The 72,089-nt window shown below is 38.9% G+C and overlaps 4 protein-coding genes and 1 non-coding gene across 5 annotated transcripts; 3 read left to right on the forward strand and 2 right to left on the reverse strand.

Annotated features, from left to right (window-relative positions):
* Positions 1 to 17,199: 17,199 nt before the first annotated feature.
* On the reverse strand, positions 17,200 to 17,685 carry LOC104238055 (uncharacterized). The gene has a single exon (XM_009792329.1). It carries the CDS (start codon positions 17,683 to 17,685, stop codon positions 17,200 to 17,202), a length of 486 nt encoding a protein of 161 aa, XP_009790631.1.
* Positions 17,686 to 19,994: 2,309 nt separating this feature from the next.
* On the reverse strand, positions 19,995 to 46,693 carry LOC104221328 (uncharacterized). The gene is made up of 3 exons (XM_070157593.1): positions 46,554 to 46,693; positions 45,761 to 46,410; positions 19,995 to 20,212 (listed from the first exon to the last, which is right to left on the reverse strand). The coding sequence occupies exons 1-3, from the start codon at positions 46,691 to 46,693 to the stop codon at positions 19,995 to 19,997; spliced, it is 1,008 nt and encodes a 335-aa protein (XP_070013694.1).
* Positions 46,694 to 47,674: 981 nt separating this feature from the next.
* LOC138882070 (small nucleolar RNA R71) lies at positions 47,675 to 47,781 on the forward strand. Its single transcript, XR_011403545.1, has one exon. It is a non-coding gene; the product is annotated as a small nucleolar RNA R71 (small nucleolar RNA).
* A 13,582-nt stretch (positions 47,782 to 61,363) lies between these two features.
* LOC104221325 (auxin-induced protein 15A) lies at positions 61,364 to 61,666 on the forward strand. Its single transcript, XM_009772367.2, has one exon. It carries the CDS (start codon positions 61,364 to 61,366, stop codon positions 61,664 to 61,666), a length of 303 nt encoding a protein of 100 aa, XP_009770669.1.
* A 6,912-nt stretch (positions 61,667 to 68,578) lies between these two features.
* On the forward strand, positions 68,579 to 68,893 carry LOC104221326 (auxin-induced protein 15A-like). Its single transcript, XM_070157602.1, has one exon. The coding sequence runs from the start codon at positions 68,579 to 68,581 to the stop codon at positions 68,891 to 68,893; it is 315 nt and encodes a 104-aa protein (XP_070013703.1).
* The last annotated feature ends 3,196 nt before the right edge of the window (positions 68,894 to 72,089 follow it).

The raw sequence follows: 72,089 nt of genomic DNA on the forward strand, positions 1-72,089 counted from the left end.
ATGTAATGTGTCCTGCATACGAAATACTTATATCCTATAACGAGACAGAGAATTCTGAAGTTTTGGTTAAATAAGAACAACGAAGACCAATCTTGTGGGTTAAACATTGGCTACTCCTGATAAAGGGTAGTTACTTGAATAAAGAGACTCATCTTTGTAAATTTGATTAACTATATTTTTCCAGCTATGGCTTAACAATCAGATATTAAACTCGTGAACATGTTTTAATTAGTTGTTTGGGATTTGTAGGAAAAATAGCTATATCACCTTTCTTCTATACAATTTATTAGGATGACACAGTCCAAACATATGTAAATTTTATCTCCAGTTACATGGACTCATCTGCAGGAACTTTCTGATACAACGTCTGCATAATTATCCAGCAGCGTTCGTGCAGAATTTTGCTAATTTTAATCGCATTTTGAAGAATCCGCACTAAGTACCAACGCATCAACGCGGATGAAATATCTATATAACATGAATTTTTTCACGTCGTTTAGTTTTTCTATTGCATTTAGTTGGTGGTGTTGGTTCCCAAAAGCTGCAGCTCTTGTACATGTTGAGCTGGAGTCGCCAGAGAATGTTAACAGCAGCATAGTTGCTTATAAAATTTCGATTCTGTTCATCCTTTGTCTAACATGAAAAAGTACAGGTTTGGGCCACTATAGATTTAATTCTGGCTCATAATGGTTAATGTTGAAGTTTGGCAAAATGCCAAAGTCCCACATTGGTTGGGAGTTAAGTTTGGGGGGATTTTTCCCCTATAAAAGAAGGCCTAATGTTTAGGATTGAAACACACCTCTCATTTGCCTTCTCATCTGTTTAAGGCATTTGTATCTTCTCTCTTTAGTATTATTTCACTTGTATTTTTGGAGTGGAATAAAATATTTGGTTGTGTCCGAGGAGTAGGCAAAATTAGCCGAACCTCGTAAATTCTGGTGTTCCCTTTATTGTTGTTTTATTGTCTTATTTATTATTTGGTGGCTGTCATAATTTTTGGTATAGTAGTTGTGACTTATTCACACTATATACATTTGGCTTCCGCAACAATTGGTATCAGAGCCAAGGTACTGTCTAAGTATGCTCTGTGGTTGCAGCATAGTCTGATCTTCCACATCAGAAAAGATTTATCTTGGTAACTGAGTCAAGGTTCTGTCTGAGTATGCTCTGTGGTTGCAGCTTAGTCTGATCTTCCACACCAGAAAGGAAATAATCTTGATTTGTGTCGTCAGCTATTAAATAATATTTGTGTCAAAGATGGGAGACAATAAACAAGAAGAATCTACATCAAGTGTCAACAATACGTCATCATTGGCATCTTCGCTTATGACAAGAATTGTGTCAAATGCGAAATTTGCGGTCGAAATATTTGACGGGTCCGGACATTTTGGGATGTGGCAAGGCGAGGTTCTAGATGTCCTTTTTCAACAAGGGCTAGATCTGGCCATTGAAGAAAAGAAACCAGATGTTATTGGAGAAGAAGATTGGAGAATTATCAACCGTGTTGCTTGCGGTACCATTCGATCCTACCTTGCTAGAGAGCAGAAATATCCATACACAAAGGAAACTTCTGCAAGTAAATTATGGAAAGCACTGGAGGATAAATTTTTGAAGAAAAACAGTCAAAATAAATTGTACATGAAGAAGAGACTGTTTCACTTCACCTATGTTCCTGGTACCACGATGAATGAACATATCACCAGTTTCAATAAGTTGGTTACAGATTTGCAAAATATGGATACAACTTATGATGATGGTGACTTGGCCTTGATGTTGTTGGCGTCACTTCCTGATGAGTACGAGCACCTTGAAACTACTCTACTCCATGGAAATGACGAAGTTTCTCTCAGAGAAGTTTGTTCGGCTTTGTACAGCTATGAACAAAGAAAGCGAGAAAAACAGAAGGGCGGAGAAGGAGAAGCACTATTTGTGAGGGGTCGTCCTCAAAATCAAACGAGGACAAAGAAGGGAAGATCCAAGTCAAGATCCAGACCCAGCAAAGATGAATGTGCCTTTTGTCGAGAAAAAGGGCACTGGAAGAAAGACTGTCCGAAGTTGAAGAATAAGGCCAAACATAACAATGGAAAGGCCATTATGGATTCAAATGTAGCTGATTGTGATGATTCAGACTTCTCATTAGTTACAACAGAGTCATCAACATCATCAGACATATGGTTGATGGACTCGGCTTGTAGCTATCATATGTGTCCCAACAGGGACTGGTTCATGGAATTTCAAGAAGGAGAATATGGAGTCATCCACACAGCGGATAACAGCCCTCTTACCTCATATGGCATTGGTTCAATACGATTAAGGAACCATGATGGAATGATCAGAACATTGATAGATGTTCGATATGTACCGGATTTGAAGAAGAATCTCATCTCTGTGGGAGCCCTAGAATCAAAAGGGTTCAAAATCATTGCAGAAAATGGAGTGATGAGAGTATGCTCCGGTGCACTAGTGGTAATGAAGGCTAATCGGAAGAATAATAATATGTACCGCTATCGTGGCAGTACAGTTATTGGGACAGCGACAGTAACATCCAGTGACGACAAAGAGGCAGAAGCAACCAAGCTATGGCACATGCGCTTGGGACATGCTGGAGGAAAATCCTTGAAAACTCTATCAGATCAAGGATTGTTAAAAGGAGTAAAGGCTTGCAACTTGGAGTTTTGTGAGCATTGTGTCAAAGGGAAACAGACAAGGGTTAAATTTGGTACAGCGATCCATAATACTAAAGGCATTTTGGATTATGTACACTCTGATGTTTGGGGTCCTTCCAAAACACCTTCATTGGGTGGGAAGCACTATTTTGTAACCTTTGTTGATGATTTTTCTCGAAGAGTGTGGGTGTATACAATGAAAAACAAAGATGAAGTGCTGGGAATTTTTCTCAAATGGAAGACGATGGTGGAGAATCAAACAGGCAGGAGGATCAAGTGTATTCGCACAGACAATGGAGGTGAATACAAAAATGATCATTTCAATAAGGTCTGTGAAAATGATGGCATCGTCCGACACTTCACTGTTAGACATACACCACAACAGAATGGAGTGGCAGAACGTATGAACCGGACCTTGCTGGAGAAGGTACGGTGTATGTTGTCCAATGCTGGCTTGGGCAAAGAATTTTGGGCTGAGGCAATTACATATGCATGTCACCTCATTAATCGTCTACCATCTGCTGCTATTGATGGCAAAACACCATTTGAAAAATGGTACGGAAAACCTGCTGTAGATTATAACTCTTTGCACGTGTTTGGCTCAACTGCATATTATCATGTGACGGAGTCAAAATTGGATCCAAGGGCAAAGAAGGCTATTTTTATGGGAATTACTTCTGGAGTCAAAGGATATCGCTTATGGTGCCCTATGACAAAGAAAGTAATATTCAGCAGAGATGTTACCTTTGATGAATTTGCTATGGTAAATAAGGTAACAGAAGATACCAAACAAAATGAAGGTGCTTCTAAGCAGGTGGAGTTTGAGGGAAAATTTATTTTTCCTACACAAGAAGCAGAGGAGGAAACAAATGAAGATTACCCTCTGGAAGGAGAGCCAGTAGAGGAGATTCCAACTCAGGAATCTCAACAACAACTTGAATCAATAGCAACCAGCAGGCCAAAAAGAACAATAACGAAACCTGTTCGTCTCATAGAGACGGTTGCTTGTGCAACCTCAATTGTAGCTGATGATGTTCCTACTACTTATAAAGATGCTGTCCAAAGTTCAGAAGAAGATAAGTGGAGGATTGCCATGAATGATGAAATACAGTCCCTTCATCAGAATCATACATGGAGATTGGCCAATCTCCCGAAGGGAAAGAAAGCAATTGGGTGCAAATGGGTATTTGCAAAGAAGGAAGGATTTCCTAACCAAGTAGATGTTCGCTACAAAGCAAGATTGGTGGCCAAAGGATATGCTCAAAAGGAGGGAATTGATTACAATGAAGTGTTTTCTCCAGTTGTAAAACATTCCTCCATTAGAATTATGTTGGCTTTGGTAGCACAATTGGATTTGGAACTAGTTCAGATGGATGTAAAAACTGCGTTTTTACATGGAAACTTGGAGGAGGAAATCTACATGACTCAGCCAGAAGGATTCAAAGTTGCTGGAAAAGAAAATATGGTGTGCAAACTTGAAAAATCGTTGTACGGATTGAAACAATCTTCTAGACAATGGTACAAGCGATTTGACGAGTTTATGTTGCGGCAAGGGTACAAGAGAAGCAAATACGATCATTGTGTGTATTTGCACAAGCTTAAAGATGGTTCCTTTGTATATCTTCTCCTATATGTTGATGATATGTTGATAGCTTCCAAGAATTCGGAAGAAATTGATAAGTTGAAGATTCAACTGAAGAAGGAGTTCGAGATGAAGGATTTGGGTGAGGCAAAGAAAATTCTTGGCATGGAGATAATTAGAGATAGACGTTCAAAGAAACTCTGTTTATCTCAAAAGGAATATTTGAAGAGAGTACTTCAACGTTTTGGCATAGATGACAAGACTAAGCCAGTTAGTACTCCACTTGCTTCCCATTTTAAGCTAAGTACTACTATGTCGCCAATGGATGAAGCTGAACGAGAGTATATGTCAAAGGTACCATACGCAAATGCTGTTGGTAGCTTGATGTATGCAATGGTTTGCACAAGGCCTGACATTTCACAAGCTGTTGGAGTTATTAGCAGATATATGCACAATCCAGGGAAGGAGCATTGGCAAGCTGTGAAGTGGATTCTACGGTATATTCATAATACTGTAGATGTCGGGTTAGTTTTTGAGCAGGAAGACAATCAGTTTGTAGTTGGATATTGTGACTCAGATTTTGCGGGTGATATGGACAAACGAAGATCAACTACTGGTTATGTGTTTACTTTTGCAAAGGCACCAGTTAGTTGGAAGTCTACTTTGCAGTCAACAGTTGCTTTGTCTACAACAGAGGCAGAGTACATGGCTATTACAGATGCTGTGAAAGAGGCAATTTGGCTTCAAGGATTGCTAAAGGAGCTTGGTGTTGAACAAAAAGGTATCACAATTTTTTGTGATAGTCAAAGTGCTATTCAATTAGCGAAGAACCAAGTTTATCATGCAAGGACGAAGCACATTGATGTTCGGTATCATTTCGTACGAGAAATCATAGAAGAAGGTGGAGTCACGGTGAAGAAAATTCATACTACAGAGAATCCTGCTGATATGCTGACAAAGGTGGTGACTGCGGTCAAGTTTCAACATTGTTTGGATTTGATCAACATTGTTGAACACTGAAGATTGAAGATGAAGACACAACCAAAATTTGTTATTGAGAGAGAATTGAAAATGTGGAATTTTGCCAAGGTGGAGATTTGTTGAAGTTTGGCAAAATGCCAAAGTCCCACATTGGTTGGGAGTTAAGTTTGGGGGGATTTTTCCCCTATAAAAGAAGGCCTAATGTTTAGGATTGAAACACACCTCTCATTTGCCTTCTCATCTGTTTAAGGCATTTGTATCTTCTCTCTTTAGTATTATTTCACTTGTATTTTTGGAGTGGAATAAAATATTTGGTTGTGTCCGAGGAGTAGGCAAAATTAGCCGAACCTCGTAAATTTTGGTGTTCCCTTTATTGTTGTTTTATTGTCTTATTTATTATTTGGTGGCTGTCATAATTTTTGGTATAGTAGTTGTGACTTATTCACACTATATACATTTGGCTTCCGCAACAGTTAACACATGAGACTTGAGCACAAATATTCTATGTGAGGAATAATGGAAACATAAGGAGAAAATATTTTGATACTACAGAATGGAACCATCAATTGAAATAGGTTCAATACTTCAATTTCGTTGAAGTAGAAATAAAAACAAGTCACAACTGACAAGGACTAACATTCAATCTTTTTGCAGCTAATTTTCACTAATCTACCTAGTCAGATACTGGTAATTCACCTCATTCTAACATCAAAAGTTGTCTTCTCTATACATACTGTATCCTGCTTTACTTTTTACAAATTGACAAAGCAAGTTTCTTTGTCAGTTCCTTAAACGAGAAGTTAGGTCGACAAAGAAATCCTCAGTGCAGGGAATTGTAATACCACCCGTTGGATGATCGAAGCCAAATTCTTCCTCAGCTTGACTGAGCAAGTCTTGAAATAAGGGTTGGTTCAAGAAAGATATGGGGATCACAAATCTCTTCTTCTGCTTCTCCCCAACATACACAGCAAAGTGGCCTTTTGGAACATCTCCGGTTGTAGAAGATTTCTTGATTATACGAGGCATACGAATAGCCATGGGCGTTTGGTTCAATATAGATGAGCAAAGAAGGAAAATATACCTCAAAAGCAGAAAAAAGCTTTGAATACTTTTAAAGTTTTGCTGAGAGCTATGGTGGTAGACACCTCTTTGAATGTGTTTATATAGGCCAACTAGCAACTCAAAGAATCATGCTGATAGTGAAGAGTTATTTAGTGGTCACCTCCGGAAGACAATAGCATCTGAAGTAACATGGTTTTGCCTTCCAACTATTTGTCAAATTATTCATATCTTTAGTCCATAATAGATCAAGACATCAGGCCCTACCTTTTGTCTCAAGTTGGAACATAGCATTCATCACAATCTAATTGCCAAATAAGAGATGTAACCTAGTTGTGACTATTCACTTCCAAATATATACCTACACATTTCTTGTCATTGACAAGATGGAATAACCAATAGAACAAAGGAAAGTGGGATGTTTCACTTTCTTCCTAGCTCGATCATGAACCTAATCCAGAATATTTGGTTGCTCTCATTGTTGAGTGTCAAAATTGTCCCATATCGGTTAGGGAGTGAATTGGGTGGGAATTTCACCCTATAAAAGGAGGCATAATGTTTAGGATTTAAACACACCTCTCATTTGCCTTCTTATCTTCTCAAAGAATTTGTATCTTCTCTCTTTAGTATTATTTCACTTGTATTTTTGGAGTGGAATAAAATATTGGTTGTGTCCGAGGAAGTGACAAAATTGGCCGAACCTCGTAAATTCTGGTGTTCCTTTTATTGTTGCTTTATTGTCTTATTTATTATTTAGCGGTTGTTATAATTTTTGGTATAGTAGTTGTGACTCCTTCACACTATATACATTTGGCTTCCGCAACAATTGGTATCAGAGCCAAGGTACTGTCCAAATATGCTCTGTGGTTGCAGCATAGTCTGATCTTCTACTTCAGAAAAGATTTATCTTGGTAACTGAGTCAAGGTTCTGTCTGAGTATGCTCTATGGTTGCAGCTTAGTCTGATCTTCCACACCAGAAAGGAAATAATCTTGATTTGTGTCGTCAGCTATTAAATAATATTTGTGTCAAAGATGAGAGACAATAAACAAGAAGAATCTACATCAAGTGTCAACAATACGTCATCATTGGCATCTTCGCTTATGACAAGAATTGTGTCAAATGCGAAATTTGCGGTAGAAATTTTTGACGGGTCAGGACATTTTGGGATGTGGCAAGGCGAGGTTCTAGATGTCCTTTTTCAACAAGGGCTAGATCTTTCCATTGAAGAAAAAAGACCAGATGTTATTGGAGAAGAAGATTGGAGAATTATCAACCGTGTTACTTGCGGTACCATTCGATCCTACCTTGCTAGAGAGCAGAAATATCCATACACAAAGAAAACTTCTGTAAGTAAATTATGGAAAGCACTGGAGGATAAATTTTCGAAGAAAAATAGTCAAAATAAATTGTACATGAAGAAGAGACTGTTTCGCTTCACCTATGTTCCTGGTACCACGATGAATGAACATATCACCAGTTTCAATAAGTTGGTCACAGATTTGCAAAATATGGATGCAACTTTTGATGATGGTGACTTGGCCTTGATGTTGTTGGGGTCACTTCCTGATGAGTACGAGCACCTTGAAACTACTCTACTCCATGGGAGTGATGAAATTTCTCTCAGAGAAGTTTGTTCGATTTTGTACAGCTATGAACAAAGAAAGGTAGAAAAACAGAAGGGCAGAGAAGGAGAAGTACCGGTTGTGAGGGGTCATCCTCAAAATCAAACGAGGACAAAGAAAGGAAGATCCAAGTCAAGATCTAAACCTAGCAAAGATGAATGTGCCTTTTGTCGAGAAAAGGGGCACTGGAAGAAAGAATGTCCGCAGTTGAAGAATAAGGCCAAACATAACAATGGAAAGGCCATTATGGATTTAAATGTAGCTGATGGTGATGATTCAGACTTCTCATTAGTTACAGCAGAGCCATCAACATCATCAGACATATGGTTGATGGACTCGGCTTGTAGCTATCATATGTGTCCCAACAGGGATTGGTTCGTGGATTTTCAAGAAAAAGAATATGGAGTCGTCCACACAGCGGATAACAACCCTCTTACCTCATATGACATTGTTTCAATACGATTAAGGAACCATGATGCAATGATCAGAACATTAACAGATGTTCGATATGTACCGGGTTTGAAGAAAAATCTCGTCTCTGTGGGAGCCCTAGAATCAAAAGGGTTCAAAATCATTGCAGAAAATGGAGTGATGAGAGTATGCTCCAGTGCATTAGTGGTAATGAAGGACAATCGGAAGAATAATAACATGTACCGTTATCGTGGTAGTACAGTTATTGGGACAGCGACAGTAATATCCAGTGACAAAAAAGAGGCAGAAGCAACCAGGCTATGACACATGCGCTTGGGACATGCTGGAGGAAAATCCTTGAAAACTTTATCAGATCAAAGATTGTTAAAAGGAGTAAAGGTTTTCAACTTGGAGTTTTGCGAGCATTGTGTCAAAGGGAAATAGACAAAGGTTAAATTTGGTACAACGATCCGTAATACTAAAGGCATATTGGATTATGTACACTCTAATGTTTGGGGTCCTTCCAAAACATCTTCATTGGGTGGGAAACACTATTTTGTAACCTTTGTTGATGATTTTTCCCTAAAAGTGTGGGTGTATACAATGAAGAGCAAAGATGAAGTGTTGGAAATTTTTCTCAAATGAAAATGACAGTGGAGAATCAAACAGGCAGGAGGATCAAGTGTATTCGCACAAACAATAGAGGTGAATACAAAAATGATCATTTTAATAAGGTCTGTGAAAATGATGGCATCATCCGACACTTCACTGTCAGACATACACCACAACAGAATGGAGTGGCAGAACGTATGAACCGGACCTTACTGGAGAAGGTACGGCGTATGTTGTCCAATGTTGGCTTGGGCAAAGAATTTTGGGCTGAGACAGTTACATATGCATGCCACCTCATTAATCGATTACCATCTGCTGCTATTGATGGCAAGACACCATTTGAAAAATGGTATGGAAAGCCTATAGATTATGACTCTTTGCACGTGTTTGGCTCAACTGCATATTATCATGTGATAGAGTCAAAATTGGATCCAAGGGCAAAAAAGGCTATTTTTATGGGGATTACTTCTGGAGTCAAAGGATATCGCTTATGGTATCCTATGACAAAGAAAGTAATATTCAGCAGGGATGTTACCTTTGATGAATCTGCTATGGTAAATAAGGTAATAGAAGATACCAAACAAAATGAAGGTGCTTCTAAGCAGGTGGAGTTTGAGGGAAAATTTATTTTTCCTATATAAGAAGCAGAGGAGAAAACAAATGACGATTATCCTATGGAAGAAGAGCCAGTAGAGAGGGAGATTCCAACTCAGGAACCTCAACAACAACTTGAATCAATTGCAACTAGCAGGACAAAAAGGACAATAACAAAACCTGTTCGTCTTATAGAGACGGTTGCTTGTGTCGCCTTAATTGCAGCTGATGATGTTCCTACCACTTATAAAGACGCAGTCCAAAGTTCAAAAGAAGATAAGTGGAGGATTGCCATGAATAATGAAATACAGTCCCTTCATCAGAATCATACATGGAGATTGGCCAATCTTCCGAAGGGAAAGAAAGCAATTGGGTGCAAATGGGTATTTGCAAAGAAAGAAGGATTTCCTAACCAAGAAGATATCGCTACAAAGCAAGATTGGTGGCCAAAGGATATGCTCAAAAGGAGGAAATTGATTACAATGAAGTGTTTTCACCAGTTGTAAAACATTACTCCATTATAATTATTTTGGCTTTGGTAGCACAGTTGGATTTGGAACTAGTTCATATGGATGTAAAATCTGCATTTTTACATGAAAACTTGGAGGAGGAAATCTATATGACTCAGCCAGAAGGATTCAAAGTTGCTGGAAAAGAAAATATGGTGTGCAAACTTGAAAAATAATTGTACGGATTGAAACAATCTTCTAGACAATGGTACAAGCAATTTGACGAGTTTATGTTGCGGCAAAGGTACAAGAGAAGCAAATACGATCATTGTGTGTATTTGCGCAAGCTTAAAGGTGGTTCCTTTGTATATATTCTCCTATATATTGATGATATGTTGATAGCTTCTAAGAATTCGGAAGAAATTGATAAGTTGAAGATTCAACTGAAGAAGGAGTTCGAGATGCAAGATCTAGGTGAGGCAAAGAAAATTCTTGGCATGGAGATAATAAGAGATAGACGTTCAAAGAAACTCTGTTTATCTTAAAAGGAATATTTGAAGAGAGTACTACAATGTTTTGGCATAGATGAGAAGACTAAGCTAGTTAGTACTCCACTTGCTCCACATTTTAAGCTAAGTACTACTACGTAGCCAAAAGATGAAGTTGAACAGGAGTATATGTCAAGGGTACCATACGCAAATGTTGTTGGTAGCTTGATGTATGAAATGGTATGTACGAGACCTGACATTTCACAAGTTGTTGGAGTTATTAGCAGATACATGCATAATCTAGGAAAAGAGCATTGGCAAGCTGTGAAGTGGATTCTACGGTATATTCATAATACTGTAGATGTTAGGTTAGTTTTTTAGCAGGAAGGCAATCAGTCCGTATTTGGATATTGTGACTCAGATTTTGCGGGTGATCTGGACAAACGAAGATCAACTACTGGCTATGTGTTTACTTTTGCAAAGGCACAAGTTAGTTGGAAGTCTACTTTGCAGTCAACAGTTGCTTTGTCTACAACAGAGGCAGAGTACATGGCTATTACAGAGGCTGTAAAAGAGGCAATTTGGCTTCAGGGGTTGCTAAAAAAGCTTGGTATTGGACACAAAAGTATCACAATTTTTTGTGGTATTGCTATTCAATTAGCGAAGAACCAAGTTTATCATGAAAGGACGAAACACATTGATGTTCGGTATCATTTCGTCCGGGAAATCATAGAAGAAGGTGGAGTCACGGTGAAGAAATTTCATACTACGGAGAATCCTACTGATATGCTGACAAAAGTGGTGACTGCGGTCAAGTTTTAACATTGTTTGGATTTGATCAACATTATTGAACATTGAAGATTGAAGATGAAGACACAACCAAAATTTGTTACTGAGAAAAAATTGAAGATGTGGAATTTTGCCAAGGTGGAGATTTATTGAGTGTCAAAATCGTCCCACATCGGTTAGGGAGTGAATTGGGTGGGAATTTCACCCTATAAAAGGAGGCCTAATATTTAGGATTTTAACACACCTCTCTTTGCCTTTTTATCTTCTTAATTTGTATCTTCTCTCTTTAGTATTATTTCACTTGTATTTTTGGAGTGGAATAAAATATTGGTTGTGTCCGAGGAAGTAGGCAAGATTAGCCGAACCTCGTAAATTCTGGTATTCCTTTTATTGTTGCTTTATTGTCTTATTTATTATTTAGTGGCTGTCATAATTTTTGGCATAGTAGTTGTGACTCGTTCACACTATATACATTTGGTTTCCGCAACACTCATAACATCTATATATCACAATTCTTAGTGGATTTGATATACAAAAATTCTATTATGAGGTAGACTTTGGAGAAAGAACTTATATGGTACAAAAAAACTTTTGTTGAAGTATTTAAAACACATATAGTTATGGGTATGGATTCAATAACATACAAATAAGCAACAAGTGATCACGCTCAACTGTGTCTATTAAAAGACTAAGCAGGCGTTGCAAATATAATCTGGGGTATTATGTCCCGAGTCGAATTCCACAGGGAATTAACGTATCAAGATAAGCCTTTAAAGTACTAAATTCTTATGAGTCAACCTTCTCAAACTTTGTAAATAACAAGTGGTGTTATGGTAAATACTCCAACTAACAGAATTGATAAAACGAAGACTAACTACTACGCAGTTGTAGACAATTGGAATAAAAGTCTAAGGTAATGGTTTCCCCCGTTGTTGAATTCCTTAGTCGTATGTTTCTTATAGTTATGAATTAGTTGTCTCTATCGATCATGAACTCTCCAGCTATCATAACTCTCTCTCAAGTAATTATGATAATTTACTAGACGCACTCTCTCAAGCTACGCTAGCTAGATTCGCATTACCGTTCACTTAGATCACACCCGAGGTATCGTTATCTCTACTTCAACCTCTAAACCCTCGGTTATGACTCTCGCCTATACTTCGGGACTGATGTTGTTCAAATAATTACCTAAATATACACTCTCTCTCAAGCAGATACATAATAAATAGGATCGGCTAATTGAGGATCCTTTCAACTAACCAAAATCAAAACGTAGTTGAACAAATAGCGATTAACAACCAACTCAAACTATATTAATATAACAACAAGTTCATCCACAACGGGTTCACCCAAAACTTTAGATTAAAAGAGTTAGCTGCTCATAATAATGATGGTCATCACAATAATTAAATTCATTACAAATCATAAAAACAAAAGGAAGAAGAGAAGAACTTGATGTAGAATACTCCTCCTTGCCTCTTGCCTTTCCTTTTCATGCTATCAGCGATCAAAAGCTGCACACACACTCCTTGGGCGAGCTTGACCTTCTATAGGTTAAGTGAATTTGCCCCCCAGACTTCCAAATTTACCCCCAGGAATTATTTTCCGGAAATGGGCTAGCGCGGCCGTGCTAGTGGGCGCGCTAATGGCCGCGATATAGCATTACCATTCTGCCTCGACCATATGGGCTAGCGCGGTCGCGTTAGTGGATGCGTTAATGGCCGCGCTAGTCCAGGCCTTTATTTGGTCGATTCTTTTTCTCGTCGTCTCGCTTACTCGGCTCCTAGGGGTCTTTCTTGTTTCAATGCAACTCTAATCACATCTTTAAGGCCTTATATAAGCTCCTCATTGCTGCAACATAATTTAGAGCTCATTTTTCATCATTTGATTATATTAGATCATTGAAACATAATCAAGCTGGAGCAAAACAATCGTCAAATGACATAAATCTAGCCTAATATCAACACCCCACACTTAAATCTTTGCTAGTCCTCGAGCAATCCATCACCTTTTATGAAGGTTCCTTCACTAAGCATCTTCCCTAACGCATCACACCACGAACAGATCACATGAGTTACACCTAGTAGTGAACAATCTTAGCCTCAAAAGTTGACTCTCACATGCCATGCAATATTCATACTTTCTCAAGCTACTCTACATAGAAGTCAAGACGTGCCTTTCCTTCATGAATCACATGCCCTCACCTTCACACAAAGAGAGTAGTTCCACATATAATAATATTTAGAACAATTAGGAGCTTAAATAGATGAACTTCACTCACTCTCAAAAAGAACATTCACATGTCACAAAGATGCATTCATAAGCTTGCCCATAGTGTACTACTCTACTAATTGAGCCACTCAGTCTAAGGTCAATAGGGCTTCACTTGGTTGTAATGTAGGCTAAGGGACGGGTAAGATATATTTGGTGTAGTGACTAACCTTCCTAAGCACTTTTTAATACAATTACATTAACATTCAAAACCATACTTCTGTCAACCAAACATTTCACCACTGTTCTTTTATTTACCATAACCCCTTCCATTAGGTACAATTATAGCAAACCACCACTTCTCAACCACTATATTATTCTCTTTTTTTATGGTGGTGCTTCCTTTCTTATGCGACAAAATTCTACACCTTTTTTTAATTTTCGTGGTTCCACTCAAAAACCAAACCCCACCCCACACCTTTGCCTTTGCATAATTCTCAATACCATTCAAGTGCTTATGTGAGGAAAGAGGGTTCAAATAGAAGGCTATTCAAACAATTGGGTAAGGTTTGCAATATGGTTGCCAAAGAAATAGGCTTATAGGTTCAATGGGGTTAACTAAGATGTATTGCAGTTAGGTGGGTTTACTTTATAAGTCTGGCTCAACAAGGAATTGCCTATATCACTTCTAAGACTGAATGAAGCTACTATTTCGCTTTGCAAACACACAGGGCAAGTTCTAGGCATCAAATATGAATCATGGAATACAGTAAAACTCACACATATGGCACATGACTCATTCAAGATTGGCTTATCAAGACACTCTCTTCTGAGTATTCAAGTCAGTGACGAATATACAATTTAAGGCACTTTAGCAAGAATCAACTACTGAGAATAAGCGTTACACCTAGTGTCTATTGTGATCAGGTGTAATAACGCTAGAGGCTTTTCTTTTCGAATTCAGCTCGTTAGCCCATTAATCCTAATTTAAAAACTAAAAAGAAAACAAAATGAATACAAAACTACCTATACCCGGTTCAAGTTAAACCCTTGGAAAAGAACCGTGGCCCAAAGAAAAACCAAGGGGGAGTTACTACACTACCTAAAAAAATCTTTTTTGTAATTTTAAATTGTTTTATATATATATATATATATATATTAACTTCCCTCAAGAAAATTATCTAAAGGATCTGTCATAAGGAAGAGTCTTCTTTTTCAATTTTATTATTACTTTTTTTATTTTTTATGCTCGACTTAGTCCAAGCTACTTACCTATTTTAAACTAATCAACTCCTACTTAATCATCAAAGCAATCAAAGCTAACCCACCAAAACAATCAAAACAAAACAAAACCAACCAAAATCAACTAGTCAAAGGTTACAATTACAAATATACAATGAAGTATCCCCACCCCACACTTATAATGAAGACATGTCCCCATGACTTTAAAAATTAAAGAGTAGTGAGGTAGAGGTACTTCCCTGATAGCTCACTCCTGGACGGAGACGGTATCTGGGTTCACGTTGCACGTGCGACCCAGAGTTATCAACCAGCCCAAGAACTTCTTTTCAGACTTCACCTATCTGTCAGCCACGGCCTCAACACGGGTACCTAAATCTGTGACTGAAGTACGTAACCCAGCCATCTCTTGTTCCAAATTGGTCATGCGGGTGCTCCTGTGTGGCTGTGAAGATGTAGATGCCCTAGATGGCACTGCAACTGCTACAAGGTGCTCCGAGGACTGTGGTTCGGTCCTCACATTCTCCTCTGCTTCATCCTCATCGTCTGAGTCATCAGAGCTACCACTACTCTCTTCCTCTGCTGCTGCTGGCTCCTTTTTCGTGGTTACTTTGTATGCTCGGAACTTGCGGTCCTTTTTCACGAGCCCATCCGCAGCTAGATTTTCGGGCACTCAAGCATACCTGCAAAGTTGAGTTATTAAAGAAGGGAAGAAGAATCCATACCTTTTTATTCGGCTGTATTACTTTAGCGACGTCGAAGTTGTACCCATTGACGAAGCACCAAATCAAAGCAGATCTGGACCCATTTACCTCTGTAGTATTGTGGGATGGAATCAAACGATTGTTGATCAGATACATCCAGCATTTTGCTTTAAAAGTGAGCACGGAGGAATGGAACTTCTCACCATATTGCATCCAAACCACATCTTTCCCCGGTGCACAGATTGTTTCAAATAATCTTTGCCACTTTTCCTGTGTGGAGTTATGGCCATACTCATAGAAGTCGTCATAATCAATGATAGGAGGGGTAGCTTGTACGCCATCCTTATCGCCTCAATAGAGGCATTGACCACTTTTCATCGTACTGTGATGATTCCATTGTCATTTTCAGGTGCGTTGGTGTAAAATTCCCTCACAACCATTACATTACCCTCACCAGACTCATTTATGAAAGCTTGTAGCCCACATCTCATCAGCTCGTCGTACATGTGAGGGCAATGTCGTTGGAGCGATCGGACGTCAATACCCCACTCAAGAATTGGCTTTTTAGAAGCCTTCTCAACAAAGCGATCCTGGGCTTTAGCCGAGACAAATTTGGTATTATCGAAAGGGCATTCAGTGGCAGCCCCGCGTGTCCTGGATGAGCTTGCTTGTCTACTAGAAGATGGACTGGATGTGTGTTGTTTCTTCGCTGGAGCCATTGTACCTGAAGAATGGTAACAAATAAGTACTTCCCAACACCAAAAATTGTGACACGCTGCGGTTACTCATACTTCACATGCATACGTGGTCACAATTACATAACGATACTCACTGCGGCCTTTTTACAAACACCTTGTGGGCATTAGTCACTCACACCTTATTCCAAGTAATATACAACATAAACCCATCACCAATTCTTCCAAAGGTCCCAATTCAAGTAAACAACACTCTACAATTCGCACCCCCACAAATACTACAATAATTATTACCAAATCTACTACTAACAAACAAATAAAGACATAACCATATAAAAGAAATCACACTTAAACACACAAAAATCTACAGAGATTATGTGAAAACAAAGAAAGAAAATTTAAACAAGAATAACATACCTATAGTGAGAGTGAGGAGTAGATAAGAGGGTTAAAGGGGAATGTTGTTGGAGACTTAGATGAAGATGAAATTTTCTGGAAGAAGGGAGTGGAAGAAGAAAAAATTTGAGTTGTGAGGGATTGGGAAGGGTTTTGTGAAGTGTTTTAGGGCGTGTGTTTTGGTATGTGAGGAGTTTGTTAGATATGGGTTATTAGATGGGGGGGGGGGGAATTTGGACTGAAGAAAGAAAAAAAATAGAATGATACAAAAAAATAAGAACAAGTGTAAATTAACGTAAAAAAAACATCCCTGAGTAGCGCGTTCAGATGCGCGATCGTTCTAGTCTAGCGCGTCCACGGCAGAGAGTTTTGCCAATTTAGTGCGTTCGCTAGCGCGATCGCGCTAGTAGCGCGTTCACTAGCGCGGTCCATGCAGAAAGTTTTGGCAATTTAGCAGCGCGGCCACTAGTGCGATCGCGCTAGTAGCGCGGCCATTAGCGCGGCCGCGCTAGGAGGCTTCAAAATTTTTTTTTACACTTTTCACCTGATTTTTCCATTTTTCGATTGCCTTATCATCCGCCCATTGTCACCTGCACTAGTTAGCATTTTCAAAAACTCACAATTAACTACTACTACCATCGGGTTGCCTCCCGATCAACGCCTTAGTTAACGTTGTGGCACGACGTAGATCAATCGCATTTAAGGCTCGCTCGACCTTTGTGGTTCAACGAGAAGCATGACGGACAGCTCTTTTGGTTCATCCATCCCCACATACAGTTTGGGTCGTTGTCCATTAACCTTGAAGGTGTTAGTTCTATCTTCACTGGTTATCTCCACATCCCCTGACGGGAACACTTCGGTCACCCTGAACGGCCCAGACCATCGGGACTTAAGCTTACCAGGAAACAATATCAACCTCGAATTGTACAATAATACCTTGTCTCCGGGTTTGAAATTTCTATCCACAATGTGTTTGTCATGCAGCATCTTTATTCTTTCCTTGTAAAGTCTCGTGCTTTCAAAGGCATGATATCTGAATTCCTCCAACTCATGCAACTTTGTCAGTCGATTTTCTCCAGCCTCATCAGGGTTCATGTTCAATTGCTTTAGTGCCCACCAAGCTCGATGTTCTAGCTCCGTAGGCAAGTGACAGGCCTTCCCAAATACCAACTTGTACGGTGACATACCGATAGGTGTTTTGAATGCAGTCCTATAGGCCTAGAGCGCATCGTCAAGCTTTTTCGCCCAATCAGTTCTTGTGGCGTTTACAGTTTTAGTGAGCACACTCTTGATCTCACGGTTTGAGACCTCTACCTGTCCGCTTGTTTGAGGGTGATACGGGGTTGCCACCTTGTGGTGCACGTCATATTTGGCTAGTAACTTCTCAAAGACACGGTTGCAAAAGTGCGTGCATCCGTCACTAATAATGGCTCTAGGAATCCCGAATCGGGTGAATATATTCTTCTTCAAGAACCTCACCACCACCCTCGAATCATTGGTGGGGAATGTTGTAGCTTCCACCCATTTGGATACATAATCTACTACAACAAGTATGTACTTATTGCCGTAAGAACTGAAGGGACCCATGAAATCAATTCCCCAGACATCGAACACCTCAACTTGCTGAATTGGATCCTTGGGCATCTCATGTTTATGGAATATGTTTCCCGTTCTTTGGCATTCGTTGCAGCCCTTTACCTATTGGTGAGCATCCTTAAAGATTGTTGGCCAGTAGAACCCGGCCTCTAACACCTTTGCTGCTGTCCGAACTCCTCCAAAATGTCCTCTATAAGGTGACGCGTGACAAGCCTGTAAAACAGAACATTGTTCTATCTCGGGGACACATCTCCGGATCATGTTGTCAATACAAATTTTAAACAAATGCGGTTCATCCCAATAGTAATTTCGGCAGTCACGATAAAATTCTTTTGAACATAGGAGAATTCATATGGTTCAATGCCGCAGGCCAAATAGTTTGCAATATCAGCATACCATAGCATATCGTCCACACTTGTGGCTAGCCGCTGCTCGTCTGTAAAGGTTTCCAGAATATCCTCAGACTCAATTGCATTTTCAGCACCTTCAAGGTGTGACAAATGATCAGCGACTTGGTTCTCTGTGCCCTTACGGTCACGAATCTCCAAGTCAAACTCTTGCAGAAGCAGCACCCAACGAATTAGGCGCGACTTGGACTCTTTTTTATCAACCAAATACCGAATAGCTGCGTGATATGTGTACGCGATCACCTTCGACCCGATCAAGTAAGACCTGAACTTATCAAAGGTGAACACGACAACCAACATTTCTTTTTCAGTTACCATGTAATTTAGCTGAGCATCATTAAACGTCCTACTTGAGTAGTAAATAGGGTGCATTACCTTATTCTTGCGCTGTCCCAACACGGCTCCCACAGCGTAGTCACTAGCATCACACATCAGTTCAAACGGTTACTCCCAGTCGGGAGCAATTATAATCGGTGATGTAACTAGCCGCTTCTTTAGTTCCTCAAAAGCCACCCTGCAATCATCAGAAAACACAAATGGGTTATCCTTTTTGAGCAACTTACAAAGGGGATTGGCGATCTTGGAAAAATCCTTGATGAATCGCCGGTAGAAGTCGGCGTGTCCCAGGAAGCTACGAATAGCCTTGACTGATATGGGATGTGGAAGTTTTTCTATCACGTCGACTTTGGCTCTGTCCACCTCAATCCCTTTACTCGACACTAAGTTCCCCAAGACGATTCCTTCTTGTACCATGAAGTGGCACTTCTCCCAATTCAACACTAGATTCGTCTCGATGCACCTCTTCAGTACACGGTTTAAATTTGCTAGGCATTCATCGAACGAATTTTCCACCACTGAAAAATCATCCATGAAGACCTCCATAATGTTTTCCACCATGTCTGTGAAAATGGCCATCATGCGCCGTTGGAATGTTGCAGGTGCATTAGAAAGACCAAATGGCATTCTCCTGAAGGCAAACACTCCGTAAGGGCAAGTAAATGAAGTCTTTTCCCTATCCTCCGGGGCAATAGAAATCTGGTTGTACCCTGAGTACCCATCCAGAAAATAGAAGTGTGACCTCCCTGCCAATCTATCTAACATCTGATCAATGAAAGGAAGTGGGAAGCGGTCCTTCCGGGTGGCTAGATTTAGCTTTCTATAATCCATGCAGATTGTCCAGCCTGTGACGGTTCTTGTAGAGATCAATTCGTTGGTATCATTCTTAACTACCGTTATGACACCCTTTTTAGGTACACATTGAACTGGGCTAACCCAGCTACTATCAGAAATTGGGAAAATGATTCCCGCATCTAACCACTTGATCACTTCTTTCTTCACCACCTCTTTCATATTGGGGTTCAACCTTCTTTGGTGTTCCCTGAAAGGTTTGTGTCCCTCTTCAAGTAAAATTTTGTGCATAAAGTATGCAGGGTTGATCCCCTTTATGTCTGCCATGGTCTACCCAATGGCAGTCTTACATTCCTTAAGTACCTACAAGAGTTGTTGAGCCAGTACATCTAACAAACTAGATGAGATAATAATAGGTAATGTGGAGACAGGTCCAAGAAACTCATACCTGAGATGGGTTGGCAATGGCTTTAACTCCAGCTTTGGTGGTTCTTCGATTGATGGCTTGGCTGGAGGAGTTTCTCTGTTTTCCAGGTGCAAGGGCTCAAATTCAAGAGTTCTATCCCAGAACCTTCTACCATCTAATGCCATCACCCATCAAGCCAGTTCTTCTCCCTTTACCTCATTGTCACGACCCAAAATCCCAACCTGGTCGTGATGGCGCCTCTCGTGAGGACAAGGCCAGCCAATCAACAAAACAGTACATCTCTTTATAATTACTTAGCAGGAATAAGTCTAAATCATGGGCAATATAATCTTAAATGCGAAATAAACGTGATAGAACAAGGAAAACCCTCCCAACTCAGCCCGAAATCGGGGTGTCACAAGTCATGAGCTACTACAGAGTTTACTAATATTTTATAAAGTCTGGAATTATCATAAATAACAAAGATAAGGGAGAAAACGGGGCTGCGGACGTCAACAGCTACCTCGTTACTCCTAGTCACCGCCTGGTCTGGAAAGAATCAGCGCTCAGGAGCGAACTCAGCTCTGCCTGTATCTGCACACATGGTGCAGGGAGTAATGTGAGTACTCCGACCCAGTGAGTAATAAAAATAAATAACGACTGAAAATATGAAAATCTCATAACGGCACAATATAGCGCTATCCCAAGCAGTAAAATCAGTTATACAGTAAAATAGTGAGTATCAGATAATTCTTCTTTTAAAACAGTAAAGACAAATAATTTCCACAGAAAGGATAAATCAAAAGCTTGCCACTCGGGCTCAATATGTAAATCTCAGTATAGTATCAGCCCCTCGGGCTCACTCCCAACTCACCAGCACACAACATCAGCCCCTCGGGCTCACTCCCAACTCAACACACACAAGCAACGGCCTCTCAGGCCCACTCCCAACTCACCTGGGTACCCTGTGCTCACTGAGGGTGTAATAGGGAGATCGGTTGAGCAGTAGCATCCTACAGCAGCATGCAACAGCGCACAACAACAGCAAGCAATACAGTCACATGGTAGTCCCAGCTACCAAAATTTCCCGAACTACATTGACCTGATTCCTGTTCAGCCCAGGATATGTAGGAAACCTCCGAAGCAAAGGTTCGGTCAAATCTTTTTCAAAAATGCTTCACACGGAGTATTCGGACGGGCAAAAATCGCTCGCTTTATCTTTGCGCGAAAACCCTTCGTGTCTCCGTGCAAAGAGGGGCAGCTGTAAGCACGTGATTTTTGCTTTACGGACATTCGCTCCAAAAGAAAATAAAAATAGTGACAAATGGCTTCGTTGTACAATTGTTCGAGTTTTCATGTGTTGTTAGTCACTTGTGGATCTGTCCATTCTTTTTTTTGCATTTAATCATTAACAAACAAAATACAAAATATATGTATTAGGATGGTTAAACCATAATTCGGTCAGTAAAAGAAAATTCAAAAAATATATATGTGCACCGTTCGCCCTAGGCTCTTAGCTAACCTACGTAAATATTTTTGTGATAATTGTGTTAAAATGTTGCATTGTTGTTTAATTCCGTTACCTTATTATTTGTTATTTTTATTTTGTTTAAAAGAAAAGAAAAAATAATAAGAAAGAAAACAAAAGCAAAAGAGTAGGGAAAATCGGTTTGGGCCAAGAAATGAAACAAAATAGGCCCAAGACCAGGACACAGATCCAGTCCAAACACAGGCTGCCCGGACACGTCCCAAACGACGTCGTATCAGCGCCTCAATCTGAGCCGTTGATTCATGGCAATCAAACGGTCCAATACAGCCCCTGCTAAGTCGAAACGACGTCGTTTCAGGCAAGTTAATCTGGGCCGTTCATTCCCATTGATCCAACGGATCCAGGCCTTCCTCTAAACCCGTCAACATGACCCGATCCAATCCCCTACCCGGTCATAACCCACTATCATCTCCCGAACGACGTCGTCCCTCCTCAATGGTTAGATCCTGGCCCTTGATCTCAATTGATCCAATGGCCAGGATCTAAACCCTCAATACATATATAAACCTAACCCCCTTACCCCACGCCCCAAGCCACACCCCCCCCTCGGCCACTATTCACCATCTTCCCCAGGCTCCCTTTCCTCTCAAACCCTAGCAGCCTAGGTTTCCCACCATAAGCCTGGCAACCACAGTTCCGATGACCACCAAAATAACACCCCCGATGCACCCGACCATCCTGAACACGAATCCACTAACCACAAGCCTCGAATCACTTCCGTTCGTCTCGAATCTTCGTTTGAAGATTTGAGTCGAACCTGGACCTATGCCAAACCACCCCATCTTCATGCTAGACACTCTCCTGACCTTCCTCGTGACCAAACCAAGCTTGGTTTGGTCCGAATCCACCCACAACTCCCAAAAATCCAGATCTGGAAATCCAGACTTCTGAAGCACATGCACCTGGGGAACCCGGCCAGTTTTGACATAGGTTTGAGGTCTAATAGACCTTAACCAAGGTGTTCTCATGTGAGAACACCCTGATTAAGGTTTGTTCGGCCTCAAAGGTTCGAAGTCGAGTTTGATTTGGGTCTGTTTGGTTTAAACATTTTGGTAAGTTTTCCGTTCTTTTGTTTTATTTCCAAATAAGTTGTCAGCATATCTCTTTGTGTTTGTTTGTTATTTTGTTACTTCTTCCAGATTTCTTTCATCTCTGTTAAAGACCCTTTATTTGGTCGATTGTCTTCTGTTTGTTCTGAATACACTCTGTGATAAACATGATCGTCAGTTAGATTAATCGTCAAAGGAACTAATTCATATAGGCCCAGTAATTTAATAAAAGTTGTCTGATACCCTTTAGGTCCCCGAACGTGTTGTTTATATGAGCGACTGATTATTACCTGCTATAATTAGTATAGTCGACTCGATAAATGTCGTCGATTAGTTTTCTATAACTAATGGATCGAAGGAGCTAGGAGTTTCACATAACTAATTAAACTCGGACACTGGCTGGATGACCTAGTAATGTTTGAAATGGTCTGTTGGCATTATAAAAATGACTAAAAGGGTTCAGTCTAGGCAGTCCTGAGTTCGAGTTTTCATCAGTGCAAAAATGCCCTAATGCTGCAATAGGCAGGGGCAGTAATAATCAAGGTTAACGGGGGTATTCTGGGGTGTTTAAAAAGAACAGAAGTAATTAGTTTAAGTGAGCTGACAAAAAGGGTACTAACTTAGGATTAAACTAATACCAATGGGGGAACAAGACACAAGGGTATGGGGGCTCAAAATGAATAAACAAATGAGCCCATAATTCTGGATTAAACAAAACCAGGCGTGGGGAATAAAGGGAGCTGACACCAAGCATGCTGAGCATGGGCTTAAAAGAGTATGGGCATTCTGCCAATTGGCAGGCAGGGCAGCTCAGCTGTAATGGTGCATTTGGCCTATAAATAGGCCATTTGATAACTAAAACAGGGGCTGAAGTTTAAGGGTCTTAGGCTGGACATTTTTGAGTCTGGAGAGAAAGAAAAAAAAAAACAAAAAGAAAATTTCAGAATATTGTAACAAAACACTGTCTGAAAACTGCTTAGGAGTTCAAGTTAGCCAAGCTGTCTTTGCTAATTGTTGTTGGTTATTTGCCGAGCTGTTTGTGATTGTTGAACTGCTGGTGCTGTTATATTGAATACTCTGGTTTTCTGTTGGTTCATCATTCTGTTTCTGGGACTGCTTGTTTGTTGCTCGACCACTTGTGAGCTTCATCATTGTGGCTGGTTGTTGTTGCTGTGTTGTTGGTGTTATCTGCTGTTGCTGTATTCACTGCATATTGCTTAGCTGATCATTCCTTTCTTCTTTGTCCTCCTTACCAGGTACACAATCGATACCACTAATGTAACTGAGAGTTCGAACATAAATGCAAAAGAGAGGACCTGCAGATTGTTTATATACACGTGGACTGTTGTGTTAAATGTCATGTAGTATATAGTAGTTACATTTTTGTTTGGATAATAGAAGTAGCCTACATGCTTAGTGTATCAATGCAGGTTAATGCATGCTAGTCATGTATGTGTGCTGTTAGGTGAAAAAAACATTCCCAGTGTAATAAGTTGTACCTTTAGACTTAGTCTGAGGGTGTAATATATTCTCTAATGTAAGCCAAATAGGAAAACTATCCACTTTAGTTAAAATTCTTTCTCCTTTTGCCAGATTGTCCCATATAAATTGATAAACTCATTTCACAGAACAAAGAATCAGTCCTAGGCCTCAATCTCATGAAGGCCGAGCCCAAATCGAAACAAATCAGTTAGGCCCATATCGAAAAAGGGGGCCTAAGTCTGGCCATCTCGCATGAGCTAGGTTTGGGCCCATAATTTTCGGCTAGTTATCCATAATCGCAGTCACATTTTATTATTCTGTAAAAGCATTTTAAATCCTGTTATAAGTAAACTCGCAATCATGTAATTAATTAGGACTGTCTACCGTTTTCAATTGATAGAGACGAACACGACAAGAAACGTAGTTGCTATAGGATATCCTTTTAAAATAAGAACGAGATGAGCCTCGATGAAAATAAACAAAACACGCAGATGCGGGGCCCTTGTTAAATGTAAATCATTGAAGCATTTAGTTTCCCGGACGGGTTGTTTAGCAAATCTCACAACCTTCCTAAAATGACAACACGTTAGTCTCTTTAGGATACGCTTTAATAAACTTTACCTTCTTAAACTCGGGTGCACATTTATGTGACCCAAATCCAAATCTCGACGGATTCGAAATGCCTCTCTAATCACGGGTACATTGACTGTGACGTGGTTCGAGATGCATGTCCATGACGTTGCAAATTCATTAGAAATAAAGAACGAGGTGAGCCTCGCCAAATAAAAATACAAATTGCGGGGCCCTCAATAAATATTGCTTTAAAAATTGTTTAGGCTTCGGGATGGACCGTTTAGTAAAATTCCACGGTCCTACCCAAAATAAATACGCTAGTCGCTTTAGGCGCGCCTTTAATAATTTAATTTCCTTAAACTCGGGTGCACATTGATGTGACCCAAATCCAAATCTCAACGGAGTCAAAGTGTGTCGACGACCACGGGTACATTGATTGTAACGCGGTTCGAGATACATTTTCACAACGTTGCAATTCTTGATAAAAACAGTAAATGATAAAAGCGGTTAAAAGTTAAATTTTGCACATAAGTTCACACTTGTATAAAATCAGATAATCAAGCCGAATATAACAGTTGAGCGACCGTGCTAGAACCACGGAACTCGGGAATGCCTAACACCTTCTCCCGGGTTAACAGAATTCCTTATCCGGATTTCTGGTACGCAGACCATAATATAGAGTCATTCTTTTCCTCGATTCGGGATTAAAATTGGTGACTTGGGACACCCTAAATCTCCCAAGTGGCGACTCTGAATAATTAAACCAATCCCGTTTCGATTGTCCTTTAATTGGAAAAAACTCCCCTGCGCCCCCGCGGGCGCGTAAAAAGGAGGTGTGACAGCTCTGGCGACTCTGCTGGGGATTTGGTGCCCAGAACCACTGGTTCAGGGTTAAGAATTCGAGCTTAAAATAATTGTTATTATTTGGCTTTATTTATTATCTGATTTTTACATGTTTGAGCCTAATGTGCTAAATGCTGCTTTTACCGCTTTGATATTATTTGGACTGTATATAAACTGTGCCGAAACCCTTCTCTTCTTACCTCCGGGGAGAAGCTCGCTGGTCGAGACTCCCTATTCTGTTAGTGTCAATACCCGAAATAAGAAAGAGGACGGATAAGTTACGAAGCCGGACGGCCTTTTGGTTCCCGGTAAGTTGCCCCTCCTCAACTCGAGTTGTCCGCTCGGGTACACTGTCTAGAACACTGACCCAGGTTTTTGAACCTAGTATAACAAAGCCACATGCCGGATCCCTAGTAGGAACGTTTATTTGCATCATGTGCATTTGACTTAGGGGACTCAACACAGGGGTTGGGTCCGTCTAGGACAAGCAACCTGAAAATAATAGACCATCTTTGGCATCCTATGTGCTACATGTTATATTTATTCAAGGGTGAATGAGTCATTTGGCGGACAAATGATATTTGCGGACAAATGACACTTCTTATCATGCTGATCACGTTAAATAAGAAAGTTGCACGATTTTTTATTAAGCATGCTATTATATTAATCAAAGCATGGGGAACATTTGTGGAATCCAAGAAGCCTTGGAATTCCCTATGTCCCCCACGCTTGCTTTTTGGGAAAGCACATGGGGAACATTTGTGGAATCCAAGAAGTCTTGGAATTCCCATATGTCCCCCACGCTTCATAGGTTGGGAAAAGCGCATGGGGAGCATTTGCGGAATCCAAGAAGTCTTGGAAATCGTTATGTCTCCCATGCCACATTTTTGAAAGAAATAATAAATATAAAAAATAAAATTACAAATAAAAACAAAGCATGAAAATTCAAAAAAGGATTTTGTATGTTGTCATCATTTTCCACATATAAGAAAATCGTGAAAAAAAGGAGAAAATAACAGCATAGAAGTCCTAGTAGAGTCGAAACTCTGACGAAATTTTGAAAATAAAAAATGTCTTGTTAGTTTGTTATATTGAAAGCAAAGGAAAAATAAAAAAAAAAAAAGAGGTCATCATTGTTCTGTCTGGTTTTTTAAAAAAATATTAAAGAAAATAGTTTGTTTTGCCATTAAATGAAAATGAAAAAGAGTTTGGTTTTTTTTTAAAAAAAAATGTTTTATTTTTATTTTATTTCGCTTGTCTATGAAAATGCCAGAAATAAAAATAAAAAGAGTCCGGCGTTGAATGTGATTTTATTATTTGTTCCAAAAATAAGTATATATATAATCCAAAAAAAAATTCAAAAGAAAGTTCAAAATTCAAAAAGATAAAATAGATAAATAAAAATCCGAAAATATTTTGATTCTTCTTTAGAAAATTCAAAATTCAAAAATATTTTCTTCTTTTCTTTAGAATAAAAAAAAAAAACGAAAATCCAAAAATATTAGTCTTTCTTTTAAAAAGAAAATCAATCAAAAAATAATATTTCCTTGCTTCTTTTAAAGTAGTTCTTTTAAACGGAAATTCAAAAAAAGAGTTAGTTCATCTGCTTATTATTATTTGCCTACTTATTCTTATTTGCCCGAACTACGCGGGTTTGATTCTCACCGGATGTGAGATACGTAGGCAACCCTCATCGGGTCCAACCCCACCGTTTTGCTAAAAAGCCAAAAAAAACAAATAATAATAATAATAACAAAAAATACATGTCAAATTTTAGTTTTTATCATAAAGAAGTCAGGTGACGCTGTTTTATCAAGACATAGCCGAATGTTCCCGAAAGGGACGCCGGAAGGCGGACTTTGCGTAAACAGCCACCTTTTAGGTCATGTTTTGGATTTGGTCCAATTGGCCCACACAGCCTTAAAAATCTTCGTCCCCGAGATGTTGAAAGGTCGTGCTTGCAATATTGAGTTTTCTAATTTGAAAAACGACAAAAGAGTCATAAATAAGTCAGGTGATGCTGTTTTGTCATAAAGAGCCGAATGTTCCCGAAAGGGACGCCGGAAGGCTGACTTGGCATAAACAGCCACCTTTGGGTCATTTTGAGATATGGACCCACACAGCCTTATAAATCTTCGTCCCCGAGGCGCTGAAGGGCCGTGTTTACAACGCCAAGTCTTTTATTGTAATTTTTAAAAGAAAAAAAATCAAAGAGTCAGCGGTCATGTGAATACCGTCTTTTGTCATAATAAGCCGAGCCAGCTTCGGCCGCGTCTTAAACCGTTCTTGCCGAAATAGCCTTAGAGTATCTTTCAGTTGTCGAAAGGTTATTTTCGTAAAAGAATGGACAAATTTGTAAAGTGTCATAAAATAATCCTCCCCGGCCTCAAAATTTATATGAAATTTGGAAGGGGCCACATTTGCAAAAAATAACCGTCTGGTTGCATTAGCAAATGGAAGAAGGAAGTTGGCCATTCTGTTTTTGAAGTTTGTAAAACTTTTGATTAAAATAGGCGGGTTGTTTGATTTTCAAGTTTGTAGGTCATCTTTGAAGCAATGTGTAATAGCAAATTTTGATAATGAAATTAAGTGACTCCGGAAGAATTTCTATGTGTCTTTACTTTAAGGCAGAACTACGCCTGGTCTGATTCACGCGGGGACGTGATACGTAGGCAATCCCCATAAGATTCGACCGCTTTTTAAATAAAGAAAAGAAAATGTAAATAAAATAAAAACGCGGGGTTTCGCATAATACTCTAAAAAAGAGACGAATGAACAAACCGGGATGACGCATGTGGTTTGAAGCAAAGCATGTAGAAACGGTCAACTGCCTAGGTGCATTGCATCCTCTATGTGTTATGATCAAATCTGTTAAGCTCTAACACTAACAAAGTTTGTTGTTGTCTGATACCAGACAGTTAGTTGTTAAAGAATTCTGGCAACACATTCATACCAAACCAGATCCAAAGGACCGGTAGCAACAAGCATGACCACTTCTGAGAATAGTAATGAGGAAGAAAGGCCGATGAGCCAGTTGCTAAAAGAGGCAATGGAAAAGATTGAGAGGATGGGACTGGAGATGCATGCCATGCAGCTAGCCCTGGCCAAAACGCAAAAGAGCCCTGAGACACTGGGACACGTACCGGAGTACCCTCACTCTGGCCCTTCCACAAGCCGCCCAAACCCCCTCTATCATCAAGAGAGAAGCCCTCATGATTCCCAAGCTCCACCACCCCACCAACCTCTCCCAACATCCAATATTCCCATTTTTGTGGGACCTGCATCAGCCCCTTTGCAGCGAACGACCAGTGAGCCATTGTTTCAGGCTCACGATACACAGTACTATCCCCCTGAGCCTACATTCCACGCACCGGAACCACAGGTTTACAATCCCCATTTGGAAGTACCGGCAGAGGTTGAGAAGCCTGTTAAGGCCCCAGAACAGGATGAAGTGTTAAGAAAGTTCAAAAGCCTGGAGCAATCCTTCAGAAACTTGCACGGGCTGGGCAATCAAGTCAGCGTGGCATACAAAGATCTGTGCCCTTTCCCAGATGTCCAACTCCCGGCTGGGTTCAAGATGCCCAAGTTTGATTTATATGAAGGGCACGGTGATCCCATGGCACATTTGCGGGGGTTCTGTAGCAAAATGAGAGGGGCAGGAGGCAAGGATGAGCTTTTGATAGCTTACTTCGGCCAAAGTCTGAGCGGATCTGCGCTGGAATGGTATACCAGGCAGGATTTCAGCAGGTGGTACACGTGGGATGATCTGGCACAGGCTTTTGCAGGTCATTTCCAGTACAATCTAGAGATAGTCCCTGACCGTCTCACGTTATTGAGGACTGGGAAGAAACCCGGGGAAAGTTTTCGCGAGTTCGGGTTCCGTTGGAGAGAACAAGCAGCTAGGGTCGATCCTCCCATGAGAGAGGGAGAAATGGTAGACTACTTTTTGCAGACATTGGATCCAACCTACTTTGGTCACTTGGTGACAACGGTTGGAAAATCTTTCAACGAGGTAGTCAAAATAGGGGTCATGATAGAAGAAGGTTTGAGGTCGGACAAGATCTTAAACTATTCGGCACTTAAGGCCACGACCCAGGCTATTCAAAGCGGCACGGGAGGTGCGCTAAGAAGAAAGAAAGAAGAGGTTGCCACGATCGAGGCAGGCAGTTGGTCCAGGGCTGGCAGGCCACACTACAACCAACCCAGGCCTCACAGGTCAAACTATCCATACAACCCACCACAAAATTTCTATCCACCTCGAGAACCACATTGTTCCGTACACCAAGCCCAGGTATACACTCAGCCTCCGGTTCGCCCACAATGGCGCGCACCGGCTCCCCAGAACATATATGCACCACCACAAAACACTTACCCTCCACCAAGGGCATATAGAAATCCTTCAGGGGCAGGTTTCCGGGGAAATCCAGATGCCAGAAATGACAGGTTGCGGAAGCAAAGAACCTTCACCGAACTGGGAGAAACCTACACCGCTGTGTTCCACAAGCTGCGGCAATTGGGTTTGGTTAGTCCCGTCCATACTCGGGAACCAAATCCCCCGCCTCAGAATTTGGATCGTTCAATCAGTTGTGAATACTGTTCAGGGATGCCCGGGCACGATACCGAGAAGTGTTGGAAGTTAAGGCATGCCATACAGGATCTTATTGACACCAATAAGATCGAGGTCCAGACACCGGAGACTCCTAACATCAACCAAAATCCACTGCCAGCGCACCACGAAGCTCACATGATTGAGTTGGTGTGTGAGGGAGGTGAATTAAGAAAACCCTCACAAACAGTGATGATGATCCAAGCTGCCCCAAAAGAAGTCTTAACCAGGGGAGGAACAAATGCACAGTCGCAGGGAGAAGGTGTCAAGCCGGTAGTATTATGGGGGAAGAACCCGTCCGTCATAGCAAGCAAACCCGAGCCAAGCAAGTTGGTAATACCAGGGATCCTGCCCACACCGGCGGTCGTGTTGATAGGGGTATGTAGAGAACGGGTAACCATAAAGCCGGTGGTCCAACTGCCAATGCTTGACAGCAGGGCTGTCCCCTGGAAATATGAAAAAGCAGTGGTAACGTACCAAGGAAAACAGGTGGAAGAAGTCAGTTGTGAAGCGCAAGGGCTGACTCGATCAGGTCGATGTTTTGCTCCGATGGAGTTAAGGAAAACCAACCCAGTGGCAACCAAGAAGCCAGTGTCAGAAGAAGAGGCCGAAGACTTCCTGAGGAAGATGAAAGTGCAAGACTATTCTGTGGTTGAGCAGCTGAGAAAAACACCTGCCCAGATCTCACTATTGTCATTACTCCTCCATTCCGAGGAACATCGCCGAGCCCTGTTAAAAATATTGAACGAGGCCCATGTACCCAGTGAGATTTCTGTAAACCACCTGGAAACCATTGCCAGCAAGATTTTCGAGGTGAACAGAGTGACATTCTCAGATGATGACCTGCCGGTGGAAGGTACAGAGCACAACAAAGCTCTATACCTAGCTGTCAAATGTGAAGACTCGGTGGTAACCCGAGTATTAGTGGATAACGGCTCAAGCGCCAATATTTGTCCATTATCCACCCTGGACCAGTTAAAGATTGACCGTGGAAGAATCCGGGAGAATAGCATCTGTGTCCGAGGGTTTGACGGAAACGGAACAGCCACTGTGGGGGATGTTGTACTTGAACTAACCATTGGCCCGGTCCTGTTTACCATGGAATTCCAGGTATTGGACGCCACGGTATCTTACAATTTGCTGTTAGGACGACCTTGGATTCATGCAGCTAAAGCGGTGCCTTCCACCCTACATCAGGCAGTGAAGTTCGAGTGGGAAAGACAAGAGGTCGTGTTGCACGGTGAGGATACAACATGCACCATGGGCGGAACCATTGTGCCTTTCATAGAGACCACTGATGACAAGGGTCCTTGGGTCTACCAGATTCTCGATACAGGGTCGGCCAACAAAATCTCTGAAGGAGAAATCATCCCGCACCTTAGGGTAGCTGCCGCGACAGTCATGATGGTATCGGAGATGCTGGGTAATGGGTTTGTGCCGGGAAAAGGCCTGGGAGTTGAACTTCAAGGGATAGTCCAACCTGTCTCCCTTCCTAAAAATCTGGAAACTTTCGGGTTGGGGTTCAAACCAACCCCAGCAGACAGGAAGCAAGCGCGAAAAATGAAGAAGAGGGTCTGGTTTCTGCCTAAACCAGTACCACGACTCTCGAGGTCTTTTGTTAAAGCTAGTGCCAAGGGGTCAGCGATCCCAAAGATTCAAGGACCTTTGATCGGCATAAATGAAGACCTGAATCAGAGTTTTGAGAGACTATTCGCGGATGTCAGTGTGGTGGAAGCTGGAGAGGGTTCCAGCAGGGCAGAGATACAATTTGTGGGGCCTGAGGCCAAGACCAACAATTGGACGGTTACTCCTCTTCCTGTCCGAGGGGAGTCTTGGTAGTAGGCTTTGATTAATGTTTTGTTTGTTTGTTTGTTTGATCGGATTATTCAAGGGTGTAATCCCAATTTTACTTTCGTTTTGTAAAAGTGTGAACCCTTTTTATCCTGCAAATTTAATAAAGTTCTTTTCTTTTGTCCCATTTTAATTTCTGGTTTTGTTCTTTTTCTTTCTGAACAGTTCTCTTTTTACTGGTCCTAATGACATGGCATGCACAGCGGATCTTCGACCTAGTCTAATAAATCAATCTGAATCTGACTCAACAATGCAAGAGGTCGTTTGTGATAATGAATCCGAATGTGACGAAGGAGAAGCCTTCGAAGAAATAAATCGAGAACTGTGCCAATTTGAAGAGAAACCCAAGCCTAACCTAAATGACACTGAGGCTGTGAACCTAGGAGACGCTGATATCATCCAAGAGACCAAAATTAGCATCCACATTGAGCCAAATGTCAAAGCAGAATTGATCGAAACTCTCAGGGAATTCAAAGATGTTTTTGCATGGTCATATGATGATATGCCTGGATTGAGCACCAATTTAGTGGTTCACAAATTGCCCACTGACCCGGCATGCCCTCCGGTCAAGCAAAAACTAAGGAAATTTAAAACAGAAATGAGTGTAAAGATCAAAGAAGAAGTGATCAAGCAATTACAATCGAAGGTCATTCGGGTCACTCGGTATCCCGAATGGTTGGCCAATGTGGTACCAGTCCCAAAGAAGGATGGAAAAATCAGGGTGTGCGTCGACTACCGCAACCTCAACAAAGCAAGTCCCAAGGACAATTTCCCGTTACCCAACATTCATATCCTGATCGATAATTGCGCTGGGCGCGAGATCGGATCCTTTGTGGATTGCTATGCGGGTTATCATCAGATCCTAATGGATGAGGAGGATGCTGAGAAGACAGCATTTATTACGCCATGGGGAACCTACTGCTATCGGGTAATGCCGTTCGGTTTAAAGAACGCTGGGGCAACGTACATGCGAGCAATGACTGCTGTGTTTCATGACATGATACACAAAGAAATAGAGGTGTACGTCGATGATGTGATCATCAAATCTTGGCGTCAGGAGGACCATGTGGCAGACCTAAGGAGATTTTTCCAAAGACTCCGGAGGTATGATATCAAGCTTAACCCGGCCAAATGCGCATTCGGGGTTCCATCAGGAAAGTTGCTAGGATTCATCGTCAGTCGACGGGGGATTGAGTTAGACCCATCCAAAATTGAATCCATCCGAGATTTGCCACCGCCAAGGAACAAAACAGAGGTAATGAGTTTGCTGGGTAGACTCAATTACATCAGCAGGTTCATCGCTCAACTCACAGCAACTTGTGAGCCCATATTTCGGCTACTGAGAAAGGATGCTGCAGAAGGTTGGACGACAGAGTGTCAAGAGGCTTTCGACCAAATCAAAGGGTATCTGTCTAATCCACCCGTGTTGGTCCCGCCTAAGCCCGGGAAACCCCTAATCCTTTACCTGACAGTCTTGGAAAATTCATTTGGTTGTGTACTGGGGCAACATGATGACACAGGAAGGAAGGAGCAGGCCATCTACTATCTTAGCAAGAAATTCACAGTGCATGAGGTCAAGTACACTCAACTCGAGAAAACATGCTGCGCCCTGACTTGGGTAGCTCAGAAGTTGAAGCACTACCTGTCCTCATATACTACTTATCTCATATCCCGCTTGGACCCATTGAAGTATATCTTTCAGAAACCTATGCCCACGGGAAGGTTGGCAAAGTGGCAAATTCTGCTCACAGAGTTTGATATCATCTACGTAACAAGGACGGCCATGAAAGCCCAGGCACTAGCAGACCATTTGGCAGAGAATCCCGTTGACGAAAAATACGAGCCTTTAAGAACGTATTTTCCTGACGAAGAGGTGATGCATACAAATGAGTTGGAATTACCCGAGGAACCGGGTTGGAAGCTTTTCTTTGATGGAGCGGCAAATGCAAAAGGGGTGGGAATAGGGGCAGTACTCATCTCTGAAACAGGACGGCATTATCCTGTTACGGCCCAACTGCGCTTCTATTGCACTAACAATATGGCCGAATATGAGGCTTGCATTCTGGGTCTGCGCTTGGCTGCTGACATGGATGTCCAAGACGTCTTGGTCTTGGGAGACTCGGACCTCTTGGTACATCAAATTCAGGGTGAATGGGAAACACGAGATCTGAAGCTCATACCATACCGACAATGCTTGCATGATCTGAGCAAGCAATTTCGATCGGTGAAGTTCAAACACATCCCGAGAGTTCACAATGAGGTTGCAGATGCTTTAGCCACCTTAGCATCAATGCTGCACCACCCTGACAAAATGTATGTTGATCCTCTGCATATCCAAGTCCGTGATCAGCACGCCTACTGCAATACCATAGAAGAAGAAGCAGATGGCGAACCCTGGTTTCATGATATCAAGGAATATCTCAAAATGGGGATATATCCAGAACATGCCTCTGGAGACCAAAAAAGAGCCCTTCGGCGTTTGTCGAATGGTTTCTTCCTCAGTGGAGGAGTATTGTACAAAAGAACCCCGGATTTGGGGTTGTTGAGATGCATAGATGCCGGGCAGGCAACGACGGTTATGGCGGAAGTACATGCCGGAGTTTGTGGGCCACACATGAGCGGATATGTATTGGCAAGAAAGATCCTTCGAACAGGGTGTTATTGGCTAACCATGGAACACGACTGTATCACTTTCGTAAGGAAATGCCATAAGTGCCAGATACATGGAGATTTGATTCATTCTCCGCCAACAGAGTTACATACGATGTCAGCACCCTGGCCGTTTGTAGCATGGGGCATGGATGTCATTGGGCCCATCGAGCCAGCAGCGTCCAACGGTCATAGGTTCATTCTAGTGACCATTGATTACTTCACCAAATGGGTGGAGGCTAAAACCTTCAAATCGGTAACCAAGAAGGCGGTGGTGGACTTTGTTCACTCCCATATCATCTGCAGATTTGGGATCCCAAAAGTGATCATTACGGATAACGGCGCGAATCTTAATAGCAGCCTGATGAGAGAGGTGTGCCAACAATTCAAGATTACACACCGCAATTCCACCCCATATCGTCCCAAGGCGAATGGAGCAGTCGAAGCAGCCAATAAGAATATCAAGAAGATACTACGAAAAATGGTGGAAGGGTCCAGACAATGGCACGAGAAATTACCCTTTGCTTTGTTGGGGTACCGCACTACCGTCCGGACCTCCATAGGCACAACTCCTTATTTGTTGGTGTATGGAACTGAGGCCGTGATACCAACGGAGGTCGAAATTCCATCCCTCCGAATTGTCGCTGAAGCCGGGATTGATGATGATGAATGGGTAAAAGCTCGATTGGAACAGTTGAGCCTGATAGATGAGAAAAGATTGGCAGCAGTGTGCCATGGTCAACTGTATCAGAAGAGAATGGCAAGAGCATATAACAAGAAGGTGCGCCCCAGGAAGTTTGAGGTAGGGCAGCAGGTGTTAAAGAAGATCCTCCCACATCAGGTCGAAGCAAAAGGCAAATTCGCCCCAAATTGGCAAGGGCCTTATATCGTGACCAGAGTATTGTCCAACGGCGCTCTGTGTTTGACAGATATCGAAGGTAGATGTGTCGACATGGCTATCAATTCAGATGCAGTCAAGAGATATTATGCGTAATTTCTTTAATTATGGCAATTTTTGGTTTATTTGTTTGTATTTGGCATTTGATGGATAATGAGATGACGGAGGCAATTCTTTCTTCTATCCAAACACTGTTTAACCCTTGCTTCCCCCTTTGAGCCTTAAGTAATCCTTTCATACCCCTCTTTTGGAATCACTAATGGAAAGGACATGAAAAAAAAAAAAAAAAGAAAAAGAAGAAGAAAAAGAAGATGAAATCATAAAGAAATACAAAACCGTGGGAACTACGTTTGACCTGATTCCTCAAAGAGGATACGTAGGCGCCTCACGGCTCGGTCATAGTATGCATCATAATAAATATAGGATGCATAATGTACATAGTATGCATAATAGACACAGCGTGCGTAATGCACGTAGCACAACATAAAAGTAAAAAATAAATAAATTCCCCAAGCAAGAAAACTGGGGCAGAAGTTATGTTTTAAGTTCCAACAAAGGTTTGATTCCAAAAGTTGTAGCACATCACCCTCCAAGTTGTTTTCAGCCTTCCTTCAATCCCACACCAAAACCAACATCGACATCCAAAAGACCTCCCGATCAATGTTCGAGAGATGCCAAATCCGGCAAATAAGGCCGAGAATGATACACCGATCCCCAGCAAAGAAAAGGATCGTAAGACTGGGAATGAGTTGATAGTCAAAAGAATCTCCAGAAGAGAGGATCATATCTACAACACCCCGATTCCTCGAAAAGAAATAAAATGAGAGAGTCTCATCGGTGAAAACCTTCACAGGCACCGAGAGGCGATGTAAGATGAGGGAAATGAAATGAGAGAGTCTTATTGGTGAAAACCTTCACAGGCACCATAAGGCGCCGGGAGATGAGAGAAAAGAGAGAGTCTCATTAGTGAAAACCCCTCGAAGGGCACTATGAGGCGACAAGATAGAGCAGCGAAACCTACCACATTCGCAACAAGATGAACATCCATTTATCATCCCCAGCAAGTCAGCCCGTCGGACAAATCAATTGATACAAATAGACTGGGTCGGGAATCTATGGTGCATGTCATGATCACGGGGACCAGTTGTGTCATCCAGATAAGTTCTTTTGATTGTCTTCTCCCACAAAAGATTGGTTCAGAAAGATTTTCTCTTTTCCATATCTTTATTTTCTTTTCCTAAAAAAGTGTTCTTTAAAGGATTTTTCAAAGCTTACTACCAGAAACCGAAGGGAAATTCACCCAATGCAGGGTAATACAAACAGTCTTAAAAGGCCGGCCCCAGGCGATGCAGGGACTGTGCTCGGAAATGTTGGAAGAAGTAAGCTCCAAAGGGAGTGGTTTCGGGAGTTAGAAGCAGACTCCCACATCATGTGTTTTAAAAGAAAGCAGAAAAGGGGATAAATTGAAAACCATATCCCCAGCAGGCTAGAGATCCCCAACAGGCAACTTTGCCTGCCAACCAATTATGGGGACAAAGAGCAAGAAAAGGGGAAGAGAGAAAAATGGCTCGCCAGAAAGGCACCCTCTACCCCCACGATTAAAACTGACTAAAACCTTTTGTCTTTTGCAGGAGAGCAAAGAATTGATGACGGCAACAAGATGCAATGCCATGGAAGTTACCAAAAACCGGGGCAGAAAATTTTCTGCCGATTGTCGAAATTTTCTCGGAAGAACGGGGAAACAATTGGAATACATTTAAGCTCTAGGTCGCCCACCAGTATAATGCGGGAATACATTTAAGTTCTAGGTCGCCCACCAGTATAATGCGGGAATACATTTAAGTTCTAGGTCGCCCACCAGTATAATGCGGGAATACATTTAAGTTCTAGGTCGCCCACCAGTATAATGCGGGAATACATTTAAGTTCTAGGTCGCCCACCAGTATAATGCGGGAATACATTTAAGTTCTAGGTCGCCCACCAGTATAATGCGGGAATACTTTTAAGTTCTAGGTCGCCCACCAGTATAATGCGGGAATACTTTTAAGTTCTAGGTCGCCCACCAGTATAATGCGGGAATACATTTAAGTTCTAGGTCGCCCACCAGTATAATGCGGGAATACTTTTAAGTTCTAGGTCGCCCACCAGTATAATGCGGGAATACTTTTAAGTTCTAGGTCGCCCACCAGTATAATGCGGGAATACATTTAAGTTCTAGGTCGCCCACCAGTATAATGCGGGAATACATTTAAGTTCTAGGTCGCCCACCAGTATAATGCGGGAATACTTTTAAGTTCTAGGTCGCCCACCAGTATAATGCGGGAATACATTTAAGTTCTAGGTCGCCCACCAGTATAATGCGGGAATACTTTTAAGTTCTAGGTCGCCCACCAGTATAATGCGGGAATACTTTTAAGTTCTAGGTCGCCCACCAGTATAATGCGGGAATACATTTAAGTTCTAGGTCGCCCACCAGTATAATGCGGGAATACATTTAAGTTCTAGGTCGCCCACCAGTATAATGCGGGAATACTTTTAAGTTCTAGGTCGCCCACCAGTATAATGCGGGAATACTTTTAAGTTCTAGGTCGCCCACCAGTATAATGCGGGAATACATTTAAGTTCTAGGTCGCCCACCAGTATAATGCGGGAATACTTTTAAGTTCTAGGTCGCCCACCAGTATAATGCGGGAATACTTTTTCTAGGTCGCCCACCAGTATAACGCGGGAATACTTTTAAGTTCTAGGTCGCCCACCAGTATAATGCGGGAATACTTTTAAGTTCTAGGTCGCCCACCAGTATAATGCGGGAATACATTTAAGTTCTAGGTCGCCCACCAGTATAATGCGGGAATACTTTTAAGTTCTAGGTCGCCCACCAGTATAATGCGGGAATACTTTTTCTAGGTCGCCCACCAGTATAACGCGGGAATACATTTAAGTTCTAGGTCGCCCACCAGTATAATGCGGGAATACATTCAGCTCTAGATTTTGGAATCAGTCACCCCACCTGAAGACGGAAGGTTACGACAGAGATCCCCAAACGGGAAACAATAAAATCCTCAGCACCAAGAAGCAGACAACTGCAAAAGCAAGCGCACATTCAAAGGGAAGAAGGAACGCGTCTCAAAAGAGCAGTTTGGGAACGCTATGGCATGCCCAACATAACAATTCTGATGAAAAGCCATACCACTGAGGAAACCATTGAAAGATTTAAAGAAGAAAGTCGTATCCCCAGCGGGTCAAGCAAAGTGACGAAAACTGGCATTCAAACGTCAGCGAAGGATCAGCATCATCTCCAAGTTCACAAAATACAGGCGTCAGAGGAAAGCATTAGCCGACAAGAAAGCAAGACAACAAGAACAAGTGGGAGATAGATGAGACCTCATACTCTAGCTTAACTTCTTGTTTTTCCTTTTAGAGCAATGTAATAGGGAGATCGGTTGAGCAGTAGCATCCTACAGCAGCATGCAACAGCGCACAACAACAGCAAGCAATACAGTCACATGGTAGTCCCAGCTACCAAAATTTCCCGAACTACATTGACCTGATTCCTGTTCAGCCCAGGATATGTAGGAAACCTCCGAAGCAAAGGTTCGGTCAAATCTTTTTCAAAAATGCTTCACACGGAGTATTCGGACGGGCAAAAATCGCTCGCTTTATCTTTGCGCGAAAACCCTTCGTGTCTCCGTGCAAAGAGGGGCAGCTGTAAGCACGTGATTTTTGCTTTACGGACATTCGCTCCAAAAGAAAATAAAAATAGTGACAAATGGCTTCGTTGTACAATTGTTCGAGTTTTCATGTGTTGTTAGTCACTTGTGGATCTGTCCATTCTTTTTTTTGCATTTAATCATTAACAAACAAAATACAAAATATATGTATTAGGATGGTTAAACCATAATTCGGTCAGTAAAAGAAAATTCAAAAAATATATATGTGCACCGTTCGCCCTAGGCTCTTAGCTAACCTACGTAAATATTTTTGTGATAATTGTGTTAAAATGTTGCATTGTTGTTTAATTCCGTTACCTTATTATTTGTTATTTTTATTTTGTTTAAAAGAAAAGAAAAAATAATAAGAAAGAAAACAAAAGCAAAAGAGTAGGGAAAATCGGTTTGGGCCAAGAAATGAAACAAAATAGGCCCAAGACCAGGACACAGATCCAGTCCAAACACAGGCTGCCCGGACACGTCCCAAACGACGTCGTATCAGCGCCTCAATCTGAGCCGTTGATTCATGGCAATCAAACGGTCCAATACAGCCCCTGCTAAGTCGAAACGACGTCGTTTCAGGCAAGTTAATCTGGGCCGTTCATTCCCATTGATCCAACGGATCCAGGCCTTCCTCTAAACCCGTCAACATGACCCGATCCAATCCCCTACCCGGTCATAACCCACTATCATCTCCCGAACGACGTCGTCCCTCCTCAATGGTTAGATCCTGGCCCTTGATCTCAATTGATCCAATGGCCAGGATCTAAACCCTCAATACATATATAAACCTAACCCCCTTACCCCACGCCCCAAGCCACACCCCCCCCTCGGCCACTATTCACCATCTTCCCCAGGCTCCCTTTCCTCTCAAACCCTAGCAGCCTAGGTTTCCCACCATAAGCCTGGCAACCACAGTTCCGATGACCACCAAAATAACACCCCCGATGCACCCGACCATCCTGAACACGAATCCACTAACCACAAGCCTCGAATCACTTCCGTTCGTCTCGAATCTTCGTTTGAAGATTTGAGTCGAACCTGGACCTATGCCAAACCACCCCATCTTCATGCTAGACACTCTCCTGACCTTCCTCGTGACCAAACCAAGCTTGGTTTGGTCCGAATCCACCCACAACTCCCAAAAATCCAGATCTGGAAATCCAGACTTCTGAAGCACATGCACCTGGGGAACCCGGCCAGTTTTGACATAGGTTTGAGGTCTAATAGACCTTAACCAAGGTGTTCTCATGTGAGAACACCCTGATTAAGGTTTGTTCGGCCTCAAAGGTTCGAAGTCGAGTTTGATTTGGGTCTGTTTGGTTTAAACATTTTGGTAAGTTTTCCGTTCTTTTGTTTTATTTCCAAATAAGTTGTCAGCATATCTCTTTGTGTTTGTTTGTTATTTTGTTACTTCTTCCAGATTTCTTTCATCTCTGTTAAAGACCCTTTATTTGGTCGATTGTCTTCTGTTTGTTCTGAATACACTCTGTGATAAACATGATCGTCAGTTAGATTAATCGTCAAAGGAACTAATTCATATAGGCCCAGTAATTTAATAAAAGTTGTCTGATACCCTTTAGGTCCCCGAACGTGTTGTTTATATGAGCGACTGATTATTACCTGCTATAATTAGTATAGTCGACTCGATAAATGTCGTCGATTAGTTTTCTATAACTAATGGATCGAAGGAGCTAGGAGTTTCACATAACTAATTAAACTCGGACACTGGCTGGATGACCTAGTAATGTTTGAAATGGTCTGTTGGCATTATAAAAATGACTAAAAGGGTTCAGTCTAGGCAGTCCTGAGTTCGAGTTTTCATCAGTGCAAAAATGCCCTAATGCTGCAATAGGCAGGGGCAGTAATAATCAAGGTTAACGGGGGTATTCTGGGGTGTTTAAAAAGAACAGAAGTAATTAGTTTAAGTGAGCTGACAAAAAGGGTACTAACTTAGGATTAAACTAATACCAATGGGGGAACAAGACACAAGGGTATGGGGGCTCAAAATGAATAAACAAATGAGCCCATAATTCTGGATTAAACAAAACCAGGCGTGGGGAATAAAGGGAGCTGACACCAAGCATGCTGAGCATGGGCTTAAAAGAGTATGGGCATTCTGCCAATTGGCAGGCAGGGCAGCTCAGCTGTAATGGTGCATTTGGCCTATAAATAGGCCATTTGATAACTAAAACAGGGGCTGAAGTTTAAGGGTCTTAGGCTGGACATTTTTGAGTCTGGAGAGAAAGAAAAAAAAAAACAAAAAGAAAATTTCAGAATATTGTAACAAAACACTGTCTGAAAACTGCTTAGGAGTTCAAGTTAGCCAAGCTGTCTTTGCTAATTGTTGTTGGTTATTTGCCGAGCTGTTTGTGATTGTTGAACTGCTGGTGCTGTTATATTGAATACTCTGGTTTTCTGTTGGTTCATCATTCTGTTTCTGGGACTGCTTGTTTGTTGCTCGACCACTTGTGAGCTTCATCATTGTGGCTGGTTGTTGTTGCTGTGTTGTTGGTGTTATCTGCTGTTGCTGTATTCACTGCATATTGCTTAGCTGATCATTCCTTTCTTCTTTGTCCTCCTTACCAGGTACACAATCGATACCACTAATGTAACTGAGAGTTCGAACATAAATGCAAAAGAGAGGACCTGCAGATTGTTTATATACACGTGGACTGTTGTGTTAAATGTCATGTAGTATATAGTAGTTACATTTTTGTTTGGATAATAGAAGTAGCCTACATGCTTAGTGTATCAATGCAGGTTAATGCATGCTAGTCATGTATGTGTGCTGTTAGGTGAAAAAAACATTCCCAGTGTAATAAGTTGTACCTTTAGACTTAGTCTGAGGGTGTAATATATTCTCTAATGTAAGCCAAATAGGAAAACTATCCACTTTAGTTAAAATTCTTTCTCCTTTTGCCAGATTGTCCCATATAAATTGATAAACTCATTTCACAGAACAAAGAATCAGTCCTAGGCCTCAATCTCATGAAGGCCGAGCCCAAATCGAAACAAATCAGTTAGGCCCATATCGAAAAAGGGGGCCTAAGTCTGGCCATCTCGCATGAGCTAGGTTTGGGCCCATAATTTTCGGCTAGTTATCCATAATCGCAGTCACATTTTATTATTCTGTAAAAGCATTTTAAATCCTGTTATAAGTAAACTCGCAATCATGTAATTAATTAGGACTGTCTACCGTTTTCAATTGATAGAGACGAACACGACAAGAAACGTAGTTGCTATAGGATATCCTTTTAAAATAAGAACGAGATGAGCCTCGATGAAAATAAACAAAACACGCAGATGCGGGGCCCTTGTTAAATGTAAATCATTGAAGCATTTAGTTTCCCGGACGGGTTGTTTAGCAAATCTCACAACCTTCCTAAAATGACAACACGTTAGTCTCTTTAGGATACGCTTTAATAAACTTTACCTTCTTAAACTCGGGTGCACATTTATGTGACCCAAATCCAAATCTCGACGGATTCGAAATGCCTCTCTAATCACGGGTACATTGACTGTGACGTGGTTCGAGATGCATGTCCATGACGTTGCAAATTCATTAGAAATAAAGAACGAGGTGAGCCTCGCCAAATAAAAATACAAATTGCGGGGCCCTCAATAAATATTGCTTTAAAAATTGTTTAGGCTTCGGGATGGACCGTTTAGTAAAATTCCACGGTCCTACCCAAAATAAATACGCTAGTCGCTTTAGGCGCGCCTTTAATAATTTAATTTCCTTAAACTCGGGTGCACATTGATGTGACCCAAATCCAAATCTCAACGGAGTCAAAGTGTGTCGACGACCACGGGTACATTGATTGTAACGCGGTTCGAGATACATTTTCACAACGTTGCAATTCTTGATAAAAACAGTAAATGATAAAAGCGGTTAAAAGTTAAATTTTGCACATAAGTTCACACTTGTATAAAATCAGATAATCAAGCCGAATATAACAGTTGAGCGACCGTGCTAGAACCACGGAACTCGGGAATGCCTAACACCTTCTCCCGGGTTAACAGAATTCCTTATCCGGATTTCTGGTACGCAGACCATAATATAGAGTCATTCTTTTCCTCGATTCGGGATTAAAATTGGTGACTTGGGACACCCTAAATCTCCCAAGTGGCGACTCTGAATAATTAAACCAATCCCGTTTCGATTGTCCTTTAATTGGAAAAAACTCCCCTGCGCCCCCGCGGGCGCGTAAAAAGGAGGTGTGACAATGTAAATTCACAAAAGATTTCAGATAATTGGCACGAAGCCTAAATATTGCAATAAGCCCAATCATAGTGAAAAACAATAAATCTCTATCAATTATGCGGTAAAAATACCAACTGGGATGGACCAAGTCACAATCCCCAATTGTAAATGACATCGCGCTCGTCATACAACGCGTGTCTCATCTCAACATAGCAGTATGTTGTGCAATCCGGGGTTTCAAACCCTCAGTGCATCATTTAAAGTCATTACTCACCTCGAACCGGTGAAATCTATAGCTTGCGATGCCTTTGCCCCTCAAATCAGCCTCCACACACGTTGAATCTAACCAAAATCAGAGCGAATACATCACAATATGCTAAGGAAACAATACCCAATCGAAAATACTCGAAAAACGTTAAAAATCACGAAGTTGGCAAAACCCGAGCCCCGGACTCACTTCTCGAAAAATTACGAAAGTCACATCACCGGATTCATCGTCTCGCCACGAGTCCGTACATATAAAATTTACCAAAATCGGAGTTCAAATGACCCCTCAAATCTTCAAATCTTATTTTCAAATCCCTAGGTCCAAAATTCCCAATTTACACCTCAAAAACATGTAATCTAGTCGGATTATTCGATGATAATTCAATATTATGGAGTAGGAATAATCACAAGTGATTTACCTCAAGATTTCTCATGATTTCTTGCTCAAAAATCGCCCCAAACCGTGTTATTTCGCAAGAAAATAGGTAAAAAAACGAGCAGAAACGCAACAGCTTTTAATAAGCAAATCTGGTCGCTAAAGACCCAAATCTGGTCGCTAAAGGTGCTAATCTGGTCGCTAAAAGTGTCACACCAGACCTGATGTACCAGCACTCTTTAATTTCACTAAAAAAGGCTCTAAATCCTTCATACGAACTTGGAATTAGACGATTCTTGTTCCTATGAGTTACAAATAATAATACAAACACAACCCTTCAATCGAAACTCAATTCGGAGCTCATTTGCCCAGTGCGATATCCATTTCGCTCGTTAAACAATTACTCATGTTTCGCGTCAAAAACCCAATCACGACTTGATGAAATTAGACCAAAATTTCTAGATCAGTCCTATAATTCATTATCAAAATTCTGAAAGTCTCGGAATCAAATTTGGATCTTTAGAACTAAACGGGAACCTTTAGATCATTACATTTATGCTCAAAACGGCAAAAATCTTCCAAAAAGTCTTCCAAATTTGTCTGAGCCTCATGGGATCCCAACAAAGTATACTAACAAGTCCCATAATATGACACAAACTTAGTTGTTTCTTCGAATCACCAAAAACAACGCAAAAATACTAAATTCACCTCGGATTCAAGCCTATGAACTTTGAAACTTCTAATTTTCACATCCGATGTCGAAACACATCAAAACTAGTCCAAATGATCTCAAATTTTGCAGACAAGTCCAAAATGACATAACGAAGCTACAGAAACTCTCGGAATTCCATTCCAAGCCTTGGATCAAAATCTTACCTATCAACCGGAATTCGCCAAAATACTAACTTTGCCGATTCAAGCTTGATTCTACACCGGTCATCACAAAATATTCCGGACACACTCCTAAGTCCCAAATCACCTAACAAAGCTATCCGAACCATAAAATTTGTATTTCGAGCGCTCTAACACATAATTCAATATCCGGTTAACTTTTCCAACTTAAGCTTCCTTAAAAGAGACTAAGTGTCTCAAACCTTACAAAAATCATTAAGGAATGACTTCAAATTTTGCACACAAGTCACATTCGACATTATGGACTTGCCCTAACTTTCGGAATCGCATTCCGACCCCGATATCAAAATTTCCACTTCCGATCGAATTTTCTCAAAAACCTTCAAATTTCTATATTTAGCCAAACGGCTCCAAAATGACCTACGGACCTCCGAATTCACTTCCGATCACGCTCCCAAATCTAGAATCACCATACGGAGCTACTCCCAGTCTCGGAATTCCAAACGGACATCAATAACACTGAAATGCATTTTAAGCCAAACTGATGCAATTTCTTCTAAAATGCTATCTTCCACAATAGGCGCTAAAACGCTCCCGGGTTATCCAAAACCCGATCCGGGCATAAGCCCAAGTCCGAAATCATCATACAAACCAGCTGGAACCTTCGGATCCCAATTCCGAGGTCGTTTACTCAAAATTCCAATCCTAGTTCATTTCTTCAATTTTAAGCTTTCAAAATGAGAATTTCCATTTAGATTTGACTCCAAACTTCCTGAATTTTAATTCTGACCATACACACAAGTCAATATACCTGAGATGAAGCTGCTCATGGCCTTAAACTGCTGAATGACACGCTGGAGCTCAAAATGACCGATTGGGTCGTTACACTCATCTAAATTCATTAAACACGCAGCGAGGGGGTCTTCAATAGTCAGCAGTTCATCATCGGTCTCTACGATTACATCCATGGCATCAATAAAAGAGCAATTGGAAAATTCACTTGGTCGCCTCATAGATTTCTGCACATTGAATGTTATCTCTTCATCGTTCAACCTCATCTTTAACTCCCCAGTTTCATAATCAATTAAAGCTCTACCCGTGGCCAGGAACGGTCTTCCCAAAATTATGGGAATCTCTTCATCCACTTTACAGTATAAGATTACAAAATCTATAGGGAACACAAATTTCCCTAACTGAATCAACACATCATCCAGAATACCAGAGGGTCGCTTTACCGTCCTGTCAGTCAGCTGCAACAACATAGAGGTGGGTCTAGCTCTTCCAATACCCAGTCTCTTATAAATTTCTAGGGGAATAAGATTAATGCCGGCCCCTAGATCACACAGTTCTTTAGCAAAGGCAAAATCACCAATAGTGCATGGGATTGTAAAGCTCCCTCGGTCAGACAGCTTTTTCGCAATTGGTTTAGTTACCACTGTACTCAGGTCTGAGTAAGAGTAACTGTGGCCAAGTCTTGGAAATCAAATTTTCGGGACATTAAGTCCTTCATCATTTTTGCATACCCAGGCATCTCTTTCAAAGCATCAATCAAGGGAATATTTACCTGGATTTGTTTTAGCATCTCCAAAAACTTCTTGTATTACTCCTCTTTTTGGTACTTAACTAGCCTCTGAGGAAACGGTGCAGGAGGTCTCTTCTTTCCAATCATTTGGCTTCGATCTTTATCAGCTGCCACATCAACCACTGGTTCTTGTGCTGTCTCAGCTTCTTTCTCGGTCTCCATTTAAATGCTACTTTCTTCCTGGGCAGGCTGGACTGTCACCTCTGTCAGTTTCGTTGATTCATCCAACTCAATGGGCACTGATATGAGTGTCTCAACCACCCTGGCTTCTCGAGCCCTTTCTTGCTCGACATCCAAATCTCTGCCATTCCGTAGGCTCACCGCCATTATCTGTTTTGGGACTTGATATTTTGGATTTACCTGGGTATCTACAGGTAGTGTTCCATGAGGGCGAGAGACATCGAAATTTGGCCCATCTGCATTTCAATATTTTTGATCGCTGAATCATGTGCATCTACTCTCTCGCTAATCTTTGTATTAGACCCAATAACCTTTTGCATCATTGCTTCCAGTCTAGAAAACCCATCTTCCTGCCTTCCACTATACTGCTGTTGAGTAGGGTGATACCCCTGCTGTTGATTCTGATTACTGTATTCCTGTGGCCTTGGGTAAGGTGCTATATTGTTGGGGGGTCTCATACCTCCCACATTCCCACTGTTGAACTGTGATTGGGATGGCATGTACTGTTGATTCTGCTGGCCCCAACTCTGACTACCATGTCTCTTGCTCCCATAATTAGTCACATAGTTCATATCTTCAGGGTAATGCTGATGATCGTGTTCTGATTTCCACTGGTTACCAATTGGCTGACTAATGCAAGATGTGCACAAGCCCCCATTAGTAGTATCTACAATATGTACCTGTTGCTTTTGCCCTGACTCTTCCACCTTTTTGGTGAGTATGCTCATCTGTGTCAATAAGGCGGCCATATTTTCAGCCATTGAATTGGATGGATCTAAAGGCACTAATTGCACCACTGGAGTGATTGGTGCATTTCTGTTATCCATTCCCGAATTCTGCGCCATCTTGTCAAGCAGACCTTGACCTTCTCTCAATGTTTTACTCAAAAATTAAGCATCAACAATGTTCTTCACGCTATCTGACAATCCTATGTAGAACCGCTGTCCCAACATCAAATCTGGAATGCCATGGTGCGGACATATGACCAGCATCCCTTTAAAACGCTCCCATGTTTCATGCAATGTTTCCATTGGTCTCTATTTAAAACTCAAAATGTCATCAATCTGTTGGGTGGTTTTGTTGGGGTGGAACTTGTTCACGAATTGCCTGACTAACTCCTCCCAAGTTGTTATGGAATTTATGGGGAGTGAGTTTAACCAGGTCTGAGCAGCTCCTGTCACTGAAAATGGGAATAATAGCAACTTGATTGCTTCTGGAGTTACATTGGGCTGCCTTTAGGTTTTGCAGATTGAGAGAAATTTTTTCAAATGTTGTTGAGGATCTTCGACTTGTGACCCTGAAAATAATCCCTTGTTTTGCAACAAATGCAGCATGTTATTCATGATTTGGAAGGATTCAGCTTGTATCTGCGGGACTAAAATCGAGGTGGCTAGATTTTTAGCAGTGGGTTGTGCCCAGTCATAGAGAGCCGCCTCTGGCACAAGAGGTGTCACTGGCGCTATTGGTACAGCTGGGTGTTCTTCCTATCTCCCATTGTTGTTTCTAATGGGTCAGTTGTTTGTTGTTGTTTGTTTTTCCGGTTGGCCCGGTTCAAGGCCTTGAAAAATTTCTCGGGACCTGGTAATGCCTCAAATACTTCACCAGTTCTCGATGAGTTTCTAGGCATGCACCTGTGCAACCAAGTCGACAACAACAACAACAACAACAACCCAGTATAATCCCACTTAGTGGGGTCTGGGGAGGGTAGTGTGTACGCAGACCTTACCCCTACCCTGAGGTAGAGAGGCTGTTTCCAAATAGACCCCCGACATCCTTCCCTCCAAGAACTTCCCACCTTGCTCTTGGGGAGACTCGAACTCACAACCTCTTGGTTGGAAGTGGAGGTTGCTTACCATCAAAGCAACCAAGTCGACAAACGTAAAAAATTTCAATGTAAAAGTTAGGTATAGAGAGAACTAACTACACTAAGAATTTTTGTACTTCTTTCAATCGTAATTGATAATACCGTTAATTCCCCGGCAACGGCGCCAAAATTTTATCACGCTCAACTGTGTCTATTAAAAGACTAAGCGGGCGTTGCAAATATAATCCGAGGTATTATGCCCCGAGTCGAATCCCACAGGGAATTAACGTATCAAGAGAAGCCTTTAAAGTACTAAATTCTTATGAGTCAACCTTCTCAAACTTTGTAAATGTTATGGTCACTACTCCAACTAACAGAATCGATAAAACAAAGATTAACTACTACGCAGTTGTAGACAATTGGAATAAAGGTCTAAGGTAATGGTTATCCCCGTTGTTGAATTCCTTAGTCGTATGTTTCTTATAGTTATGAATTAGTTGTCTCTAATGATCATGAACTCTCCAGCTATCATAACTCTCTCTCAAATAATTATGATAATTTACTAGACGCACTCTCTCAAGCTACGCTAGCTAGATTCTCATTACAGTTCACTTAGATCGCACCCGAGGTATCGTTATCTCTACTCCAACCTCTAAACCCTCGGTTATGACTCTCGCCTATACTCCGGGAGTGATGTTGTTCAAATAATTACCTAAATATGCACTCTCTCTCAAGTAGATACATAATAAATAGGAACGGTAATTGAGGATCCTTTCAACTAACCAAAATCAAAACGTAGTTGAACAAATAGACATTAACAACCAACTCAAACTATATTAATATAACAACAAGTTCATCAACAACGGGTTCACCCAAAACCTTAGATTAAAAGAGTTAGCTACTCATAACAATGATGTTCATCACAATAATTAAATTCATTACAAATCATAAAAACAAAAGGAAGAAGAGAAGAACTTGATGTAGAATACTCCTCCTTGCCTCTTGCCTTTCCTTTTCTTGCTATCAGCTATCAAAAGCTACACACACACTCCTTGGGCGAGATTGACCTTCTATAGGTTAATTGAATTTGCCCCCCACACTTCCAAATTTACTCCCAGGAATTATTTTCCGGAAATGGGCTAGCGCGGCCGCGTTAGTGGGCGCGCTAATGGCCGTGCTAGTAGCCTTACCATTCTGCCTCGACCATCTGGGCTAGCGTGGTCGCGCTAGTCTAGGCCTTCATTTGGTCGATTCTTTTTCTCGTCGTCTCGCTTACTCAGCTCCTAGGGGTCTTTCTTGCTTCAATGCAGCTCCAATCACATCTTTAAGGCCTTATATAAACTCCTCATTCCTGCAACACAATTTAGAGCTCATTTTTCATCATTTGATTATATTAGAGCATTGAAACATAATCAAGTTGGGAAAAAACAATCGTCAAATGACATAAATCTAGCCTAATATCAACAAGCAACTTTAGTTACTTCTGGGTAGCCACTATTTTAGGGAACCATAGAGTAAATACAGCTGTACCAATTGATACTTTTAGAAATACGTTGACCTAGATAAATACAAGTTTTGTTTCTGATATCATAAGTCGTCTAATGTGATGCTTTTATCAACTTTGCAGATCAGAATTATCCCAAGTTATTCAGCTGATAGAGAGAACTTCTAATAAATCAAGCAGATGTTGTTCTAAAAAGAGCAGAGAATGCAAAATGTCCGATGGAGTGTGATATTCTAATGTCATTCTTTCCTATTTTCAAACTCATGTAGCAGATATAAAGTTTTGTTTATTGTCATTGCCAAAGAAAATTCAGTGTTCAGGATAAGGTCACAGATATAAGGTGTCTTCTTCAGAAGCTTCAATTCTCATGTTATGGATAAATGTAGTCATGTAAAATTAATCCAACAAGAACACTGAAAAACCAGGTAAAGAATAGATCTGAACAGATTTCATTTGCTAAAGAATATTATGCTTATCTCTTTACAAAATTACATTCAATCGGGATCTACTGTTGCAGCTAACAGTAACCCCCTCTATCTAATTATCAGTGGTATCATATAAATGATGTGTCTTTTCCTAACTCTTCTAATGTACAGACTGGAGTCCAGGTTAGTTCTTTAAAAAATTATGAAAGGAAAAGCCTCAGATCCTACACAAGCTAGAAGTAAGATCAACGAACATATCCTCGCTACAGGGAATTGTGAGACCACCCATTGGATGATCAAATCCAAATTCTTCCTCAGCTTGGCTAAGCAAGTCTTGAAATGCCGGTTGACTCAAGAATGATAATGGGATCACAAATCTCTTCTTTTGCTTCTCTCCAACATAAACAGCAAAATATCCATTTGGAACATCTCCAGCTGTAGAAGACTTCTTGATTATACGAGGCATACGGATAGCCATGGTTGTTTAGTTTAATACAGATGAGCAAATAAGGAAGGGAATAATTAGTAATGACCCTGAAAGCAGAGAAAAGCTTTGTATGGTTGCAAGTTTTGCTGAGAGTTGTTATGCTAAATCCTTCTTTCTATGTGTTTAAATAGGCCAATGACAAGTTGTATACTCCTACTGATGTGCATTGAACAGGCATTTTGTGGGCACCAGCTAAAGACAAAAGAACTTGAAGTATCACATGGTTTTGCCTTCCAACTCATTGTCATACTACTATTATACATTGAGACTCGTCTAAAAGCAGAAGGTTCCACTGATTTTCACAACATCAGACAGATGGAAACCTCCTCATCTTATTGAAAATGGTATACTTAGGGACCACCCAGAGCCATTTCTTGATGTTTAATCAACAAGTTTTGGTCACTATTCCAATGACTGATCATGAAATCTGAATCTATGAGGGGCATATCCTATGAATTTTAGACAAAATCTGATCGTCCACAGTGCTAAAGCGATGGCTCAAGATACAAGTTGTTTCTTATGACAAAAACTACATACTTATGGTTCCAAGTGGTGCTGCAGTTGAAGACTTCCACTTTATCTATAAAATGGTCAAATTAGGATCATTATCTTTTGAATAATAGGGATTTTAGATAAGTTGGAATATTTCTCCTGTTTCACTTATCAATAAGAAGGTCGTCATAGGTAATATTCCTGGTCAAAGAAGAGCAAAACCAACCAGTGTCTACTTTGTGTTGTGCCACTGCTGAGCATGTGTGGACCTCAACACTGATTATCTAGGAAACAACCAAGAAAAGTAATGTCTGAAGAATATAAAAAAACTTATCTCTAATGTGGTGAGCAATTGTGATAATGAATGAGTTGACTTTAACAACACTTTTTTTAATACATAGTTCCATATGCAGTATCTCAAAGGAGAAGAAGCTTTCTCCAGAAATAAGCCTTGACTACTCCGACTAATTCTGGTAATGATTAAAGCATATCTGAGTACTTAGAACATAGTATATATGGGGATAACACTGTTTCAGTACATATTAAAAGGTTCAGTTAATTAACAGATATGATCAAAGTTCATTATGTTATGGGTTTGGATTCAATAACTTGCAAAGAAGCAACATTACTTAATGATACATATTTAAATGGGCCCAAGTTTTTTTTATCTATAATCACAACCCAAATCCACTTAATTTTGTGACTTGGTCAAAATTACTCTTTTGTAATTCCAGGCTTGGAGGATAGTTTAGCGCAGATAGTGCCGAGTAACTACAATCCATATGAGCTGTACTAATCGATGCTTTTAGAAATAAGTTGACTATAATAAGTACGATTTTTAGTTCCTCATATAATAATTTGCTTTAATATGACAGATTTGATCAAATTTAAGATCATAATTATCCTACGTTTTATAGGTGATCAAGAGAAATTCTAATAAACCAAGCCAGAGAGTTGTTTTAAGAAGAGCAGAGAACGAAATTGTCTAATGGAGTGTGATCTATTAAATTTCACTTCATTGATATATAGAAATTTCTGTTGCAGATATAAAGGGAGGGCTATTTGGCGTCATTGTCAAAAATTATTTCAGTGATCAGGATAAAGTTACAGAGAATGTCCTCTTTAGAAGCTCTATTTACATTGTTATGAAGAAAATGAAGTCATGTAAAGAAATTTATTAAACAAGAATACTGATAAATCAATTGGCTAAAGAATGTCTCCAAAAGATACTTATCATTTACTAAAGAATGTGTTATTTGTCTCTTTGACATCAGCTACTAAAAATTACATTCAAAATTGCCTTTCAATTCTTCTGATGTACAAACTGAAAAATCCAGGTTAGTTCTTTACAAAACTGTGAAAGCAAAAGCCTCAGATCCTACACAAGCGAGAAGTAAGATCAAAGAACACATCCTCGCTACAGGGAACTGTGAGACCGCCCATTGGATGATCAAATCCAAATTCTTCCTCAGCTTGACTTAGCAATTCGTGAAATAAAGGTTGGCTCAAGAACGATATAAGGATTACAAATCTCTTCTTTAGCTTCACCCCAACATAAACAGCAAAATGACCCTTCGGAACATCTCCAGTTGTAGTAGACTTCTTAATTATACGAGGCATACGGATAGCCATAGTCTTTAGTTCAATATAAATGAACAAATAAGGAAGGAAATAACTAGTGAGGACCTTAAAAGTAGAGGAAAGCTTTGAATGTTTTCAAGTTTTGCTGAGTGTTGTGGTGGTAGAGGCTTCTTTTCATGTGTTTATATAGTGCCAATGACAAGTTGTTGCATCCTAGTAATTTGCATTGAATAGGCATTATGTGAGCAGCAGCTTAAGACAATAGCACCTGAAGTATCACATGCCTTTGCCTTCCAACTCACAATCATACTATCTAGACTATGGAATTAGTCTAAACCAGAAGGTCCTACTGATTTTCACAACAAAGAACAGATTCAGGAAACCTCATCTTCTCGAAAATGGTATAGTTAGGGACCACCTCTAGCCATTTCTTGATGTTAAATCAACAAGTTGTAGTCAGAATTCCAATAATTGGTCATAAAATGCGAATCTATATGAGGGCATATCCTGAAAAATTTAGACAAAATCTGATCACTTATAGTGCTAAAGCGACGGCTCAGGATACAAGTTGTTGCTTATGACCAAAAACTAGTCTTATGGTTCCAAGTAGTGCTGCAGTTGAGAACTTATAAAATGGTCAAATTAGGATGATTAATTATTGGAAACAATAGAATTGGATAAAGTTATAATATTTCTCCAGTTTCATTAATCAATAAGAAGGTTCTGGTCAAAGAAGAACAAAACCAACCACTCAACCAATTTTGTGCCAGTGCTGAGTAGAAGTGGACTTCAGCACTAATTTTGTAGGGAACAACCTAGAGAAAATATTTCTGAAGAATATAGAAACTTAGATCTAATTTGGTGTAGCAATTATGATAATGGAATGGTACTAATCCACAAGAATAACATCCTAGCTTAAATTTGTCAAGAAAATCAATTGGCACAGTGCACCTTGAATTGATCAGATTTTATAAATTAAATGATGAGTTGACTTTGAACAGCACTTTTTTCAATTGAGAATCTAAACTCATGCACCAAACTTAACATTTTAAGAATTTATGGACAGCCAGCACTCTGGCCTGCATGCATGGTTTAGTAACCTAATATGCACTTCCTTGTTTTTCAACATTTTCAAGCACAGAATAATACTGAAATTTCAATAATCTTAATTAAAAAGTTTAATTTTGTCGTAAGGAGTTATAAAATGGTTGCTGTCGGAGCAATTATCACAACATATCCACAAATTCCTCAGTTAATATAGCCTTACATGAAAATGCAGAAGCTCAATTTGAAGTTAGAAAGAGAAAGTATCTTTGTTTAGAGGCATAATAAATCCAGTTTGGTATACTTCTTTTTGGTTAATCAATTTCCCAGTCGTCATATCAAGAAGCTACGAAATTGCTGAAATACTAATTTTGTGAGAGTGCACAGTATATGATATACTAAACCATTTTCAAGAAGATAAATCTGAACCAGGTTTCATGAATCTGTTCTTAAAACTTGATAGCATGTTAACTACTTGTAACAACCCAGTCCACTAGTGATATTATCCGTTTTGGAACTAGGCCTTCACGGGTTTAAAACATAGCACTAGCGTCTAAGGCTTGTTAACTTATATACCCAGCATATACCTCTTATTAGGAGTGACCAACGAGCGGGTTGGGGCGGATATGGTTCGGGTCGAAAACGGGTAATGAAAAAACGGATCAATTATCCGACCCGATCCATATTTAATACGGATAAAAAACGGATTAACCGGCGGATAATATGGGTTATCCATATTATCCATGACTTCTTGTATATGATCACTTTTGGGAGAATTCTTAGTCTCCCTAACTTGAGGAACCCCCAATTTGAGGCTTTACAAATGTAAAAGTTAGACTCATTGGTTATCCATTGGTTACTCATTGGTTATCCATTTTCTAAATGGATAATATAGTTCTTATCCATATTTGACCCGTTTTTAAAAAGTTCATTATCCTACTCATTTTTTAGTGGATAATATGGATAGTTAAATGTTTTGTTTTAAGCGCTAACTTTTACCACATTATCTAGTTTTTTTATTGTAGTCAGTTGGATTTGTTGCTTCCCAAATACTGCAGCTGAGCCACAAGAAAAAAGACTTAATTAATTGTTGTATTTCACTTGATTTTGGCTTAAGATTGTTAGCAAACCATGAGAATTGAAAATGTGGAACCATAAGGAGAAAAAACCAATGCAACTGAATGGAACCATTAATTAAAAAAGATTCATAACTTCAATATCTTTGAAGTAGAAAAAAGTAATGAGTATTTGTCTCTTTGAGGAGATAAGTTAACTATTCTACCAAGTCAGAGGTAACATCTCTCGTTCTAACCTCCACTACTGTTTTTTCTAGCTCCTAAACTTTACAGACCGTGCAAATCCTGCTTTACTTTTCTTTAAAATTGTGAAATCAAGTCTCCGTTTCAGTTTCTCAAACGAGAAGTAAGATCAACGAACACATCCTCGCTACAGGGAATTGTGAGACCGCCCATTGGATGATCGAAACCAAATTCTTCCTCAGCTTGACTAAGCAAATCTTGAAATAAAGGTTGGCTCAAGAACAATATGGGAATTACAAATCTCTTTTTTTGCTTCTCCCCAACATACACTGCAAAGTGTCCTTTTGGAACATCTCCAACTGTTGAAGACTTCTTGATTATACGAGGCATACGGATAGCCATAGTCTTTTAGTTCAATATAGTAGATGTGAGCAAATAGGGAAGATAATAATTACTAAGGATCTTGAAAGCAGAGAAAAGCTTTGTATGATTTCAAGTTTTGCTGTGAGCTGTTGGTGGTAGAGGATTCTTTGTATGTGTTTATATAGGCCAATGACAAGATGTTGAATCCTAGTAATTTGCATTGAATATGCATTATTTTCTATAGGCACCAGTTAAAGATAACTTAGGTTGTTGAGTTTTGGTGTGGTAATGTTTAGAGACAATAGCACATGAACTAACACATGGTTATGCTTTCCAACTAATTATCAAACTATTTAGACAATGGAATTATGTCTAAAAGCATAAGGCCCGACTGATTTTCACAACAAAGGACAGATTCATGAAACATCATCTTCTTGAAAATGGTTTAGCTAGCGTTTGGACATAGATTGAGTTGAAACTTGAAAAAATAATTTTTGAAGTAGTTTTGAAAAATAATTTTTGGAAGTTGAAATTATGCTTGAACATGTATTTTATTTGAAAAAATTTGAAGTTTTGTGAGTAGGAACTTGATTTTCACCCAAAATCTACCATAAACTAGATTTTGGAAACTTGAAAAATATTTTCAGAAATTTTTCAAAAACAGATCACTAATCTATGGACAAACAATGTTTTCAAAAAAATTTTGAAAAAAACTTGCCAAAATGTATGGCCAAACAGGGGCTTAGTTAGGGACCACATGGATCCATTTATTCATGTTAAATCAACAAGTTGTAGTCAGCATTCCAATGACTGATCATCATTCATGAAATTTCGAATCTAGGATGGCATATATATCCTGAGAAATTTAGACAAAATCTTATCATATATAGTGCTAAAGCGATGACTCAAAATACATGTTGGTTCTTTTGACCAAAACTAGTCTTATGCTTCCAACTAGTGCTGAGTTAATTAAGTATTTATAAAATGGTTAAATTAGGGTGATTATTGTTGGAAATAATAGAGAATCGGATAAAGCTAGACCATTTCTATTGGAAATAATAGAGAATTGGATAAAACTAGAATACTTCTCCATATTCATTAATCAATAAGAAACAGTGCAGGAAACAAGGTTTAGCGACGATGTTCTGTGGCAATCTCTTTAGTCGCCACCACAAGTAAGTGCCTAGTTACCATAATAAAAGATAGTTTCAGTGGCGAGACAATATGTCGTTGTTTTGAGTAGCGACCTAAAAGTTATGTGGCGGCCTCTTTAGTCGCTAACAAAAGTAAGAGTTGAGTCGACAATAAGTAATAGCTTCAGCGGCGAACTACACGTCATCAAATATTTTGAGTAGCGACCTACCCTAAATCTTTTTTGTGGCGAGCTTAGTTGCCACAAAAACTAATAATAAAACAAATTAGCTCTTGTGGCGATTAAACTTGCGATAAAAAGTAAATAAATGCACCACAAAATTGATTTAAGGTAGGTCGCCACTTAATAAGTGTCATATAGGCACTTTTTGTGGGGACTAAGGAGGTCGCCACCGAATGTCGCCACTGGAAACCTTATAACCGGTAGTGCAAGTCGTAGGCCATGCAATATTTGTGGTCAAAGAAGAGCAAAACCAACCAATGTTTACTTGTGCTGTGCCACGGCTGAGCATGGGTAGACCTCAGCATGCATCTTCTAGGAAACAAGCAAGAGAAGAATGTAGAAACTTATGTCTAGTCGGGACTGCGTTTATGATAATGCAGTGCTGCTAATGCACAAGAATAATATGCTGCCTTAAGTTTGTCAAGAGAGACTACATAAATCGAATAATGAGTAGACTTAAATTCTTATACCAAACTTAACATTTTAAGTATTTATGGAAAGCCAGCATTATGGCTTGTATGGCCTAGAACCTAAGACCAAATGTTGCATTCTTTCCAGTTTTCCGCCTAATTGATTCAGTTTTATTTATTTAGCAAAAAATTCATCACTATCTTGATTTTTCCCCATATATATTGTAACTGTCAGATAACACCTAGCAACAGGTCCATTGCAGGACTTCAATTGGAACTTCAGTCTGATGTAGCAAGAAGCAGTCATTAAGTTTTAATTAATCAAGAATCCTCTGAACTTTTCAAAGTGTCAGTTAATGATTTTTGTTCTGAATTTAATATGCTAACATGAAAAAAATAATTACTCCTCAAGGTTTAACATGGAGAAATAATGTACACCTAAATCCTGCTATACATTTTTCTATATATATACTGTGGCCTTAAAGGGGTTAAACCGTACCCCAATGAAATTCTTCCTATTCTGGGACAATAACTGTTCCTAGATCCTCAACAGTGCTAAAAATAAATAAATAAATAAATAAAATACTAAGTGAAATCAAAACTTCCTTAACTGATTTACAAAGTTGATGATGAAACAATATGCTCATCCGTTCTACTTAAGCGCGACATCAGATTCATGAAAACATCCTCACCGTAGGGAATTGTGATGCTACCCATTAGATGATCGAAACCAAACTCTTCTTCAACTTGACTTAACAAGTCATGAAAACAATGTCACAAGTTAAAGAACCAAGAGTTATGAAAATTTGCTTAACAATAGGGAAGTTTTTGAAATATTAGAGGCTTTTCTGTGCATAAAGTATATACAGGCAAACTCTTCCTGTGCATGAGTACTATACATAGGCAAGTGTTAATTCCTAGTGCATATCCAGATGTTTAGTGCTGAGAAGGAATTCAGTGGGAGCTGGTGAGAGACAACACCACATGAAACTTCACATGGATTTGCTATATATCCAATTCATTAATTATCAAAGTACTTAGACCATATACTTGTTGAATAAAAACAGCAGGTCCTACTACTTCTCATAAGTCACAACCAAAAGCAAAGGACCCCCTTTTGATTAAATTGCACTATGAAAAGATGAAGTCTCTTGTCAAATGATCAATGACAATTCGGATCGGATAAGCAGTCCGGTGTACTAAGCTTCCGCTATGCGCGGGGTTCGGGTAAGGGCTGGACCACAAGGATCTATTATATGCAAACTTACCCTACATTTCTGCAAGAGGCTGTTTTCACGGCTCGAACCTGTGACCAGACAGCACTTTTACCAGTTATGCATGCCAATGCTCCCTTTCACTCGGATTGGATAAGTGATACGATAACTGGGTCCGATCTTGATTTACGATGTGATTATAGACATTTAGTGATGTCTAAACATGATAACATATGTTAAGAAGTTTAATGATTTAACAGACCAAGTACCTATGAAGACATCTCTTTAAATTCTGTACATTATATTCCCCAATGATGGAACGGTTATATATAGAGTAGTTTTATTGTGTGCCTCACACAACTGACATTAATTGTGTGATACTCTTTTTTGTCTCACAAATTTGTAGACCACAATCTTACACTTCTGGGCCCACAAAAATCTGGATCCACAAAACTGTGAGATAAAAAAGGTGCCTCATATAACTAGTGTCAGTTGTATTAGACACAAAATAAATTTTACGTTCTATATATGTCATTGCGCATAAGCAAATTCAAGATCCATAGTCAGTAAATTCAGAATCAAGCACTATTTTGGCTTGGCCATTAATGTTGCAAAAGTACAGTACATTGTATTACTAATCCCAATTCAAAAAGGGATTAATGGTGATTTTTCATTAGGCAACTCATATTTATTTCTAATTAAAGTTGTTGAAGTTCCACTAATGGAATTATAAAACAGTCAATAAATGCTAAGTACTACTTTGCACTGTGCCTCTCAATGTTGACAATTAGTTTTGCAGTCTGCAGACACAAATCAAATAAAAATCCTACAAAATGAGGCAACAACTAGTATGAAGAATTGTCAACATAATTTGAATTAACTTAACAAATATAGATAATGATTTGACTTTTAATAACACGTTTTGCCATAAATGGCTGATGATAGTGATATAACTATATAGAATATGGAAATGAAGAGGAAACAAAGGCTACGTCCCAAGTGCATCAAACATCACTCGTCTTGAGCATTTATTGAGCTGAAAAAAAAATAATATATTTGTACATGAAGAGCAACTCATTTATGAAAACTATTCTTCAAAGTACTAGAGTTGATACACAAGTAATAGCTCTGATTTTTATGTTATGTATCAACAGGATTTCACAAATAATAAGATTAAATTCTGTTTAGGAACCAAAAATGATTACACCAGGTTGTTGGATACAAATATTTCACGATTTTAATTTAATTCTTTTCCCCAAGAAAACAAATACTCCCTCCGGTCCAAAATAAGTGATTTTTTGGTTTTTTTCTTGTGGTCCAAAATCAATGATTTTTTCAGATTTCAAGAATGAATTAATTATTTTTTCCTTACATTACCCTTGGAGTAATTAATGTTGGAGTAATTGTTAGGAATATATATGTGAAGAGATAATAAAGGTTAATACGGTCAATTTTATTGTTAATTAATATTAAAATGCGAATTTCTTAATATATGTAAAAATAACCAAAAAATCACTTATTTTAGATCGGAGAGAGTAATTACCATTGATGCATTTACCTCGGAGCCCATGTAAATGACTCGAGTCTTGAACATAGCAACCAAGCAAATTTCTTGATAAACGAACCAGACTTTAATTAGAGAAAAAAGTGCAAGCTGAGGCACTAGTTTCAAGAATCAGAATTAATCATCCAAATGACCCCACTAACTTTTGCTGGTAAATTGGCAAAGTTCATTCATTATTAAACAAAGCCAAAGTCTAGATTCAATGCCTCTATAATAGGAAAAAGAGCTACTTGCTATCCTCACATAATCGAGAAACATCTTTCGATATCAATAAAGTGATAAACAACCGTACTGGTAGTGCAGTTAGTAAATTATTTGTCAAAAAATGAGTCACACAGTGTAACTATTTCATCGATATGCTTAAGTTTGATAGAGTATATTTGTGTTTGCTTAAATATGGATATAATATATTCCTTTACGTGCGACCTTGATTCTTTTTTTATGAGTTAAGTATGTGTAAATTCTTTTATAATACTTTTTTCGTTCATTTTTACTTATCAATTATGGACTTTGCACACCCCTTAAAAAATGATAAATAGAGTGTATAATTTGTCATGATACTCATATTAATTGATGTATATTTTTAATGGATTTGAGAAAATAATTTCAAATGAATAATTAATACTGTGGGTATAACAGGAAAAAAAATTTGTCTTATCTTGATATGCTAAAAGTGACAAGTAAAAGTGAAAATCTATTTTTAGATACTAGACAAATAAAAGTAAACGAAGGGAGTAGGGATAGTGAAATTCAGAATATATCGCTCACACCGTATTAAAATTATATGATCATCTTATTTAAAATTTGAAAAGTTGAAGTAAGAGTATCTTTATCAACATATCACATTTTTAAATAGTGCAATATGCTTATTATTTTTGTACCCCTAAAGTGGTAGGACATGATGTCCTGAAATAAATTAGGCAAAACCATGTGATCTTTTGCCAATTTCTTCACCTGATATGTTTGCCAACTTCACACATAATTTTCTTTATTACCAATTTGAGGATTGAAGTGTCTGTATATATAGTCTAGTTCTCCAGCTTCCATTTCAAACACAAGTTAGTTTCATTTTCAATACACTTTAAAGCTTCAATTTAGTTCTAAATCTTACAAATTCTTTGTGTTTAAATATGGGAAGAGCTTTTGTTGGAATAGCTAATGCCAAAGAGAAGCTTAGACGAACAATTTCACCCAAAAATGGAAGCATTTCAACTACTACAAATGATGTTCCAAAGGGTCATTTCGTAGTTTATGTTGGTGAAACATATAGGAGATTTGTTGTTCCAATTTCTTACTTAAATCATCCTTTATTTCAAGATTTGTTGCATTGGGCTGAAGAAGAGTTCGGATACAATCATCCCATGGGAGGTATTACTATTCCATGCAGTGAAGATTACTTCATTAGTCTCATTTCTTTACTCAAGTCATCATAGACTTGAAAGAATTGTAATTCAACCATGATTTTCCATCCCATAGGTTTAGTGATTTTTTTTTTGGTATAATCGTTCGGTATCCAGAATTCACTGGTGTAACTAATCTGGATTTGCGCCGCGTAGAACTTATCAGAATCCAAGACTATTGGTTGAGAGAGATGACTAAGTCAGCCTCACTTCAATTTTGTAATGTGGACTGCTGTCAAGTTTGTCCCTTGTACATCTTCCTAAGTGTAATTTGTACATGCACTCTTCAAAATAGAGTTCAGAATTATTTTCTTTTTTGTAATGAATTAATTAGTCTTTTCATATGTAAACTTAAATTTCCTTTTCCTTCTTTTATACTCTGACTTATTTTAACTGGACAATGATGGGGGAAAAGATCACTAGCTAGGTTAGGTGCACTGACAACCAAAAGAATAGGGGGAAATGCAATTATTTGCAGTTGAACTAATTGGTAATGGCATCTCCAAATGATTACGGACAAATTTCTGGAAAAGATTTGATAGTTTTTTGAGTGAAGATCAGTTGGAATTTTATTATATTTAGATACAGCTAAAGAAGGATGGGGGTCAAACTTTTAGATCTCATATGATTAGGCGCACATGAATGAGATATTATAGAATACTCCATTTTCAAGTCTTTGGACTATTATGCTTACCGATTGGTTATTGATTTTGTGTAAGTACTAGAATATTATAGACAAATAATGAGCTAAATGATCCTAGTCAAACTTGACTTTTTAAATATCAAGAATCCAAGATTAGCAAATCAATAGTTAGGATTTGAAGATGGAATGGCTGAAATAATTAATGTAAGCGGCACATGTCAAGCTTGCTTAAGATTTGTAAAATTAGACTACGTCCAATTTAGATGGTTTTAAAAACTTTAAGACTCTTTCAAATATATGTTTACTTTCTTCTATCCTTTCTATTTACGGTTTACTCTCTCCGGTCTATTTTAATTGATTTTTTGGCTATTTACATACTCTCTTCGGTCCAATTTATGTAAACTTATTTGACTGGACGCGAAATTTAAGAAAAAATAAAGACTTTTGAAATTTGTGGTCCTAAACAAGTCAAAAGGAGGTCCATAATACTTGTGTGGTTATAAAAGCTTCTCGTTAGTGGTAGAATTGAAATTTTAAGCTAAATAGTTTCCAAATTTAGAAAGGGGTCATTCTTTTTGGAACGGACCAAAAATGAAATAGGTTCACATAAATTGAAACGGAGGGAGTACATATTAAGGAATCCACATTTAACATTAATTAACAATAAAATTGATCATATTAACCTTAATTTATTTATTAAAAATATAATATATACTCCTAGGCTCTTTACTCCAAGGCTAAAACTTCGGAAAAAAAAAGAAGATAATTTCTTTTTGATATTTGAAAAAATCAAATATTACGGACTACAAAAAAAGGCCCAAAAATTAAGTAAAGTAGACCGGAGGGAGTAAGGTTTTGGCACACCCGTCTATTAGCAAAATCATTTAATACTAATTGTATAGATCATTTATTGAATTACTGATTAGATTTGGAAAAGATAATTAATTTTTTCATAGTTTCTAAAAAGGATAATTATTTTGGACCAAATTTATTTGGCTAAAATGATAGTAGGAGTCTTTTGTCACGACCCAAACTGATGGGCCGCAACGGGTGCCCGAGTCCTACCTGTCGAACACCCTTAAGCATGTGACTAATGTATGAACATGAATAACTTCTGCTGAATTACAAGCATAACATGCGTGAGGAAAACTTATCCAAAAGACATATATACATATACGTGTGAAATACGTAGGGAGAACCGACAAAGCTTCTATAGACAACTACATATTCAAAACTGGAAGCCGACAAGGCCACATACTACCCAATTATACATGAGTGTCTACAGACCTCTAACATAATATACAATTGTACAAGGACAGGATTGGGCCCCGTCATACCCATATATGTAAACAAACCTATCATAACAAAATTCAAAGCAACTCCGGATCAAATAAAGTGCACCAACTCTCGCTGATCAATGATCCTAAGAAGGGGGACCGTCTGCTTGTCTACCTGCACCTGCGAGCATGAAGCGCAACGTCTCCAAGCAAAAGAGACGTCAGTATGAATAATGTACTAACTATGTAAGGCAGAAAAATCAGTACATAAAAGACATAAATGAAACATGGAATAAAGAATTTCACATGTAAGTTTAAATAGCTTTGTAAATCCTGAAACATTAATAATGTCATGCACGTACGTAAAATGTCGTGTCATGCATAGGTATAGGTGTTCATAATATCATCAAGCCCCTGAGTGCGTCTCATCATATCATCTCGGCCACTGTGGGCAAATTCATCAACATATACCAGCTGATCAGGTAGTAGTGCGTATATAATACTGTAACATTTTTCCATATCCCATATACATATATACGTGTATATAATGTCATCTGGTCATGGGTCAATGCACATATATAAATGAATGTAATGCATGAGAAGTACGTTAATAAAATCTCTTGAAACGTCATAAGACCATTTTACCTTTGATTAATATCATGAAACAAACTTTATCAACTTACGTATTTTTTGAGATACATGAACATACGATAGAATAATAAGACATATGGGAATCAAGAACATAGTCATCTCTAGTATTTCTATTAATAGAGTCATTTATGAAAGTTATGCATTTGCTCGTTTCATTTGTATCATATAGATCATGCCAAAAAGAAAGAAGGTATAGCCTTAAAATACCTGAGCCGATTCTCTTGACAATCCCTCTAACACACGTCAATTTTGGAAAATCATGTAATGACAATCAAAAAAGGGAAAAATCTGTATGAATTCTTGAGAAAGATTGCACTGTACTCCTTCAGAATCGCAAATCTCACGTTGTTATAGTATTAAATAGTTTTCGTATGATATCTCTCTTTGTATGATACCTCTCTTTGCTATTTCATTAAGTAGTCATGTAGTTTGAAATTGAAAATAAGTATGATACCTCTCTTTAATGAATTAGAGAGGTTATCTTTAACCTTTAGGTGGGGGGCCTCACTTAGGATGACTAACCTTGTGTAAATGCCCCTAATTAGGCCACCTATTGTAATGAGCCTTAGTCATTACATGGGTATTGATTAAGACTTTCTTGGGCTGCCACATTAATTAAGGGGGTTTAAACTTATCCAAAATTTTATAATTAATTAACTAATTTTCCATCAAAAATTATTAATTATTCAATTATCCACATAATCAAGAATTATCTCAAATTACTTAAAATACTACTCACTTTTAACATACTTTATACACCTTACTATCATAGTCATGTGGTACCTTGTATGGTATTAGTCTATAAATACCAGATATTATAGCCCGGATCGTATTTTATCCCAAATTGTCAAACTTCGACGAAACTCATTTTCTTCGATTCGCTTACCCTATCACTGATCACGCCCAACTATGCCTTGTAAGAAGAACTAAGCGGTCACTGCAAACATAATCCGGTTCAAGTCCGATCGAATCCCACAGGGAACTAACCTATTTACTACAACTTTAACACTGCTAATGATAAGCTCATACATTTTCCCGGATACAAGATTTTTAATGAATAATGAGTAGCATTTAGTTAACTAAGGAAATATGACAATAAATCTAGCAATAATCAAGAATAGAGTTGAATTCAATGGTAAAATGGTCTATGGTTATTGATTTCCCTAATTGTCAGATTAATTCCGGAAACGTTAGCTATAATTTCGCCATAACACTCTATAAGGAGTATGAGTTCTGGGCTACCACAATTATCAATCGATCAATTACTATAATTTACTAGAAGCATTCTCTCGAACTACTCTAGTTTACATTTTATGCAACTCAGAATTATCCCATCAAAGCTTCGTTATCTCTAACCCTACTTTTAAATTCAAGTAATTAATCTCTTAACTTAATTACCCGAAAGTGATATTGTTCAACAACAATCTAACCAAGTGTTCTTTCTCAAGCAACACAAGATAACTAGACACGATTAATCAAGGGCCCTTTCAATTAATCACAAGACAACACGTAGTTGAACAATCATAGAGTAAAAACGGCTCAACTATATCAAAACAGAGTCAAGACTTCATCCAACAATTAGTTCCATCAACCCTAGATGACGGGTTTAGCTACTCGTACTAATAGATAAAAATACACTATAGAAAGTAATAATCAACAATGGAATTAAGAAGAAGAATATGAAAACTCTTAAGGAAATTCTTTGTCTTCCTCCCGTGTTCCTGCCACCAAAATTTCTCTGAAAATAGCTATGTCTCTCTTCTGGGCGAATTAGGCTTCATATAGGTTTAGGTTAGTCGCCTTAGAAATTATATAATTAACCCTGGGTTATTGGCTTCCAGGAGCTCGTCTGCGGCCACGGATTTCGCCTAGTGTTCTACCTCAGTGTGTGGCCAATGCGCGGTCAATCCGCGGCCGTGCACCTGGAGGGGACTTCGCCACTTGCTTTTCTTTCTCCTTTTCGACCGTGTTAACCTCCGATTGGCCTTCCATGCTCCATATTGACTCCAAAACACTCTTTAGCTTCCTCATAGCTCGGAGTGGCTCCTGCAAAACATAAAACTCTTAACTAGAGTATTTTGTTATCTTTTAACATTTAAACATTGATAAAGTGCGGCTAAATTAGCGTGTAAATAGTATCTAAATTGTATAATTATAGCCTACTATCAATCACCTTCACGAATTTACTTATCACTTATTTGAACTAGAATAATACTTATAACCTCAAAATAATCTCATTCCCGAATTTACATCGATTAACGTACGACGAAACTTTAACGTACGAAAATGCGGGATGTAACATCTCATTTCCGAGATTTTATCAATCTACTTATGACGTACTTCCACGTACAAAAACATGGGGTGTAATATCATTCCCCCCTTTGGAACATTTGTAAGAGCTATCCGGTTATGAGACAAATAAGTGCATCAGTCAACATTCGAGGACGAATAAAAAGAAGTCAGTATATGGTTCTATTGAAAAACTAATCACAAAATGGTATATTCTGTTGACTAGATCTTAACTCTTGTTGAAGTGCCAAAATTGAGAGAGCAAGGTGGGAACAAATATAGAATTCAACATTAATCATTCAAGAAACTAACACTTAAAAGAAATTAATCACGAAATGGCGACGTAATTGTGCTTAATTATATGGCACTCGATCTTAATGGTAACAGCTAGCAAGTGATCATTGCGCAGGATATACCAAGAATTTAGGTGCAACAGAATTTTATTAAATAATTAAATTAGGCCAAATTTTTTTTAAAGGAGAATTTAGGCCTTACATGTCAAGTACTACGACTCAACAATATGCAGGTCGTTCTTACGCGCCTCATTTAATGCTGGGACTGCATCTTAATTATACTAATAATTTCATGACTCAAACTTAAGTTAATTATATACATCAATAATGTAAAATTCTTTGCACAATTAATTAGTGTAATTAATTTCTGGGGCACTAGCACGAGCAAAAATGGTTGAAAAGTCTAATATTTGAAATAGAGTAAAACAACCCAAAAATTTCATTTGTTATAACATGTTATTACTCTAGTAGATCTAGCCGATTGTTACTCCATCTGTTTCGATTTAAATGATAGACTTTTTTTATTAGTGTTTTTAAAAAAAATGACACATTTTTATATTTAAAAATAATTTTACTTTAAACTTTTTATTTTACCCTCTTTACCCTTAATAATAAGCATTTATAGTCACAAAAATGTCATCACCCTACAAAACTTTTGCCCCCTTATGATTTTAGGATCACATATTTCAAAAGTCTTCTTTCTTTTCTTAAACTTTGTACCAAGTCAAACTAAATCATCTAAATTGAAACGAAGGGAACTCCCTCCTTCCCATTTTAATTGAGCTTTTAACTCAAAAAAATTCACAAAATAATCGTTGCTTCAGTAATATTTCAAGACTAAAATTATTATTTATTTCCAACTACATCTTTAATATTAAAAAAAATAGTATTTTTTTAATATCGTTCATTCTCAAAAAGCATTTAATAGGAGAAACTTTGTAAATTATACCTTATATTTTTTTCAATGAGCGTAAAAAGAACTAAAGCGAAAGTTAAAATAAAACAGTTAAACTAAAGTGATACTTTATACCGTCACGGAGCATAAATAAAGAAAAATAACAATCTCAAGACTCAAAACATATCAAAAGTATTTTATTGTATTAGCAGCAGCTAAAAAATAGCTGGGAATCTACAGAGCGGTACGCGGTATGAGCTAAAAAACCTATGGGCTATCACACCATATAATAAATATATCTTATACTACTATTATTATTACATTTATGAAAAAAGTATTCAATCTTTCATACTGCAACAAGTTGGGGGAGCCAACTGATAAGCAATGAGATCACTGCTATAATAATGCAAAAGGAAGAAAAATAAGAAAAAAAACATCCACCGTCGTGCTTTGTTAGGGTGTACTTTGGTCCCACACTGTTCTCATGTTCTTTCCATATCATAATAATCAATTCATACAAATTAACCAATAGCACAACCCCTATATATATATATATATATAGACATGTTCACCAATCATTTCAAACACATTAAACAAGCTGCTATAGCTTCTTTAAGTTCTTCTCCCTTCACTTCTTTCTCCACTTGAAAATACACTTAATTATAACTTGTTATTTTAGCACTCTTCTCGAGACATTGGAAAAACGATTCATAAGCCTTCAGCAGAATAAGAAATTTAGGAGAATCAACAGAAACTTAAGAGAATCAATAAAGTTGAGAGTCGGATCCAGAATTTGAGGAAGTCAGAACCAATAGGGTTAGACTGCTAATCTTCTCGAGTAGCTTGACTCTATATTCTTTTTTTTTTTTTCAAGAAAGATTCTAAGAAAAGTTGATGATGGGGATAGGTATAAGGGCAATGATTCGACAAGCTAAGAATAATGTTCTTGTCCGACCAAGAAAAGAGTTGGCTGCAGAGATAATACCCAAAGGACACGTGGCAGTATATGTAGGAGAGAGCCATTACAAGAAGCATAGGAGGTTTGTAGTACCAATTTCATATTTGGAACATCCTTTATTTCAAGAATTGTTGAGGAAAGCAGAGGATGAATATGGATTTAATCATCCAATGGGTGGTCTTACTATCCCATGCAGTGAAAATACATTCCTCACTATCACTTCTCATTTGAATCTCATCAGTAAATGTCAATAGTGAAGAATATTATTTTGTTAGCTGTACATGCAGTGGCGGCTTCAAGAGTGGCTTGATGTTCTTATTGCTGAACTCATTGTACTTTTTTAAAAATTATGAGTTCAGAATTAAATATTTATTGTAATTTAGTGGTTTTTTCACTTATACGTCTAAATTTTATGTAAAAGAATTATGAGTTCATCAGCTGAATTCATACCTTCTTAATTAAATCCACACTGAGTACCTGCATGCCTATATACATTCTTCCAATATTTTTAGTCAAATTCTCTAGCACAATGTAGCATATTGTGTGTTCTAGGATCATTATTTGGTGTGCTGTTATTGCACTAGACGGGCAATGTATATGGTTTTTTTCACAATTTTGAAAAATATTTTGACCCTTTAATAACATTGTTGATTTTATTGTATTCTCTTTTTTTCATCTGAGCCTTGATGAAATGCAAGTTTATCTTCAAAGTTAAGAAGTACTGTACTATTAATTAGATTGATCCAACGGATAAATTATTTTAAAAACTCTATGCTCAGAAATATATCAAAAAATGAAAGAGAAAAGAGAAGGGAGAGGAAACTAATGAGTGACGTTTGCCTAAAAGTAAATATACACGCTTGTTGTTCTGAATTATTACTCCATATTTTACACTGCCATGCATGTACGAACACTCGTAGACGACTTTCTTTGTATTTTCTCATAAAAATTCAGCACACATATATACCAACATGTGAATTGTGTCGCAATCCTCCTTTTTTCCAAATCTCTTACCATTCATCTTCATTTCAATAATATACTTCTAGATTAACCCTTCCTTTTCCTATATATATGCAACCAAGGGGGCTAGTAAAAAAGTGACATTAGTAATTGGTGCACTAAATTAATCGAGATATGTGCAAGTTGATTCACGTATCATATTAAATAACTTTGACGCTAGAATACTTGGTTGAAAAGATGGATAAAGGATACGTTTCTTAGCAATAAATGTGTTGCCACAATGGGTGGCAAATGGTCGGGTCGGGTCGGGTCGGATTGGATATGAACGGGTCGAAAATGGGTAGTGCAAAAACGGATAACTATCCGACCCATGTCCATATTTAATATGGATAAAATACGGGTTAGCCGTCGGATAATATGAATATCCATATATATTATCCATGGCTTCATGAATATGATCACTTTTGGGAGAATTCCTAGTCTCCCAAACTTAAAGGAACCCCATATTTGAGGTTTTACATGTAAAAGTTAAACCCATTAGTTATCCATTTTCTAAGTGGATAATATAGTTCTTATCTATATTTGACCTGTTTTTAAAAAAATTATTATCCAACCCTTTTTTTAATGTATATGGGTGGATAACTATTTTCTTTTAACCATTTTGCCCCCACTAGTTGCCACCAATAATCTCCGGTTCCTCTAGCTCTTTAGTCTCCAGTTCTGGGGAAACAGATAGGTAGCAATACTCAAGACTGCTTCTGCATGCATGGCTGGATTTTCCTTTTTGGCCTTTTTTTAATTTGCGGTGGAAAAGCGGTGTGAAGAAAGATACATTTGATTAATTAAATGTAATATACCTACTTTACAACGTCGTTAACGACCTACTAACATACTGGCAATAATTTATAAAATCGGTGGGGTTGTTTACGCTAATTTATTTATTTGTACGGAGATGAAGTCGACTTTGTCCACATCAAGATATTCTTTCAATTTTATTTTTCTTTAGTTTAAGTTATATACACTGCGTTATATAAGGAATTTTACTCTCAGATCACCTTTACCCGTTAATCTATATTATTTTTAATATTATAAATATTTTACGAAGACTTACCTTTAGTTATCATTTGGGTAACCTTAAACTCTTTTCCTTAATAATAATAATAATAAATGTTGTTAATCCTATAACTCTCAGTCGCTAAGTCACGCTGATTCTGTTCAGATGGAAAATCGCCCTCAATCATTTGTAGTACTTCTTAATTTTTATTATCTGTATATGTGTAGAAATTCTGCGATATTGACAACTATAGTACTTTCAATTAATTTTAAGAAGAAATTGTCAAACTGCTGCTATATGAGTTGTTAAGATAACTGCTTTTCTCTTTCAAACAATCATAAAGTTTGTTTTTATTTATAAAATTAGTTAGAAATTAAAAGGGATACTTTAAGAAATTGTTTTGAATACTTATTGCCTTAGCTAGTAGCTAGATTGGTAATGGATGGTTCTTTTTCATTTCCTTCCCGCAACTACTTCATAGTAACTCAACGCCGAACAATATGTTTCGTCAATTTAAAATTTTATATATGCGGAGAATTATATGTACAAATAATACATACATACAGGTATTAATATTGGTCCTTTATATTTAAGATATTCTTTAATTAGTTTGTCAATTTTCTACGAAATCTTTGGGTTGTTTGTTCCATTTATAAGTACGAAATTCGTGCTTAATTTGTTCACATTTAGGAATTCTTTTCACTCCTTTCTGTTACAAGTCAAGTTGATTCACAATTTTATGTTCGATAATAAATATAATGCAATCACCTCTTGACCATATAGCATCCATTACAATTATACAAATGGGAAATCTATTAGAATAATGTTTGATGGTTAAAAATACCTGACGGGAATTCATGTTACGATATTACCGAAAGTGGAAATAACGGCTCTACATTATGCCAAGTCACATGCATATGAGCAATTATTTTTCGTAGAGGAAAAGCTTTTTTAAAAAATATAACTTTAGAGGTTGGGGGCAGGAACGAGTTTGTACTCAAAAAGAAAAAATAATCTTCAAAATATGACAGTGACTGCATATTTTACAACTAAATGTACTTCAAATAATACAAGTAAAACAATATTTGTAGAGAACCGTGTAGATCGAAATTTTAAAAATCAAGCCAAATCCTAAATTAAAGATACTGCAGGACTCTTGAAATCCTAGGAGTCTATTAGGGGTTTCTTGGCGGTTACTTTATCCTAAACCCTAACTTACACCTATAAAACGGGATATATATTCCCTTAAAGAAACGTCTCAAAAATCCCATAAACTTCTTGGGATATTCACAAAGAAATCAAAATATGGCCGGATACATCTTGACAATCAAGTAGTTCAAAAAGTTGGAGATCAAATACATCCCTAGGAGGTCTGCATCATTCGACATTCGAAAAATACATTGCTTCAGCCCTCGAATCACGGAGATAATCAAGAG

The sequence above is a fragment of the Nicotiana sylvestris genome, chromosome 1 (genome assembly GCF_000393655.2).
Source record: "Nicotiana sylvestris chromosome 1, ASM39365v2, whole genome shotgun sequence".
NCBI lineage: Eukaryota > Viridiplantae > Streptophyta > Magnoliopsida > Solanales > Solanaceae > Nicotiana > Nicotiana sylvestris.

Excerpts from the sequence above, each read along its gene's own strand:
- LOC104238055 (XM_009792329.1), bottom strand. The coding sequence starts at position 17,685 with ATGTCACCGTACAAGTTGGTATTTGGGAAGGCCTGTCACTTGCCTACG.
- LOC104221326 (XM_070157602.1), top strand. The coding sequence starts at position 68,579 with ATGGGGATAGGTATAAGGGCAATGATTCGACAAGCTAAGAATAATGTT.
- LOC104221325 (XM_009772367.2), top strand. The coding sequence starts at position 61,364 with ATGGGAAGAGCTTTTGTTGGAATAGCTAATGCCAAAGAGAAGCTTAGA.
- LOC104221328 (XM_070157593.1), bottom strand. The coding sequence starts at position 46,693 with ATGGAGACCGAGAAAGAAGCTGAGACAGCACAAGAACCAGTGGTTGAT. Across the intron at positions 46,411-46,553 it reads GTTAAGTACCAAAAAGAGGA|TTACTCTTACTCAGACCTGA; the intron begins GTAATACAAGAA and ends ACTTGGCCACAG. Across the intron at positions 20,213-45,760 it reads CATGAGCAGCTTCATCTCAG|ATGGTAGAAGGTTCTGGGAT; the intron begins GTATATTGACTT and ends TGATGGCATTAG.